Raw genomic sequence first — 72,089 nt, 5'->3', positions numbered from 1 at the left:
CACCTGTAACAGAAAGAAAAGGCTTCGGCGGTGGCTCTTCCACCCGGGGGCACTCCGACGATCAAGTTAGTATATCTCTGAAAGATAAATCAAGTACTAAACTCACTATTCAAAGCATAAAACTGCGTACCTTCAACCAACGAGGGTGCCTCATTTTTATAGCCAACTCAATCCTGATCCAACTAGAAGCCAGACTTCTATAGACTCTCATTCAGTGCTTATTTTGGATTTCTCAAGAGATAAAGATAAACTCCCTAAGAGCTTTATCCTTATCTTGGCTAAGTCTTCTCTTTACTCTAGGACTCTTGTCCCTTATCTTGTATCCATTTATCTCGGATTCCGATATCTTCGTAGACAATCTCGGCCAAGCCGAGATAACCTCGGCGTCACAACCTAGACACGTGGCACCTCGGCTGACACGTCGGCGTCACCTTGCCACGTGTTGGTATTCAGAAAATACATCTCCCCATATATATATTACATACGTTACGCATGTATTAGTAACTGATAATTGTCTTAATCAATACCCAACTCATGAACTACTTGATTTATTTATTTATCAAATTGATAAAGACATATCTATTAGTACTTTTTATAATAAAAATCAGAAATATAAACATGTTATTTATTTTAATTTTTAAACTTGGGTAAAAAATTTATATATTTATGTATAAACTATTATATGAATATTTACTATGTATGAAAGAAATTATCTAAAATCTAGTCAGTTTAAACTATAAAATATGTTTAGTTCTAATTTTGGATCTTGTCTAAAATTGATCAATTAATTAGTAATCGTTTGATAATAATAAATTTGAACTTTATATTTAAATTATATCATAGTTTGTTATTTTGTGACGAATATGAGCTAATTCCTTTTTAAGATGGGATATATGAGCTAATTTAAAAGTGTCAAATATTAGATTAAATATTAAAAATAACCTAGAAATTGAGTTCAAATTGATTTTTATATTAATTCTTGACTCAAATCCTATCCTTCGAGAATTGTCTAACTTCATGTCCAATCAACGAATTATTTGGCCCACATGTTTATTTAATTCTTAAATTGTAAATATTTTTTGAATAATAAATGTGTAGTAAATATTTTGACATCTTTTTTAGAGAGAACATGTATTTTTTAGTTTTTAAAAATAAAATTTTTGATAAATATCTTTAAATAAATATTTTATAATTTTAAAATTACATAAAACTAAAGTTATATTTGGATTTTTTAAAAAAATTTTAAATTTCAAATTAGATGTGGATTAAATATGGGTTAAATATGATTAGAATTTTTTTTTAACTTTTTGTATTAAAAAAAAAAATTCTAGATACAACTAGATAGGCCAAATTAGATTATTGGAGATTTTTGCCACATTTATAATCAAAGAAAAATTAAAAACTTAACATATTGATTATTAGATCATTTAATGAAATAGTAAGAAAAACATCAATAAAATAAAAAAATGTATTATTTATATTTAATATTTCAAAAAAAGAAAAGAAAATTAGATTAGAACTTAGAGAAAATAACGTTTTGTTTATATAATAATATAGATACACAACAAATTCTATCCATAAAATATAAATCCACCCAATTGTTATGTAAAAGTAAATGCATAATGAATTGTGAATGTAGCCACAATAGAGGTGTAAATTTGGCTTGGTTGAGCTCATGTTGGGTTTCACGGGCTCCCTTCAACATTCAGACCGGCCCATGTGCCAGAAAATTAGGCCCATACCCAAGAGGCATTCGAGCCTTGGGCAGGCTGGTGGGCCTAGGCCTGGGCTCGGGCCTGAACATTTTTTTTTGTTTTCTTATTTTTTCTATTAAAATTTTATTATTTTCTATTGAAAAAGACATTGGGTCTCGGTGGGCCGGGTCTTGAGTGGGTCTTACACGGGTCGATGGGCCTGGCCACAAGTCGAGCCCACGGGCCGATCCGGGCTTCAGAATGATGGCTTATGCCTAAGGTCTCGGGTTGGGCTCGGGCCCGAGCCCAAACAGGCATAAATAGGTCGAGCCCACCCTAAGCCGCAGGCGAGTTTTGGGTTGTCTACAAACTGCATGCTATTTTTACACTCCTATAACCATTTAACTCCACAATAAAATTCATGTAACCGACATTTTAAAATTATTATATTAATTGAATAAAATATTTTTGTTGAAATAAATGTAGTTTCCATCTTAATAAAAATATTTGTATTTTAAAATACATTTTTATTTAAAAATTACAACATTTTAGGCACATGTGATTGTTTAGTTTCGTGTTCTTGGAGGCTTTTCCCATATTAAGCCTCTTTTGCATCCTATTTCCCAAACTAGGCCAAGTTTGGACGGATTTCCCAAATTAGGCTAAAGCGCTATTACAAATCGCGCTTTCACTGTTTGGAGCCCAAAACTTGATGAATAGTAAAGGTGCTATTGTGAATCGCGATTTTAATTAAGAAAACGCTGTTTGAAATAGCGATTTTAAGGTTAATTTTTTTTTCTGAATAAAACGCTATTCTAAATAGCGCTTTATTTGTGGATTCGTTTTGTGAAGAAAACGCTATTTCAAATAGCGATTTTACTGTCCATTTCTTTTGTGAAGAAAACGCTATTCGTAATAGCGTTTTCACTGTTAAACGCGAATTGAAAGAACACTTTCAGTGTTCATTTATTTCTTGGTAAGAAGATTATTTTTTAATATTTTGTTTTTTTTCCTGTTGTCATTGTTTTGGTGATAATGTGATTCATAAAATTTTTTTGGCTTTACTAAAGCCATTGTCATGTTAAAATTTGTTTTTTTTTCTTTTGTTTTTGTTTTGGTTTAGAAGGTGTAATTCAGAAATTTTACATAATATGGGAAAAACCTCTTTTCATATATTAATTTTACATAATATTTTTCATATATATAATTTTAAAATCATATTCATTTAGATATTATTAAGCCAATCATGTTCATTTACAAAAGTCATGGTTTCACTGTTCACTATTGTAAGCATGGATTGAAACCACACTTTCACTGTTCATTTAAATTAGATTTAATTTTTTTTTGTAAATATTTTTTTTCTGTTGTCATTGTTTCGGTGATAATGTAATTCATAAATTTTGTTTGGCTTTACTGAAGCGGTTCTCATGTTAAATTTTTTATTTTTTTCTTTTGTCTTTGTTTTGGTTTAGAAAATGTAATTCAAAAATTTTTTTGGTCTTTACTAAAGCCGTTTTCATGTAAATTTTTTTTGTTTATTGTTTTGTGTTTGTTTTGGGTTAGAAAGTGATGATGTAATTAATATTTTTTTTTGCTTTACTAAAGTCGTTTTCATGTAAAATTTTTTTTTTTTCTTTTGTCTTTGTTTTGGGTTAGAAGGTGTTATTCAGAAAATTATTTTGGCTTTACTAAAGCCGTTTTCTTTTAAATATACATATATATTTATTCTTTTGTCGTTGTTTTAGGTTAGAAGGTGAGAATGTAATTCAGAAAACCAGTTTAGTGAAACCGTTTTGTACCCGTTTTCATTAAAACAGTTTATTTTTATGTTTCGTCTTTGTTTTGGGTTAGAAAGTGATATGCATGCTCTACAGTCCGAAGCACACCCACACACTGTGCAGCTCGATGAGCAACGACGAAGGGTGAGACACGAAGACCACCGCGGAGTAGGCCAAGAAGACGAAGGCCACCGCAAGAGCTCCTAAAATAAATTTTGTCAACATTTCTGTAATAAAACTTAATACATAATATACAAAGTCACTAATTTACTAAATACTCATACAGGCATGAAAACAACATAACTGAAGTTGCAAATGTAATAGTTTTCAGTTACATAGATAGTACAGACATAATTCTCCCACAAAAATACATTCTGGACACCATGAACTGAACACACATTACATACATCCTGGACACCCTGAACTGAACACACAATACATAAACATAACAGTTAGACAGACAAACACCTAATTCATGACCTAATATTGCATATTAATAGCCGCAACATTTGACAGACACAATACGTAAACATAAACATAAACATAACATAACAGTTATACTTACTCTAACATAGACATTACATATTAATGCATGACCTAATATTGCTGAAGTGTAGACATTAACACCTAATTCACGCTTAAATCGACAGGTGGCTCAGAGTCTGAATAATCCGAAAGCTCAGTGTCAGAGACAAGCTCAGGATCCTCCATGATACCCTTGATAGCCGCAACATTTGGTTCTGTTATGTTCTTCTGGGCATCCTTCTTAACTATGTATAGCTGCATATCGCGGGCTAACCTACGGCATATTTGAGAAATCTCACGTTGTAGTCTTTCACATAGTCGATCAACATTATCAGGATCTTCCTTTTGGATCTCAACAGAATAGTGCGGGCCACTTCAGAAGTCTAGCGTTTGCTAAACCATATCCTGTTTGATTATCTGATGGATCCTCCACCAAACCACATGGATCTCGATAGTACATGGGCATGACAAAATGTTGCTTCCCAAACCTATCATGATAAGCACAAGAGGCATCTAACAAAGTAAATGGTGTTTCATCTTCAGCATCGTCACTTCCCCTTCCCCCTCCTCGTCGTGAACTGTCACCCCTTTGCAAGTTCCTACCACCTCTGCGATTCCCACTCCCTCCCATGAACCATGTAGCCATGCTAATTTTTAAAACAAATAAATGATAATTTCGTAGGGCGAAATGAGTTGTAAGGTTGTGTCTTCACCTTTAGTCGTTTATATAGTTGGTTATGAACGGCTTTAGAAAGATGCCTCTACATGACAATCCCACATATACGAACAAGGTATGAGTTGTCACTAGACTGAAAAAACAGAGAAAAGCAAATACTGTGTACGAAGTCACGTGACTTTACAATCCATCTGCATATACGGACAAAATAAAGGCATACTGACTGTAAGGTAAATCAGTGAATTCACTGTTGCCATGTGACTTTCTGAATTGAGAATCCCACATATATCAATAAGATATGAGTTGTCCTTGTAATAAAAAAATCGAGCAAAAAATCGAGAAAACCAAAGCATGTGCACCAAGTCACATGACTTCACAATCCATCTGCATATACAGACAAAATAAGGGCATGCTGGCTGTAAGGTAAATCAGTGAATTCACTGTTGCCATGTAAGTTTCTGAATTGAGAATCCCACATATATCAATAAGAGATGAGTTTTCACTGTAATAAAAAAATCGAGCAAAAAATCGAGAAAACCAAAGCCTGTGCACCAAGTCACATGACTTGACAATCCATCTGCATGTACGGACAAAATAAAGGCATGCTAACTGTAAGGTAAATCAGTGAATTCACTGTTGCCATGTGACTTTCTGAATTGAGAATCCCACATATATCAATAAAAGATGATTTGTCACTATAATAAAAAAATTGAGCAAAAAATCGAGAAAACCAAAGCCTGTGCACGAAGTCACATGACTTCACAATCCATCTGCATATACAGACAAAATAAGGGCATGCTCACTGTAAGGTAAATCAGTGAATTCACTGTTGCCATGTGAGTTTCTGAATTAAGAATCCCACATATATCAATAAGAGATGAGTTGTCACTGTAATAAAAAAATCGAGCAACAAATCTGGAAAACCAAAGCCTGTGCACCAGGTCACATGACTTCACAATCCATCTGTATATACTAACAAGTCTCTCCACGATTTGACTACTCAATGTGTGAAAAAATGAAGCTTATGTAGGCAATGTTGTGTTTCACTTAGCTATGCATCATTCGTTGTTACGACCTACTATTTGTATTTCATTGAAAAATATGACTATTTGAATTTTTGTTGTCATTTGGAATTATTTTAAAATCAACTTTTGAATATTCAATTTGTAATATTTTGGAAAACATAATCAATCTCAACTTTTGAAATCATATTTAAAATAATGGTGTATCTTGTGAGTGAAACGTGGGTTACGTAGGACTACTTGGCCACCAATGTTTGTGAATATCATGGTGCATTCAAATCTATCCAGAAAACTAGTACATTCAAATCTGTCCAGAAAACTGGTGTTACACAGTAATTTAGGAAGTGTTGTTCTCTTTGGGTATAAATCCGAAAAATAACAAATCAGCGTCATTAGAACTGGTTACAATTCTAGTTTCTATACTAAGAGAATCGTCAATTTCTTTAAAAATGTGCAGAAAACAATCTGTTTGGGTATAAGTAATTGTAAATAGTGATTCATTCCAACCAAATCAAGTAAAACCAATTGGGTTTTAAACTTAGTCCCCCAACTAGACCAACCACCAATGTCTTTGAGGTTGCTTGTCCAGCCCCCGAAGTTCAGTTTTCTGTCAACCCCCCATTCCTTACCAGAGTCATCATTTTTACTGGATTTTCAGAAATTTGAAGGTGACTCTTTCTTCTTTCCTAATGGAGGTTGAAATTCTTTACGTAGAGGATCCCTATTTCACAAGCCCCAGTTAAGGGAAGCTATTCACCGACCTACCTATTATGTTTTATGTGTTATTGAAGGCGGTAGTTCGTTTGTTTGAACTTTATTAGTCCCCCAACTGGACTAATCACCAATGTCTTTGAGGTTGTTTGTCCAGCCCCGAAGTTTAGTTTTCTGTCAACCCCCCATTCCTTACCAAAGTCATCATTTTTGTTGGACTTCCAGGAATTGGAAGGTGACTCTTTCTTCTTTCTTGATGGAGGTTGAAATTCTTTACGTACAGGATCCCTATTTCATGAGCCCCAGTTAAGGAAAGCCATTCACCGACCTACCTGTTATGTTTTATGTGTTATTGAAGGCGGTAGTTCGTTTGTCTGAACTTTATTAGTCCCCCAACTGGACCAACCACCAATGTCTTTGAGGTTGTTTGTCCAGCCCCTGAAGTTTAGTTTTCTGTCAACCCCCCATTCCTTACCAGAGTCATCATTTTTACTGGACTTCTAGGAATTGGAAGGTGACTCTTTCTTCTTTCCTGATGAAGGTTGAAATTCTTTACGTACAGGATCCCTATTTCACGAGCCCCAGTTAAGGGACGCTATTCACTGACCTACCTGTTATGTATTATGTGTTTTAAGTATTCACATAATTCAACATACATTAATCCATTCATTTGTAACACCCTCAAAATAAACCCATAATAGCCATAACATTAACATGCATTTATAAAAGAAAACGAATCATTTGAGTTAGTCATCAGAGTATTCTTATTGACAGACATTACTTGTAACATCCTGCAACATCAAAATAAATGCCCTAAGGGCTTACATCTTTCCAAGCTAACACTTGGACACAAAAAGGATGAGTACTAACTCATTTACAAGTTAAGCCCTAGGCTTGAATGTTTACATGAAATCCCAAAAATAACAAAATAAAACATATAACTAAAGACAAGTCTTCAAAATCCCAAACATCAAATCCTTCCAGGCTAAGTCCGTGGAGGTAGCTTATCACCTGAACCTGAAAATGATGTTCCCATAAAGGGTGAGCCACAGCCCAGTAGAAAAATACTAAACCAAATATAAGCATTGAATAAAGCTATAGCATTCAATAGATGGTTAATCAAGATAATCAATTTTATTATTAAACAGTCTCATGACACTAATGTCTAAGACACATTTCACTTTCCATTATTATCAACATGGCTCAGAACCTGGCCAAACTTACAACAGTGAATTATATATCATAATCACATTACTTCCAATATCAACAAAACAAATGAGACTCATGCTCATATCAAAAGACTTCATACTTCCCATTTGATACACATTTTAGTGCTGTATCAATAATCATGTAAAAACACTTCAATATAATAAGCACACATAAAAATGGTGCTAATGGAGTCCATCCCCTATCTCCTCCCAAACAAAAATCCGGTTTAGAGGTCCATCCCCTATCTTCCCCTAAACCGTGGAGTACATCCCCTATCTCCTCCCACACAATATGCAAATGCAATGCTCAACCAATACACGTATTTTCAGTATTAATTCAATAGTCAAAATTAATGACTTAACCAATGTGATTAGTTTCAGTTATTCCTAATCCACATGCAATGTCTACAACAATCACGACTATCCTCCACCGATAGCCCAAAACAGTTATTTCTAGACTGGAAATAAATATATCAACAATTTAATAGGTGAGTGGTTTAAATCATCCAACTACACCATTTAATCTATGAATTCATCAATTTCATGAATTTAACCAAATTCCCCAATTCCCTTAAATTAATTTTACAAATTAATTAATTAATACAACTAGGGTTTTTCCCAAAATTATCTAAGTGACCTCAACATCTTAAAATACCAAAACTTAGAACAAAGCTTATAGAATAGAGTAGGAAATCCCTACCTTGAAGATCACAACTAAAATAGAGAAGATGGAGATGATGACCCAAAATCCAAAGTGCTCCAAATCCTCTTTTTTTCAGATTAAAAGAAAGATCTCGTGAAGCTCTACCTTTCTTCCAAAGGAACTAGGGTAGAAGACCACAAGGAATAGATCAAATCTTAGAGAGAAGGTGAGAGTAGAGAGAGAAACTCTCAAATGGCGGTTTTTAAAGGTTAAGAAAGAAAAGGTAGGTCAAAAAGTGATCCAAAAAGTGAAATCACGGACTGATATAATCGACTCTACGCTCGAGCGTAGAAAGCCCCGCTCGAGCGTAAGACACAGAATCATGCTCGAGTGTGAAGAAAGCCGCTCGAGCGTCGATTGCACCCTTCCAGAAGTTTTGCAGGCGCTGGCACCCGCTCGAGCGTCAAACTCCCCGCTCGAGCGGAGGAGCAAAAACAAGGGATCACGCTCGAGCGTAAAAACTACCGTTCGAGCTGAAGAACTGCAGAGCAAAATACTGGGAGATGAAAAATCACGCTCGAGCGTCAAAATTCCTGCTCGAGCGGAGAAGCAACAACGAAGGGACCGCTCGAGCGTTAAAACTTACGCTCGAGCGTGAAGACCAAAATCTGGGCATCACCTATTGGCATCTAAAATCAACCAACCTGTAACAGACCCGCCCAACACAACCTATAATTCAAATACTAAGAGATTAAAGGACAACAACAACCAATAAGTAATGACAGGATCCACGGAACCTAAGTCCGGATACAATAATTTAAAGAGAAAAGACCGAGGTCGCTATAACCTCCCCTCCTTAAAAGAATTTCGTCCCCGAAATTAAGCACAAAGTTTCGAAAACAAGTTTTTCTCAAATTCCAACAATATGATAACTCACTAATAAACAACTTGACCCAACACCAGCCATTCCATCTCTTAACAAAGAGGCATGCCACAATATGCAAAACAATCATATATCTCAACCTGCATTAACACTATGCAATTTTCTTTCAATTTCAACAATTTTCAATATATTCAATATATACAATGTTCCATTAAACTTCCATTTCGAGGCAAGTTCCAAAATATTTCCATTAACCAAAACATTCTAAATGTTGTACAGCTTAAGACATATATAAAAAGCTTTAAAGTTCGACAATATTACAAATCAATAAACATGTCCGGATATTTCTCGCGGACTTCCAACTCACGTTCCCATGTGGCTTCCTCCACCCCGTGATGTTTCCACAAAACTTTCACCAAAGGAATGGTCTTGCCTCGCAAGACTTGATCCCGCTTATCCAAGACCCTAACCGGTCTCTCTTCATACGAGACATCCTCATCAACTACTAAATCGGTCCATATCCAATACATGTGATGGATCCGGCTCATACTTCCGAAGCATACTCACATGAAACACGTCATGTACTCCGGACAACTGCGGCGGCAAAGCTAAACGATAAGCAGTCTCGCCAATCCTCTCAAGGATCTCAAAAGGACCAATGAATCGGGGGGACAACTTCCCGCTCTTCCCAAACCTCATCAATCCCCGTCTTGGTGATATCTTCAAAAAGACGTGATCACTCACCTCAAACACCAAAGGTCTTCTCCTACGGTCGGCGTAAGATTTCTGACGACTCTGGGCTGTAACAAGCCTCTTACGGATAAGCTCAACCTTCTCCGTTGTTTCCCTCACTAACTCCGGACCCAACAGAGGTGCATCACCCACCTCGGCCCAACAAACAGGAGACCTACACGGTCGACCGTATAAGGCCTCAAACGGTGCCATACCGATACTAGATTGGAAGCTGTTGTTGTAGGCAAACTCCACTAATGGCAAGTGCCTCTCCCATGACCCGCTAAAGTCAAGAACACAACCCCGAAGCATATCTTCAAGGATTTGAATAGTACGCTCGGACTGCCCATCAGTCTGAGGATGATAAGCTGTGCTAAAGGTCAACTTAGTACCTAAGGCGCTCTGCAAGCTCTGCCATAATCTGGCAGTAAAACGAGGATCTCTATCCGAGACGATCGTCACTGGAACCCCGTGCAATCTCACTATGTCCCGAATATACAAGTCGGCAAGATGATCTACCGTATCTCTCACGCGCATAGGAATAAAATGCGCCGACTTAGTTAACCGGTCTACAACCACCCAAATAGCATCACTACCCCGCTGAGTCCTCGGAAGACCCACAACGAAGTCCATAGTGACGTGTTCCCACTTCCACTCAGCAATAGGCAAGGGTTGCAACAAACCCGCTGGCCTCTGATGTTCAGCCTTCACTTGCTGACAAGTAAGGCACTTAGATACGAAAGCTGCCACATCCCTCTTCATACCCCGCCACCAGAACTGGCGACCCAAATCCCGATACATCTTAGTGCCTCCCGGATGCACCGCAAGGCGTGAATGATGAAAATCTCGGAGTACCTCTTCTCGACAAGACTCCGGCACAAACGGACGGTCTCGGTATCTCACACTCAGATCGGGATACACCGTCAAACCCTTCTCAACCTTCCCACCGGAAATCTTCTCACGGAGAGATTCTACCTCAAGGTCACTTCTCTGAGCCTCTAACACTCGAGTCACAAGTGTAGGCTGTGCAACAATAGAAAACAAGGCCGCAGCCTCAACGGACTCGCCCAGAAGTAAAGCAAACTCTCCAAGTGCACTCAACATCTTCCATTCTCGGATGGCTATACTAGCTATGACACCAACAGGTTTTCTGCTAAGGGCATCGGCCACCACATTGGCCTTTCCCGGATGATAATGCAATTCAAAATCATAATCCTCTATGAACTCCATCCACCTCCTCTGCCTCAAGTTCAAGTCTTTCTGTGTAAACAAATATTTCAGACTCTTATGATCCGAGAATACCTCAAATCTCTCACCATAAAGATAATGCCTCCAAATCTTCAAGGCAAATATCACAGCTGCTAACTCTAGATCATGCGTAGGGTAATTCTGCTCGTGAATTTTCAACTGACGTGAACCATAGGCAACTACTTTCCCTTCTTGCATTAATACACAACCCAGACCCTCTCGTGAGGCGTCACAATAGACTGCATAACCCAACCCTCTCTCTGGAATAATCAATACTGGAGCGGTAGTCAGTCTAACTTTCAACTCCTGAAACGACTTTTCACAAGTCTCACTCCATACAAATTTAACTCCCTTCCGAGTCAGTCTAGTCAACGGTGATGCTAACCTGGAGAAGTCTTTCACAAACCGACGGTAATACCCAGCTAACCCCAGGAAACTGCGGATCTCAAACACACTCTTAGGCTGTGCCCAATCTTGCACTGCCTCTACCTTGGATGTATCAACAGACACTCCTTCACCGGATACCACATGGCCTAAGAATTTGACTTCTCTCAGCCAGAACTCACACTTCCCAAACTTGGCATACAGCCTATGGGCTCTAAGTAACTCAAGCACCACCCTCAAGTGTGCCTCGTGCTCCTCCTCAGAAGGCGAATAGATAAGGATGTCGTCCACAAAAACGACTACAAACTGATCCAAGAATTCCCGGAAGATCCGGTTCATCAAGTCCATAAAGACTGCTGGTGCATTGGTGAGCCCGAATGGCATTACCAAAAACTCATAATGGCCATACCGCGTACGGAATGCCGTCTTCGGAATATCCTCTTCCCTGACCCTCAACTGGTGGTAACCCGATCTCAAGTCTATCTTTGAGAAACAACGGGAACCCTTCAACTGGTCAAACAGGTCATCGATACGAGGCATAGGGTACTTATTCTTAACCGTAGCCCGATTCAATTTCCGATAATCTATGCAAAGTCTCAAAGCACCACCTTTCTTTTTAACAAAGAGGGCCGGTGCTCCCCACGGCGAAACACTAGGGCGTATAAAACCCTTGTCTAGTAACTCCTGGAGTTGGATCTTCAACTCAACTAACTCGGCTGGGGCAAAACGATAAGGTGCCATGGAAATCGGTGCCGTGTCGGGCACTAGGTCAATAGAGAACTCAATCTCCCGATGCGGTGGCAAACCTACAAGATCTTCGGGAAAGACATCCGAGTACTCACAAACCACCATTGGCAACACAATCTGAGTCTCATTATCCTCACTAATCAAAAGGTTAGCAAGTAGCCCACTAAGCTCACTCCTTCCTCGTCGAACATACCCCGGTGGCAACACATCACCAACCCGGTCCCCCAGAAAATGAAAATACTCTCCGCTCACGGTACAACAAGTGACCCTCTGGCGGTAGCAATCAATAACTGCCCGGTATGATGATAACCAGTCCATACCGAAAATAACATCGAAACCTCTCATAGGCATAACTACAAACGAAAATGGGATTCTATGGTAATCAACCTCTATATCACAACCCCTAACACCGTGTTTCAAAATCAATTCACCCCCAAGAGGCGACACTACACAAATAGGAGATGCCAACTGTGCTAACTCCAACTCCAAAACAGATGCAAATGCAGCAGACACAAAGGAATGAGATGCACCCGTATCAATCAAAACATTAGCAACCGAGTTGCAAAACAAGAAAGTACCTCTCACAACAGATGGAGCCGGTACAAGATCCTGCGCGGTAACAGCATACACGCGCCCAGATGACCTCTGATCAACCTGCTCACCCCTAGGAGCATAAGATTGCTGCACCGACTGAGACGATGAAGCCCCCTGATTAGCCCTCGAGGCCTGGCCCGACTGAGCTGGCTGCTGACCCTGAATCTGCCTCAAACCAGATGCACCAGGTGTGCCACCCAACTGGGGGCAATACCTCTTCATATGCCCTGGCTGACCACACTGATAACACGAGAGTGGCTGACCTCTACCCTGACTCTGGCTCTGAGATCGAGCCGAAGAAGATGCTGCTCTCTGAACTCCTCCTCTCTGAGGACAAACTGGAGACTTGTGGCCCAACTGGCCACACTTGAAACAGGTAATGTCTCCCTGACTGCCTTTCCCCGAACTAGCACTCGGTACAGGAAAAGTCGATCTCGAAAAGCTACCATGAGACTGCTGGGGATTAAAACCCTTCTGTCTCCTACCATCACTCTGACTATCCTGACTCCTCTTGGAGCCCTTCTGCCCTTCCTCCTCCTCTTGCATCATGATCTCCATATGGGCTGCAGCATCAACCATACGCCCATAATCCCGAATCATAGTTCCCCCAACTCTCAGCTTGAGGCCACGCCTCAACTTCTTCTCAAACTCAATACAGCGGCGTTCCTCAGACGCCACTAACTCAGGTGCAAACCTGGACAAGCTAGTAAATGCAGCCTCAAACTCGGCCACAAAAGAACTCGACTGCTTAAGCTGACAAAACTGATCTCACAGCTTCTCCCTAATTGCCGGAGATAAAAACTTCTCCTGGAAAGCATTCACAAAAGCCTCCCACGTACCTCCTATACGCCCCTTAGTAAACTTCCACCACTGACCCGCATCCCCCTTCAACTGGAAAGATGCCAAGGTCACTTTCAACCCCTCGTCTTCGATGCCCAGCATCTCAAACGTCTTCGTTGTCTGTTCGAGCCATTCATCTGCCTTAAGCGGCTCTTTAGGATCACCCACAAATTCATCCGGATTAGACCAGAAGAACTCCCTCTTCAGAAAGGAAGGTCCTGCATCCGCAATAACAGCTTGAGCTTGATTCTCAGCTCTGAGAATGCCTACTGACTCCCTGAATGCCCCCGCTATCTCTCGAGCTAAAGCGCCCAAAGCCTGTTGGCCTACTGGCTCGGCCACGATGGCCTGGCCAATTCCCTCCTGAACTATCGGAATCTCCTCTGGCACAGGCACCTCCTGCCTACCCGGCCTACCACGCCTACCGCGTCCTCGTCCTCGTCCTGACATCCTAATAAAGGAAACAAAGACATTAGCACATTAATAAATGTGCCGAAGCTAAACACTCGCGTCCTAATACAATGGACAACAATAATTCATTCCACGTAAGCACATAATCACATAAGCACCTACGAATTTCATTCCCGGATAATGATAGTCCCAATGCGTTACTATAGTTCCGGTTGGAAGCAGCAGTGATCAAGTGCCTTTCCAACAAGACTACTAGAACTCAAGGGTCCAATCAACATCCTAGAAACTACATTCCATACCCACATAATCACATAAACATGTTATCACATAAGCATATAACGTTACACTAAGTCTCTATCAAACGAGACGAACCCATTGTGATACTAATCACTTCCCACGTACCCAAAGTATTCAAACCCGGTACGCTCTGATACCAAGTTGTAACACCCTCAAAATAAACCCATAATAGCCATAACATTAACATGCATTTATAAAAGAAAACGAATCATTTGAGTTAGTCATCAGAGTATTCTTATTGACAGACATTACTTGTAACATCCTGCAACATCAAAATAAATGCCCTAAGGGCTTACATCTTTCCAAGCTAACACTTGGACACAAAAAGGATGAGTACTAACTCATTTACAAGTTAAGCCCTAGGCTTGAATGTTTACATGAAATCCCAAAAATAACAAAATAAAACATATAACTAAAGACAAGTCTTCAAAATCCCAAACATCAAATCCTTCCAGGCTAAGTCCGTGGAGGTAGCTTATCACCTGAACCTGAAAATGATGTTCCCATAAAGGGTGAGCCACAGCCCAGTAGAAAAATACTAAACCAAATATAAGCATTGAATAAAGCTATAGCATTCAATAGATGGTTAATCAAGATAATCAATTTTATTATTAAACAGTCTCATGACACTAATGTCTAAGACACATTTCACTTTCCATTATTATCAACATGGCTCAGAACCTGGCCAAACTTACAACAGTGAATTATATATCATAATCACATTACTTCCAATATCAACAAAACAAATGAGACTCATGCTCATATCAAAACACTTCATACTTCCCATTTGATACACATTTTAGTGCTGTATCAATAATCATGTAAAAACACTTCAATATAATAAGCACACATAAAAATGGTGCTAATGGAGTCCATCCCCTATCTCCTCCCAAACAAAAATCCGGTTTAGAGGTCCATCCCCTATCTTCCCCTAAACCGTGGAGTACATCCCCTATCTCCTCCCACACAATATGCAAATGCAATGCTCAACCAATACACGTATTTTCAGTATTAATTCAATAGTCAAAATTAATGACTTAACCAATGTGATTAGTTTCAGTTATTCCTAATCCACATGCAATGTCTACAACAATCACGACTATCCTCCACCGATAGCCCAAAACAGTTATTTCTAGACTGGAAATAAATATATCAACAATTTAATAGGTGAGTGATTTAAATCATCCAACTACACCATTTAATCTATGAATTCATCAATTTCATGAATTTAACCAAATTCCCCAATTCCCTTAAATTAATTTTACAAATTAATTAATTAATACAACTAGGATTTTTCCCAAAATTATCTAAGTGACCTCAACATCTTAAAATACCAAAACTTAGAACAAAGCTTATAGAATAGAGTAGGAAATCCCTACCTTGAAGATCACAACTAAAATAGAGAAGATGGAGATGATGACCCAAAATCCAAAGTGCTCCAAATCCTCTCTTTTTCAGATTAAAAGAAAGATCTCGTGAAGCTCTACCTTTCTTCCAAAGGAACTAGGGTAGAAGACCACAAGGAATAGGTCAAATCTTAGAGAGAAGGTGAGAGTAGAGAGAGAAACTCTCAAATGGCGGTTTTTAAAGGTTAAGAAAGAAAAGGTAGGTCAAAAAGTGATCCAAAAAGTGAAATCACGGACTGATATAATCGACTCTACGCTCGAGCGTAGAAAGCCCCGCTCGAGCGTAAGACACAGAATCATGCTCGAGTGTGAAGAAAGCCGCTCGAGCGTCGATTGCACCCTTCCAGAAGTTTTGCAGGCGCTGGCACCCGCTCGAGCGTCAAACTCCCCGCTCGAGCGGAGGAGCAAAAACAAGGGATCACGCTCGAGCGTAAAAACTACCGTTCGAGCTGAAGAACTGCAGAGCAAAATACTGGGAGATGAAAAATCACGCTCGAGCGTCAAAATTCCTGCTCGAGCGGAGAAGCAACAACGAAGGGACCGCTCGAGCGTTAAAACTTACGCTCGAGCGTGAACACCAAAATCTGGGCATCACCTATTGGCATCTAAAATCAACCAACCTGTAACAGACCCGCCCAACACAACCTATAATTCAAATACTAAGAGATTAAAGGACAACAACAACCAATAAGTAATGACAGGATCCACGGAACCTAAGTCCGGATACAATAATTTAAAGAGAAAAGACCGAGGTCGCTATACATTAATCCAGAACATTCATTAACTTATTGTAATTCAATAAAGAAAGTCATGAACTAATAAATGTGTAGTTATAAATGTAGTTATTTCATAAACTTCAGCTTCATAAAACAAATACTTCAAATACATCCATACGTTAGATGAACATCTATGAAAGATAACGGTATTTGATTTCTCATTCCTCATCTGACATGTAGTAGTCAGAGAGATATTTTTCATTGTTTAAGACATTATTTCGCTCAATCACTGTCAAATCTCTGTTGCTTGCTTCAGCCATTTCGGTGGCTAGCTGAAACATGAAATGTCGACATCTCCGCATCAACATTCTGTTGCTCTCCTTTTTAATTCTGCTAACTACCTTTTCATAGTCACTGACATTTCGTCTAGCCATGCTCAATAAACGACGATGAGGTACCGGTGCCCTAAAGTTACGTAGATCATTAAACAATCCTTCTTGCTCCGTTACCTTGAACACCCATTCTGCTCGGATACCAGCATAATAATCCTTCGGACTCGAGTACTTTTCGCTTTTGTAGTCGTAAGTAAATGGAGGTAGCAGCCACACTTTCGGATTTCTTTGCTGGCATGAACTTCCTGCACCTCTTGAAGACATTGTTCATAATAATAGTAATTATAGATATATTACTATTGTTATGACTTGAACAAACATCATACTGGGGGTATCGCTATTTATAGACATCATAGTGGGGGTTAACTAGAGATGATCTAGTGACGATAATACATGTTGGGGCACTATGGAAGAAGTGATACCCGTGATATTATTTTATGTTATTCATTTCATGCAATCCTGAGTACCTGTGACGAAGTGTACCTGTGATGTAGTCACGGACGTGGTTGTCAGATAAAATCATAATTGTAGGCAAAAGGATCACAATGCAATCCCTTCATATTCGAGCAGTGAGTTGTCACATCGCCACATGAAACTATTTTTTCATGCTTACTTTTTTAATACAGTAAGTAGTCACTTGGAATTGACGATTTGAGTACATATTGGTGTTTTAAAAAATTTAAAAATGAAATCATAAAATGAAACAGCGGCTTTAATTTTATTTGTTTTAAAGTAATATTGTTCATAAACAACTATGAAACAGAGTGCAAGTAAATACACAACCGTCCAACTCACTTTGACCTGCAAAACTATTATTGTTTTTTTCACCAAAATTATAAAATGGTCGTATTAATGTGACTTAGATGAATTTTGAAATCTGAGGAAAAAACAAAGCATGTAAGTTGTGCTGCACAAAGTCACATGCATCACGTAATGTGAGGAAAAAAGTCACAACGTATACAAGCATAGCAAAGTCAGAAAGTCACATGCATTACTGCATCACTGCATAAAGTGGCATGCATCACTGCACAAAATCACATGCATCACTGTATCACTGCACAATGTCAGATGCATCACTACATCGCTGCACAAAGTCACATAGCATCTAAGGAAAAAATAAAGCATCTAAATTATAACGTCTGTTCAAGTCGCTGGCGAGCATCACTGAGAAATGGGTAGAAAATATATTGTAGAAAAATATTGTAAATCTATGTAGTAAATTTCAACAGTTTTTTGAAAGAAGGTAAAGTTACATTTTTACAGTAGGCAGGCTGACACCATTAATATGGCACAACAGCCGATGCTACAGGCCTTTGATTCGTTCATGACTTGACAAAAGTGGAGTCCTGGCAGCCGAATGCACTGTATAAGGCCAGTGGCATTGGGGTGATTGAACAGGAAATGCTCATAAATTGGTTGAGACAAAGTATTATAATGAATTAAAATATTTTAGTACTTGAAATTGTAAGTATATTTCAATGCAATATTGGTCCTGTTTGGTAGAGCTGTGGGAAAGTGCTTATAGCTTATACCTAAACAGCTTATAGCTTATAACTATGAACATAAGCTGATTTCTGACTTATAAATTAAGCATCTGCTGCCCCACTCAAAGAATAAGCTGATTTCTGACTTCCAAAAAGCTATAAGCTAAACCAAACACATCAAAATAGCTTAAATTAAGCTGAAAGCTGAAATAAGCTGCTTTTAAGTTCTACCAAACAGGCACATTATAGTCAAAATTGAAGTAGTGATCAGTTATAATTAAAATATTTGTTTTTGTTTTTATTGAATTTTTAAAATATTTTAAGCAATTTTTTTACTTTTTAAACACACCTAACATAAATACACTTAAAAAATAAAAAATTGTAAAAAAAATCTTTTAAAAATTCAGTAAATACCAAAAATATATAAAAAAAATACAAGCATTCAGTACATTTTTTTTTATTTTTATGTATTTATTAATTTTTTGAAAAAAAATTTCCCAAATTTTTACTTTTTGTTTAAAATAACAATAAATTATGCAATTCATAAAAGTCGAAATGACAACTCGTATCAAGTTGATGCATAGTTGTTCAGGTCATCAAAGTTGACGTGACAACTCTGATGCATAGTTGTTTACAATAATTTCATACATACAGCTACCATGTGTATATATGGTATAAATATCGCATCATACCCCAACAAAAGTTTTACAGCTATTTCGAGTGATATCATCTTGACTTATACGGTGGTTGATCTATATTCAGCAATGGGTCGCTATTGGGTTGCAGATGGAGATGAATTTCAATACCCATTAAACCCAAATTTGCGTTACTCATGTGCCACCATCAATACTATGAGAGCTGAGTGGAAATTTCGCATAACTCGAGCAAACGTTCTCGTTGAGTTATGTCGTGAAGTTAATATTAAATTTCCTTGCCGGTTAGCCGTGCGTATGCCAACTGACACTCCACAGTTGTTGCAAAGGGCATTACATCGTATCCGCGACGAAGTTAATCGCATGACCCAACGTCTGCAAAGGTCCTCACTAATGAAGACCGCAAATGAGCGTGCCGAAGATGGGTTAATGGATGATGCACACCAGTACTTCGCCTGGAGGATGGATGTTATGTATGAATCTGATATTGAGATGTCAGATGATGATGATAATGAATGAAATTGTTTGGATAAATGACCAAACCATTTATGTTGTAATGGATTTGTAATACTTATCCACGACTTATCAATGAAGGGAGATATTTCAATTGTTGTTAGACCTGAACAAACATTTTTTTTAGGCCTGAACAAACATTTTTTTTATTTTATGTTTTTATGGGTTGTTTAAACATTTTGTTCAAACCAAACGCGTTTGTAATTATGTTTTTCTAAAAATAAACAAAAACCAGCTTTTAATTTTTTTGTAAACATAAACCAAAAACGTAAACATTACCAAACGCTACCTTATTTATTTTTATTTTAGGGTTTAGGATTTATAGGTTAATTTTTAAAATTTATTTGAACTTCAATTTTATAAATTGATGTCTCAATTTGTTCGAAAAAATTTTTTGTTTATAAATGGTTGTCTTAATTTATAAATTTGAGGAAAAAACGTAAATTACTATAAATAATGCAGAGACTACAGAGAATGAGAGAGAGGTAGAGATGTGAAAGAGATTTGTGTGAAATTATAATTTGGAATAAATAAGTATGACACATTTACATCATCTGTAGAAGTTTGATTTGCAAAAACTATAACAATTAAAAAAAAAAACTATATTGTCCATATCACAACCGCCAATGCCCTAACCTGCCCCCAGTCCCACAACCCCGACCGTGGACCTTCCTCCTCGGTTTCCTGCGGTAGACTCTCTGAATATCTGGCACTCCCTCCCCTGCATATGGCCCTCCACTGACTGCCTGTGGAGCCTGTGAGTGTGACCCCCGCTCTCTTGCATTTGCTGCCCCTGATCCTGTCTCTGCCTGAAGATCGGATACTGCTGTGAGCTGTGAAACTCCATTATCTGGTGCAACTGTATCGCGATCTGCAGCTGGACCTCAACCTCTGCCTCTGCCCGCACCCCGACCTCGGCCTCGACGTCCCCCACGACCATAACCCCGGCCTCTCCCTCGCGCTCTGGGGGGGGGGCTCAATATGGGCCTCATTGTCAACGTGAGAAATGTCAGTGAGAACTGCATCATGTGTACTCATGGGCGCGGTCGAAGTAGTCCCAGAAAAGCAGGTGATAACTAGGTGGGTGAGGTAACAACATCATGCATGAACCGAGGCGGTGTCCAATCAGGGTCAGCATGCTAGGTAGGATGTACATGTGGGGAATCTGGAGAAATGTATGGGGTAACATGCGGTGGGGTGACTGAAGTCCAACGACCTGCTGTGGCTGGCGCTGAAGTGGAAGGCGCTGACATGGACGGGACTGATGTGGCTGGAGCAACTGCTGCACTGTGTACACCGTAGTGGCCAAAATGCAGACGATCTAGTCGATGGGCATGTTGGATCCCCTCGTACAATAACTCTCGGATCTCTGCAAGGGCCTGCATCGCATGCTGTCCACCACGTCCGAAAAGGGCGTCCTCAGCCAAGTGATATGACCTCCTAGCTCGAGCCACCTGAACACAAAATCAGATATATTAGGCTATAGTTGACTGAAAGTAAATCAATTATGATATTAACAATTATCTAACACATACTATGATACTCACCAATGTCTCAAGAGAAGGCCCAACTCCCTAATATCCAGACTCAGACAGGTGGCACGGATTACCGACTAGTAGGTGTGTATGTGGCCGATACCACAACATGTAAGGGTCGAGAGAGGGGAGGACCCCATCGCTCCAGTCAGCCTGTACAATACTGTCGCGACGGGCATCCCACAACTGCACGTATCGCATATGATGCACACTCCAGTCAGTGGCGGTTCGGCCACGTCTATCAGTCACATGCAACCGCCACTCGATGTCGCACCGATCCGGCATGAACTGGACCAGACCAAACTGTCGGAGGACACGATCAGGGAGATGCCACTCAACCACGTCGAAACAAATGAGTGGCACTCTCGCCATCCATATCTCCTCACCTAGTCGGCAATAGTCTGGGAGCGTACCGAGGACCCCCGCATAAGGCTGCCAGATAAACTACAATAACGACAAGTCTATTAAAAATCACTCATGAACATATACACTCCATATGACAATTAAAATTTAGGTATTTAAATTTCATACCTCGCCCTCTATCATCCGGTCAAGCTGGTCTCTATACACGACGATTACGTGGGTCGATACGATCTCGTGGCCCATGTCAACCCTCCACCAGCTACCTCGAGGTCCGGCCGTCAACTGCATGTCTCCCTGGCCGATGGGAACCTCACCAAGAGCAACCACTTGCCACCTAGACGGGGCAATGCGAATCAATCTCTCCTACGCCCAAATCTGTAATAGTTTCAACGCAATTACAATACTGAGATATGACATACTATATGAATTGACATGCAATAAAATTCTTACTAACCTGTAGCAAGACAAGGGGTCCTCCGATCTGATTCGCACCCACCTGAGCTGCTCGACATAGCTGCCTATACAAGCATGCCAAAGCCGCGGTGCCCCAGCTGCACTGGCCAATCACGTCAATGTCTCTCAACAATGGCAAGTACATCAGCTTGAGCAAGTTCTGTGACTTATCAGGGAGAAGTACCCCCCTCCTCAATAATCCACAGAATATATGCTCAGGCATGCTGCTGTACTAACTCATCTGGAGCATGATCTGGAAGATGGCCCTAAAACTGCTCGGACTGCCACCTCACCCTCACTCTACCTGTCTGTAAGTCTGCAGGTGTAGGTGCTATTCCTAATAGCTCAGCACATAGGGCTATCCACTGGTCCCTCGTAAATGGTGTGTCAGGTCCAGTAACTGCTCGCCCATCAATCCGTAGACCGTATAGGACAGATATGTCCTGCAATGTGACGGTGGCCTCACCGGTCGGGAAATGAAATGTATGAGTCTCTGTGCGCCACCTCTCGACAAGAGCAGTAATAAGTGGGTGGTCCAGTCTGATATGGCCTATACGATAGACACCATAGAATCCCGCACATAGTAGACACTGCAACACTCTATGGTCCAATGGACACTCCCACAGGCCGGAATCTCCCCGCCGACATGCCACCACAGTGTGTGCCTGGTCCTGCATAACAGAATGGGTAGTTTAAATTATAGCATTATCACGTAATATAAAACAAAATGAAGGGTATTTTCATTATAAGTGTAAAGTCCAACAAACATGGTTACATACCGGGTCCTCCCATATACTGTTAGCCCGATGTGGATGACTAAAAAGTGGGACCTCATCAGGTAGATGTGCCATGAAGCCTGTACAGTTGAAAACAAATACATTTTCAAAAACTGTATAGGTGAGCATGTCATTTAACTATAACAACTAAACTCAAATTATTTCGTACATGACGACTTGAAAAACAAATGTGGTCGATTATTTTAAAAGTATAAATTTGTGTGCCATTAACATGGAAGCAATTTACTAAAATCTAAATTTATCAATTTATGTGCCATTAAATATGATAAGCAATTCAACAGAACCTATCGTTATCTATGCTATAACTAATATACAAATGTTTTACAAAATTATTTTAGGGTCTCAGTTACATAAGCTTAATAATGTCCAGTAACATGTGGATAGTTTTTGTACATAAATATTTGCAAAAAAATGGAATGAGAATTTTTTTTCCAATAAGAGCTTGCTAATTACATTTATGGCATATTTGACAAAACTTCATTACTGATTTTGTAAAGGTAAAAGTTCCAATAAAGTATAAAATTTGTAAATTACGTTGATATGATTCATAAATTGTAAATGTAAAAAATGCTTGCAGCAGACGAAATATTAAAATCTTAAAATGGTAGAAGAACTATGTGATTTTCACTAAAATTTTGTAATAGACATTTTCAATCAAGTAGAGAATAAAAAACATAGACCTATGTGGTATAGTTAAATGTTTTTGCATTGTCATTTTGTTTAATTTATTTGTTTAGTATGTTAGTTGTAAATTTTGTCAAGGAAATTAAACAATTACAATATATAAAGAATTAAAAAATAGAAATGATCTATTACAAATAAAACATGATCTATTTAAATGTACGACCCCGTTTACAAATAATGAATTACAATATAAAGAATAAAATGATCTATTACAAATAAAGAATTAAAAAATGATCTATTACAATATGTAAGTATTACATAGTCTTCATCGACCAAGTCGCGCCGGACAAGTTCGCCTGTCATGACGTATTTGCTGGCACTCACCACAACGAGCGGTCAAACAACTATCTGATATATCCATCTCATTCGGAATACGAGACATAGATTTAGGACCCCGTTTTACTTCTCGCAGAAGAAGTACATTAATCATCCCAATAATCTTGATGCGGTATTGGATTGAATTTAATTTCCCAAACTCTCATGTATACAGGAAGCCTATATACTAGATCAACGTACTCGAATGGATTGTCACCGCATTCAAACATTACAGCGAGCATATGGAAACATGGGTTGATTCATCTGCACAATTGTGTATTGCGACCTCGTCCATGGTGAAAAGATGTTTGCACCTCAAATACGCGGCGTGGCCTATCAGAAAATTATAATAGAAACCAATGAAGTTCATGTTTTTAGGTGTACTTAACTTCACAACATAATAACAACAATTTAGTTTATATTACAAACTAACCTGTCATACGATATCAACTTGGAAGTATTTGCCATTACGATGCCATCCTCAATAGTCTTTTGCATCTCTCTAGGGTAATGGAACTCATTTCGTACATCTATTTCAGCTTGGGCTCCCATCTCGTCAAAATATTTTACGAGCCGCCGAAATGTAAATTCAACCATAGCTGAGATAGGTAAGTTCCTTGCACCTTTCAAAACGCTATTGAAGCACTCTGCATCATTGCTGGTCAATACCCCCCACCGATATCCACCGTCATACGAAAGGGCCCACTCCACAGGATTCATCTTGTAAACCCAATTAATGGCTTCTTGGTCAATAGTCTGTATTTGTTGTAAGTAACCATTACACTTTCGTCATTGATGAGCACTCCCTGTTTTCCATAGAAGTTTTTTCAGCTCCTTATTTTTGAACTTAGTGTTAAAGTTACCACAAACATGTCGAAGGCAGTGCCGATAATATTCAACAAATTGGAGCGAGGGATTAAGCCAATGCTGCCTCACAGCAACTAAAATACTCTTAGCTCGATCAGATATCAAAGTCACTCCCTGTCGGTCCATGACAATATGTTCCTTGATATTTGAAATAAAGAACGACCAAGACTCCAAACTCTCTCTGTCGACAACAGCGAATGCAAGCAGCAATACTTTGCCATTAGCAGTGACAATCGTTGCTACAAGCAACACACCAGTGTATTTCCCGTATAAGAATGTACCATCTATGGTTATAACAGGCCTACAATGTCTGAATCCATCGATGACAGGTTTGAAAGACCAGAAAACAAAGTGGAAGACGGGCATAATGGTTGTACTTCAGGTATATCTATGCTTCCATCGCACAATGGTGCCAGGATTAGATGTTTGTAATGCATGCATAAATTTAGGCAACATCTTATATGATTCATCCCAATCCCTGAATATCATTCTAATTGCCTTTGCCCTTGCATGCCACGCCTTCTTGTATGATATACTATAGTTCATGGTCTTTTTGACATCTTCGATGACATTCTTAATGGGCATATCAGGTTCATTCTGCATACGACAATACCTATGAGTCAGATTATTTTGGTGTGAACACTTTAAACAAACAAATATGTATATAAATGTAAACATTTATTTTGTATACTCACCGCAACTAGTCCCAAAAGATGAGAAGCAATGTAACTGGAGTTAATATTAGTGTAATCCCTGTTCATTCGTGGGTATAAACAATGGTGAGGACCTCTATACTGCTTTATTTCAAAAAGACCATGTATCCTACTAAGAGATGCACGCAACCACCATCTACAATCGTGCTTGCAAGCACCCACCCAAATGTCTCGCTTGGAGGTTATGACTTTATACTCTCAATTATTTGTTGCATGGTACAATTTCACAGCATGTACGAGTTGCTTCTTATCAACGAAAACCATCCCTTTGTCCAACTATGGATTTTCAGCATTCCAGATTCGGTTACGGGGAACGATATCGCGATTACTAATGTCAAAATCACCACCCATGTGAATGTTTTCATAGAAAGGGATTTCAGGTCTAGGTGGAATGGGGGCATTTTGAATATCAATGGGAGCATCGACATCATCTTCTTCATCATCATCTGATCCGCCCAATAAATTTTCTTCATCACATATTTCATTCTCATCATTGTCTAAGGCGACATCAGGACCGTACATGTCACTGTCAGCAAACTGCACAGAATTAACCGTTTCAGCCATATTACCAACAACTTCAACTGGAGTGGTATGATGGCTGTAGGTGGGCACATCTTTGGTGTTATTGTGAAATTCAGTCTCATATCCACCACGTGAACTTGATTCTCCACCATGGCCATGAAATGTCTGTTGTGTGTAGCCCGCTGCATAACATTCATTTGATTCATACATAGGAGACTGAAATGCTATCGTGTCAATCCCATGTGTCAGCAATGTAGTGAACGGATGAGAATCCATCTATGTCATATTCGGAAGATTGCATACAACCTCTTTCTGAATGTACACTTCCAAACAATTTTATAGCGATCCCGGGTTTACCCTTGTTGTACAGTGATTCAGACATGTGTCCGTGGATGTTGGTAGTTGGTTATTATCGTGTTTACATTCTTTTTTCTTCATATTTGAGTTATAGGATGTGTTAGGCAGGTTTGTTACAGGTTGGTTGTGTTCGGGAGCCTAGTGTTGCTGCCCAGAATTTTGGACCTTCGCTCGAGCGAGGAGTTGGTCGCTCGAGCGAGAGTGGGGTTCGTGTTTGGTGGGTCGAGCCAGAGTGGCTCGCTCGAGCGAGCGGTTGCACCTGGTTCTGGACCTGAGAGTTGCCTTTCTTGGCTCGAGCGAGCTTCCTTCGCTCGAGCGGTCTGGGTTTTTCTTCGCTCGATCGAGAACTTATTGGCTCAAGCGAGAGTTTTCTGTGTCTGGTCGCTCGAGCGACCAAGCCTTCGCTCGAGCGAGCGTGTTTTATATCAGCGGACAGTAGCGTTTTAAATATCACTTTTTCACTTTCTTTTTGATCCAAAACCCTTAATCCGAGCCTCTCTCTCTCTACACTTGCACTCTCTCTAAGATTTGATCTCCCTAGAGTGTGAATCTAGCCTAGGGCCTTTGTTAAAAAGATAGAGGGTGTTGAGAGCTTCGATTTAATCTGAAAAAGTTTGGATTTGGAGCAAGTTGATCTTCGAGTCTTCATCTCCTTTTTGGCTAAAACTTCAAGGTAGGGATACCCTACTCCTCTCTATGGATTTTGTCTTTAAATTTTGGTATTTTGAGATGTTGGGCTTGGCTTGGTAATTTTATGAAAGTTTGGGGCTTTTGTGCAATTTTACAAAAGTTGGGGTTTTATTCATAATAAACCTAGATGCATGTTTGGCATAGAGAAATGGAATAAATGTTGAAGCATTGATGAAAATGGGACCTAAGGGTTGAAATGCTAATTATGGATGACAACCTAATTACATTGTTTAATTAATTGGGATAATTAATTGTGAGAAATGAGGAAATGAAATGTTGATTGAATATCCATTGTGCATTTATTTTCTATTTAGAAATAACTGCTTTGGGCTATCGGTGGAGGATAGTCGTGATTGTTGTAGACAATGCATGATGATTAGGCAAACTGAAACTAATCAATGAAATGTGTCATGGAACTTGACGATTGATAGAATACATTAACTGTATGTATTGGGTGATTGTATATAGAACCAATGTGTTTATATACGTTATGTGTAGAGGAGGAGATAGGGGATGTACTCCGCGGTTTAGGGGAAGATAGGGGATGTACCTCTAAACCGGATAGTGTTGGGAGAAGATAGGGGATGAACTCCGTAGATACAGCTCATATGCTTGTCTAAAGAAGTGAAGATAGAGCTTATATGCTTATCTTTGTGATGTGTGGATATAGCTTTTATGCTTATCTGTGGATATTGTTGTTATACATATCTGTTGCAGAATGTGGATATAGCTTATTTGCTTATCTGAGAATGTGGATAATGTTGTTATACATATCTGTTGAGCATGTGGGTAGTGCTTATATGCCTATCTGTTGAAAAAGGGGAAATAAAAAGTAATTGGGACTTGTAAGTCGTTTGACATAAATATATGATTTATGTGATTGTATCAGTGTTGGCCATCTATCAATTGCTAATCTTTTAGTCATTGTTCATGGTTGGTTTAGTATATTTCTACTGGGCTGTGGCTCACCCTATATGGGAATATCATTTTCAGGTGCAGGAAGCATGCCACCTCCAAGGACATAGCTGGAGGCTAACTTTTGATGTATTACATGTAACTTCAAGCTAAGGGCTTAATGTGTAAACGAGTTAGTACTCTTTTGTTGTAACCAAGTGTTAACTTGGAAAGCTGTAAGCCCGTAGGGCATTTTGTTATGATGTTGACATGTAATACTTATGTAATGGAACTCTAAGGAATAAAGGAATGTGGTTAGTTTATATGTAAATGCATGTCTTATCAGATGGGTTTAATGTTGTTTTTTTTAGGGCGTTACAACTTGGTATCAGAGCCTACCGGGTTCGAATACTTTGGGTACGTGGGAAGTGATTAGGATCACAATGGGTTTGTCTCGCTTGATAGAGGCTTAGATGTAGTATCATATGCTATGTGCTTAAGTGATAACATGCTTATGTGACTATGTGGGTATGGGATTTAATTTCTAGGATGTTGATTGGATCCTTGAGTTTCTGGGAGTCTTGTTGGAAAAGCACTTGATCAATGCTGTTTCTAACCGGAACTCTAGTAACGCCTCGGGACTATCATTATCCGGAAATGAAATTCGTAAGTGCTTATGTGTTTATGTGCTTATGTGGAGTGAATTACAGTTGTCCATGCATTAGGACATGAGTGTTTAGTTTCGGCACATTTATGAATGTGCTAACGTTCTGTGTTGCCTTTATTAGGATGTCAGGACGAGGAAGAGGAGCTAGGCGTGGTAGACCTGCGAGGCAGGAAGTACCGTTACCGGGTGAGACTCCGGCAGTGCAGGAGGGAGTTGGGCAGGCCAATGTGGCTGAGCCAGTGGGTCAGCAGGCCATGGGTGCCTTGGCTAGAGAGATAGCAGGAGCTTTGGGTATTCTTAGAGCTGGGAATCAGGCAGCTGAGACAGGGCCTTCTTTCTTGAAGAGGGAGTTTTTCCGGTCTAATCCGGATGAGTTTGTCGGGGATCCGAAGGAGCCACTGAAGGCTGATGAGTGGTTGGAACAAATGAGTAAGACGTTCGAGATGCTTGGCATCGAGGACGGAGCACTGAAAGTGACCTTGGCATCCTTCCAACTGAAGGGAGATGCGGGTCAATGGTGGAAGTACGAGAAGGCTCGTGTTGGTGGTACTTGGGAGGCGTTTATAAATGCTTTTCAGGAGAGATTTTTGTCTGCAGCAGCTAGGGAGAAGCTGAGGGATCAGTTTAGCCGGCTTAATCAGCAGGGCTTGTCAGTGGCCGAGTTTGAGGCTACTTTTACCAGTTTGTCCAGGTTTGCACCTGAACTGGTGGCGTCTGAGGAACGCCGTTGCTATGAGTTTGAGCGGAAGTTGAGGCGGGGCCTCAAATTGAGAGTTGGTGGGTCTTACATCCGAGAGTATAGACACCTAGTTGATGCTGCTGCTCATATGGAGATTATGATGCAGGAGGAGGAGGAAGAACAGAGGGGCTCCAAGAGGAGCCAGGATAGTCAGAATGATGGCAGGAGACAGAAGGGTTATAACCCTCAGCAGTCTCAGGGTGCAGTCTCTAGATCGACCTTTCCGGTGCCGAGTGTAGGCTCGGGGAGAGGTGGTCAGGGGGAATTCACTTGTTACAAGTGTGGCCAACTGGGTCACAAGGTTTCAGTTTGCCCGCAGAAGGGTGGGGGTCAGAAAGCTGCTTCTTCTTCAGCTAGACCGCAGAGTCAGAGTTTGGGCAGGGGACAGCCCTTGACTTGTTATCAGTGTGGACAGCCTGGGCACCTGAAGAGGTTTTGCCCACAGTTGAGTGCCACTTCGGGAGCGTCTGGTTCTAGGCAGACGCAGGGTTTTCAGCCAGCTCAGTCTGTGCAGGCCTCGAGGGCCAATCCGGGAGTTTCGTCATCCCAGTCTGTGCAGCAGTCTTTTGCTCCAGAGGTGAGCAGGTAGACCAGGGGCCAACGGGGCGCGTGTATGCTGTTACCGCGCAGGATTTAGTACCGGCTCCATCAGTAGTGAGAGGTACTTTTCTGTTTTGCAACTCGGTTGCTAGTGTGTTGATAGACACGGGTGCATCTCATTCTTTTGTATCTGCTGCATTTGCATCTGTTTTGGAATTGGAGTTAGCACAGTTAGCATCTCCTATTTGTATGGTATCGCCTTTGGGTGGTGAGTTGATCCTGAAACACGGTGTTCGAGGATGTGATATAGAGGTCGCCGATTATAGGCTTCCTTTTCCGTTTGTTGTCATGCCCATGAAGGGTTTTGATGTTATTTTGGGTATGGACTGGTTATCGTCATACCGGGCTGTTATTGATTGCTACCGCCAAAGGGTCACGTTATGTACCTTGAGCGGGGAGTGGTTCCATTTCTTAGGAGACCGGGTTGGTAGTGTTTTGCCACCGGGGTATGATTCGCGAGGGCGAAGTGAGCTTAGTAGTCTACTTGCCAGCTTTGAGAGTGGTGAGAGTGGTGAGACCCAGCTTGTGTTGCCGAGGGTGGTTTGTGAGTATTCGGATGTCTTTCCCGAAGATCTTGTTAGTTTACCACCTCACAGAGAGATAGAGTTCTCTGTTGATTTAGTGCCCGGCACGGCGCCGATTTCTATGGTACCTTACCGTTTTGCTCCAGCAGAGTTGGTTGAGTTGAAAGTTCAGCTCCAGGAATTGCTAGATAAGGGTTTTGTTCGCCCTAGTGTTTCACCGTGGGGAGCGCCGGCCCTCTTTGTTAAAAAGAAAGATGGTGCCTTGAGATTGTGTATTGACTACCGGAAGTTGAATCGGGCTACGGTTAAGAATAAGTACCCTATGCCTCGTATAGATGATTTGTTTGACCAGTTGAAGGGTTCCCGTTGTTTCTCTAAGATAGACTTGAGATCGGGTTACCATCAGTTGAGGGTCAGGGAGGAAGATATTCCTAAGACGGCATTCCGTACGCGGTATGGCCATTACGAGTTTCTGGTGATGCCATTCGGGCTTACCAATGCACCGGCAGTCTTTATGGACTTGATGAACCGGATTTTCCGGGAGTTCTTAGACCGCTTTGTGGTCGTCTTCGTGGACGACATCCTTATCTATTCGCCTTCAGAGGAGGAGCACGAGGAACACTTGAGAGTGGTGCTTGAGTTGCTTAAAGCCCATAGGCTGTATGCCAAGTTTGGGAAGTGTGAGTTCTGGCTGAGGGAAGTCATATTCTTAGGCCACGTGGTATCCGGAGAAGGGGTGTCTGTTGATACATCCAAGGTTGAGGCAGTGCAAGATTGGGCACAGCCTAAGAGTGTGTTTGAGATCCGCAGTTTTCTGGGATTAGCTGGGTATTACCGTCGGTTTGTGAAAGATTTCTCCAGGTTGGCGTCACCGTTGACTAGACTGACTCGGAAGGGAGTCAAGTTTGTGTGGAGTGAGACTTGTGAAAAGTCATTCCAAGAGTTGAAAGTTAGATTGACCACCGCTCCGGTGTTGATTATTCAGGAGAGAGGGTTGGGTTATGCGGTTTATTGTGATGCCTCACGAGAGGGTTTGGGTTGTGTGTTGATGCAAGAGGGGAAAGTGGTAGCTTATGGCTCACGTCAGTTGAAAATACACGAGAAGAATTACCCCACACATGACCTAGAGTTAGCAGCAGTGATCTTTGCCTTGAAAATCTGGAGGCACTACCTTTATGGTGAGAGGTTCGAGGTATTCTCGGATCATAAGAGTTTGAAGTATCTGTTTACACAGAGAGACTTGAATCTAAGGCAGAGGAGATGGATGGAGTTCATCGAGGATTATGATTTTGAGTTGCATTATCATCCGGGAAAGGCCAATGTTGTGGCCGATGCCCTTAGTAGGAAATCCATTTGTGATGTAGCTTGTATAGCCATCCGGGAATGGGAGATGTTGGGAGCACTTGGCGAGTTTGATTTGCTACTAGGCGAATCTGTTGAGGCTGCGGCCTTGTTTTCTGTTGTTGCGCAGCCTACACTTGTGATTAGAGTGTTACAGGCACAGAGAGGTGACCTTGAGGTAGAATCCCTCCGAGAGAAGATCTCCAGTGGGAAAGTTGAGAAGGGTTTGACGGTGTATCCCGACCTAAGTGTGAGATACCGAAACCGTTTGTTTGTACCGGAGGCTTGCCGAGAGGAAGTACTCCGAGAGTTTCATCATTCGCGCCTTGCGGTGCATCCGGGAGGTACTAAGATGTATCAGGATTTGGGTCGCCAGTTTTGGTGGCGGGGTATGAAGAGAGATGTGGCTGTTTTCGTATCGAAGTGCCTTACTTGCCAGCAAGTGAAGGCCGAGCATCAGAGGCCAGCGGGTTTGTTGCAACCCTTGCCTATTGCCGAGTGGAAGTGGGAGCATGTCACTATAGACTTCGTTGTAGGTCTTCCGAGGACTCAGCGGGGTAGTGATGCTATTTGGGTGGTTGTAGACCGGTTGACTAAGTCAGCGCACTTTATTCCTATGCGCGTGAGAGATTTGGTAGATCATCTTGCCGATTTGTATGTTCGGGACGTAGTGAGATTGCACGGGGTCCCAGTGACGATCGTCTCAGATAGAGATCCTCGTTTTACTGCTAGGTTGTGGCAGAGTTTGCAGAGTGCCTTGGGCACTAAGTTGACCTTTAGTACGGCCTATCATCCTCAGACTGACGGGCAGTCCGAGCGTACTATTCAGATCCTCGAGGATATGCTTCGGGGTTGTGTCCTGGACTTCAGTGGGACGTGGGAGAGGCACTTGCCATTGGTACAGTTTGCCTACAACAACAGTTTTCAGTCTAGCATCGGTATGGCACCGTTTGAGGCCTTGTATGGCCGACCGTGTAGGTCTCCAGTTTGTTGGGCCGAGGTGGGTGATACACCTTTGTTGGGTCCGGAGTTGGTTAGGGAGACGACGGAGAAAGTTGAGCTTATCCGTAGGAGGCTTGTTACAGCCCAGAGTCGACAAAAGAGTTATGTCGACCGTAGGAGGAGGCCTTTGGCGTTTGAGGTAGGTGATCATGTCTTTCTGAAGATATCACCTAGGCGAGGTCTGATGAGGTTTGGGAAGAGTGGGAAGTTATCCCCTCGGTTTATTGGTCCTTTTGAGATCCTTGAGAGGATTGGTGAGGTTGCTTATCGGTTAGCCTTACCGCCGCAGTTGTCCGGAGTGCATGACGTGTTTCATGTGAGTATGCTTCGGAAGTATGAGCCAGATCCATCACATGTGTTGGATTGGACCGATTTAGAGGTAGATGAGGATGCCTCGTATGAGGAGAGACCGGTTCGGGTCTTGGATAGGCGGGATCAGGTCCTGCGTGGCAAGACCATTCCTTTGGTGAAAGTCTTGTGGAAACATCACGGAGTGGAGGAAGCCACTTGGGAACGTGAGTTGGGAGTCCGTGAGAAATATCCGGACTTGTTTGTTGATATGTAATCTTGTATTTACATTTTACATTTTGTTGAACTTAAGAGCTTTTATATATGTCTTAAGTTGTGAAACATTGAAAATGTTTGGTTTGGTGGAATTATGTTTGGAAACTTGCCTCATATGGGAGTTGAATGTAACATTGTATATGCTGAATATATTGTTGAAATTGGAAAGATAGTGCATAATGTTGATGCTTGTTGAAAATACATATGTTGTTTACATATTGTGATATGTCTCTTGTTAAAGGGATGGGATGACCGGTAATGGGTCGAATTGTTGAATGTTCAAGTGTAACATTGTCTAAAATGGAGGAAAACCTGTTTTTGAAAACTTGTGCTTAATTTCGGGGGCAAAATTCTTTAAGGGGGGGAGGTTATAGCGATCCCGGGTTTACCCTTGTTGTACAGTGATCCGGACATGTGTCCGTGGATGTTGGTAGTTGGTTATTATCGTGTTTACATTCTTTTTTCTTCATATTTGAGTTATAGGATGTGTTAGGCAGGTTTGTTACAGGTTGGTTGTGTTCGGGAGCCTAGTGTTGCTGCCCAGAATTTTGGACCTTCGCTCGAGCGAGGAGTTGGTCGCTCGAGCGAGAGTGGGGTTCGTGTTTGGTGGGTCGAGCCAGAGTGGCTCGCTCGAGCTAGCGGTTGCACCTGGTTCTGGACCTGAGAGTTTCCTTTCTTGGCTCGAGCGAGCTTCCTTCGCTCGAGCGGTCTGGGTTTTTCTTCGCTCGATCGAGAACTTCTTGGCTCGAGCGAGAGTTTTCTGTGTCTGGTCGCTCGAGCGACCAAGCCTTCGCTCGAGCAAGCGTGTTTTATATCAGCGGACAGTAGCGTTTTAAACATCACTTTTTCACTTTCTTTTTGATCCAAAACCCTTAATCCGAGCCTCTCTCTCTCTCTACACTTGCACTCTCTCTAAGATTTGATCTCCCTAGAGTGTGAATCTAGCCTAGGGCCTTTGTTAAAAAGATAGAAGGTGTTGAGAGCTTCGATTTAATCTGAAAAAGTTTGGATTTGGAGCAAGTTGATCTTCGAGTCTTCATCTCCTTTTTGGCTAAAACTTCAAGGTAGGGATACCCTACTCCTCACTATGGATTTTGTCTTTAAATTTTGGTATTTTGAGATGTTGGGCTTGGCTTGGTAATTTTATGAAAGTTTGGGGCTTTTATGCAATTTTACAAAAGTTGGGGTTTTATTCATAATAAACCTAGATGCATGTTTGGCATAGAGAAATGGAATAAATGTTGAAGCATTGATGAAAATGGGACCTAAGGGTTGAAATGGTAATTATGGATGACAACCTAATTACATTGTTTAATTAATTGGGATAATTAATTGTGAGAAATGAGGAAATGAAATGTTGATTGAATATCCATTGTGTATTTATTTTTTGTTTAGAAATAACTGCTTTGGGCTATCGGTGGAGGATAGTCGTGATTGTTGTAGACAATGCATGATGATTAGGCAAACTGAAACTAATCAATGAAATGTGTCATGGAACTTGACGATTGATAGAATACATTAACTGTATGTATTGGGTGATTGTATATAGAACCAATGTGTTTATATACGTTATGTGTAGAGGAGGAGATAGGGGATGTACTCCGCGGTTTAGGGGAAGATAGGGGATGTACCTCTAAACCGGATAGTGTTGGGAGAAGATAGGGGATGAACTCCGTAGATACAGCTCATATGCTTGTCTAAAGAAGTGAAGATAGAGCTTATATGCTTATCTTTGTGATGTGTGGATATAGCTTTTATGCTTATCTGTGGATATTGTTGTTATACATATCTGTTGCAGAATGTGGATATAGCTTATTTGCTTATCTGAGAATGTGGATAATGTTGTTATACATATCTGTTGAGCATGTGGGTAGTGCTTATATGCCTATCTGTTGAAAAAGGGGAAATAAAAAGTAATTGGGACTTGTAAGTCGTTTGACATAAATATATGATTTATGTGATTGTATCAGTGTTGGCCATCTATCAATTGCTAATCTTTTAGTCATTGTTCATGGTTGGTTTAGTAGATTTCTACTGGGCTGTGGCTCACCCTATATGGGAATATCATTTTCAGGTGCAGGAAGCATGCCACCTCCAAGGACATAGCTGGAGGCTAGAGGCGGACATACTTTTGTCGCCTAACTTTTGATGTATTACATGTAACTTCAAGCCAAGGGCTTAATGTGTAAATGAGTTAGTACTCTTTTGTTGTAACCAAGTGTTAACTTGGAAAGCTGTAAGCCCGTAGGGCATTTTGTTATGATGTTGACATGTAATACTTATGTAATGGAACTCTAAAGAATAAAGGAATGTGGTTAGTTTATATGTAAATGCATGTCTTATCATATGGGTTTAATGTTGTTTTTTTTTTGAGGGCGTTACAATTTGGTGGTTGGAAACTTCCACCGATACTTAATACAGTGTTCAACGCCTCATCGTCATTTATCGGTAATATTTTGTATTTGCTGGTTGCTTGCCACTAGCGATAAGGATATCTACATTTGAAGATCAATCGAACTATTTCCCCGTAACTTGCCACCTTGGACATAAACATCTCCTCCAAATTGCTAAGTGTGGTGCCAAGTTGCACCCCATAATCCCTTTCGGCTCAGCATCATATGACACACTTTCATCGGGATCCCGAATTATGTTTCCCCCCCAGTAGAAGATAATTGGAATAGTTGCCATATACTTACTTCAATGAAACAATAAACATTAAAATATCAACAATGTACATATATCGAATTCTACTTCTAAAATAAACATTAAAAGAACAACAATAAATTTTCTAGAAGTCGTATTTATATCATAAGTGACATTTTCCTATAAAAATCAACCCTCTCATTTTTTGTCAATTTATATTTTCCAGGGCTGAAGGAACTGTAGAGGTGAAACATTACTTCAATTTATATTTTGTCAGCTGTATATTTGTGTCTCAATTTGATTATTACTGTTTATTTTCTCATTTTTCTCACTTATTTTTATTCGTATAAAACAACAGCTAAGATTTCATCTCTACGTGGAGTTTTTATTTACTTCCTATTTGAAGACTCTTATCTTTTCTGCGTGAATGTTCTTTGTTGTCATTGCTCTCTTGTCTTAATTTAAAAAAAAACATCATAACAACTATACTTCTTGTCTTCATTCTTTTGAATTAGTGGCGAAAAATAAATTTTGAATCACATAGCAGCAATAACTTCATATGATCCCTCCCTCAATATGATCAATTTTTAAAAGGCATTCATTGAAAATAAATAAATAAATAAATAACAATAATGACTCTACACAACTGTTAATTTAGGCAATGATTTAATTGTACGCATGTAAACGGGACCATATATTATAACTAGTCTAATAATGACTTCTAATTATATAAATAAAAATAAAAATTATTAAAACATAATGTTCAGATTTTCCTTTTCAATGGTGGTGGACAGTCACAAAACAGAAGTGACAATAAGTCACTTCGTTCAATACCCATTTCAAAAAAAATTTCAAATTTTCTTAAGTTTTGTGAAGAAATTTTAATTTCTACTATAATGCTATTATATGTATTACAAATTCAGCTCATTAAATTTTTTAATCATATTCTGAGTGCCTGACCCCAAATATAGTGAAATAAACCAAACGAAAGTAAACCAAAATTTTTATATTTAAATAAAATAGAGTCAAAATTAAATATTTTGAGAGAACATGATATTTTCATTTATTATTTTGAAGTCAATAAAAATATTTTTTTTTAATAAAATAGAGTCAAAATTAAATATTTGAAAGAACATGATCTTTTATTTGAGAGAACATGATCTTTTCATTTATTATTTTGAAGTCAATACAAATATTTTTTTTTTTAATAAAATACATTCAAAATTAAATATTTTTTTTTAATAATTTCATTTAGTAGAAATTAGTTTCATAAAATTTAACTTATGAAAAAACGTTAATCTTTCCATACACTTAGTATTCTTAATTGAAATTCATATTATATTTGTCATTTTTTTGAAAGATGAAATTGACTTTAACACCCTTTGCTTTACTCTATGTGTGATTTATCTCTGATATTTGAAAATAAGAACATAAACCCCTTCCACAGGAACATTATAGTTATTTCCAAATTATATGGGTAGTTTGCACATGCACATTGAAGTGAAATTTGCCCTTTATTAAATATGCACAATGTCTTGAATTGAATAAATACACCTAGAGGGTCAAATAGTATAGTGAAATAAATCAGGTGACAAATACCATTTCTCATATAGTATAATAGGCGACAGATTCAAATACCATTTCTCAAGTATACAACCCCACATTCATATTACCAAATGAAATACTGAATAAAGGTGTATATATATGTAGTACTATTATAAAGAGAAGTCTTCTCTGGGTGTTTATATCTCATATTTTGTGTTTTCCAAAAATACCCCAATATCAATTATATGGGCAATTATGCACAAAATTCATTTTTTGATTTTTTTTTTCAAATCTCTGATGTAACGCCCTCAAAATAAAAACATTAAACCCAACAATGAGACATGCATTAATATGTAAAAGCTCCACACTCTTCCATTATACATCAAAGTTTCATACAAAAGTATTACATGTTAACAACAAAAGCAAAATGCCTTACAGGCTTACAGCTTTCCAAGTTAACACTTGGTTACAACAAAGAGTTCTAACTCGTTTACACATAAAGCCCTTGGCTTGAAATTACATGTAATACTTCAAAAAGATAACGACAATAGTGTGCCCGCCTCTAGCCTCCCAAGCTATGTCCTTGGAGGTGGCATGCTACCTGTACCTGAAAATGATATTCCCATATAGGGTGAGCCACAGCCCAGTAGAAATACACTAAACCAACCATGAACAATGACTAAAATATTAGCAATTGATAGATGGCCAACACTGATACATTCACATAAATCACATATTTATGTCATACGACTTACGAGTCCAAGTTACCTTTCATTTTCCCTTTTTCAACGGATAGGCATATAAGCACCACCCACATTCTAAACAGATATGTATAACAACAATATCCACATTCTCAGATAAGCAAATAAGGTATATCCACATTCTACAACAGATATGTATAACAACAATATCCACAGATAAGCATATGAGCTCTATCTTCACTTTACTAGACAAGCATATGAGCTGTATCTACGGAGTTCATCCCCTATCTTCTCCCAACACTATCCGGTTTAGAGGTGCATCCCCTATCTTCCCCTAAACCGCGGAGTACATCCCCCATCTCCTCCTCTACACATAACGTATACAAACACAATGGTTCTATATACAATCACTCAATACATACAGTTAATGTATTCTATCAACCGTCAAGTTCCATGACACATTCCATTGATTAGTTTCCGTTTGCCTAATCATCATGCATTGTCTACAACAATCACGACTATCCTCCACCGATAGCCCAAAGCAGTTATTTCTAAACAGAAAATAAATGCACAATGGATATTCAATCAACATTTCATTTCCTCATTTCTCACAATTAATTATCCCAATTAATTAAACAATGTAATTAGGTTGTTATCCACAATTACCATTTCAACCCTTAAGTCCCATTTTCATCAATGATTCAACATTTATTCCATTTCTCTACCCCAATCATGCATCTAGGTTTATTATGAATAAAACCCCAACTTTTGTAAAATTGCACAAAAGTCCCAAACTTTTACCAAATTACCAAACCAACCCCAACATCTCAAAATACTAAAATTTAAAGACAAAATCCATAGAGAGGAGTAGGATATCCCTACCTCGAAGTTTGAGCCAAAACGGAGATGAAGACTCGAAGATCAACGTGTTCCAAATCCCAACTTTTTCAGATTAAAACAAAGCTCTCAACGCCCTCTATCTTTTTAACAAAGGCCCTAGGCTAGATTCACACTCTAGGGAGATCAATTCTTAGAGAGAGTGTAAGTGTAGAGAGAGAGGGTCTCGGATCTAGGGTTTGATAAAAAAAAGAAGGTGAAAAAGTGATGTTCAAAAACGCTACTGTCCGCTGATATAAAACACGCTCGCTCGAGCGAAGCCTTTGTCGCTCGAGCGACCAGACACAGAAAACTCTCGCTCGAGCCAAGAAGCTCTCGCTCGAGCCAAAAACTCAAAAGTGCGCTCGAGCTAAGGAATGCTCGCTCGAGCCAACAACTCAAACCCTCAGGTCTGCAACCAGAAGCACGCTCGAGCGACAGACCTCTCGCTCGAGCGAAGAACAAACCAGACCGCTCGAGCCAAGAAATACAACTCTCAGGTCCAGAACCAGACGCCATCACTCGCTCGAGCAAAGCCACTCTGGCTCGACCCACCAGACACAAACTCAACTCTCGCTCGAGTGACCAACTCCTCGCTCGAGCGAAGGTCCAAAAATCTGGGCAGCAACACTAGGCTCCCAAACACAACCAACCTGAAACAAACCTGCCCAACACATCCCATAACTCAATATACAAAGTAAAGAGGATGCAAACAAGATAATAAACAACTACCAACATCCACGGACACATGTCCAGATCACTGTACAACAAGGGTAAACCCGAGATCTCTATAACCTCCCCCCCTTAAAGAATTTCGTCCGCGAAATTAAGCACAAGTTTTCAAAACAAGTTTTCCTCCATTTTAAACAATGTTACATTTTAACATTCAACAATTCGACCCATTACCGGTCATCCCATCTCTTTAACAAGAGGCATTTCACATTATGTAAACAACATATGTACTTTCAACATGCATCAACATTATGCATTATCTTTCCAATTTCAACAATATAATCAACATATATAATGTTACATTCAACTTCCATATGAGGCAAGTTCCAAAATATACTTCCAATAAACCAAAACATTTTCAATGTTTCACAACTTAAGACATATATAAAAGCTCTTAAGTTCAACAAAATTTAACTACAAGATTACATATCAACAAACAAGTCCGGATATTTCTCTCGGACTTCCAACTCACGCTCCCAAGTGGCTTCCTCCACTCCGTGATGTTTCCACATGACTTTCACCAAAAGAATGGTCTTGCCACGCAGGACCTGATCCCGCCTATCCAAGACCCGAATCGGTCTCTCCTCATACGAGGCATCCTCATCTACCTCTAAATCGGTCCAATCCAGCACATGTGATGGATCTGGTTCATACTTCCGAAGCATACTCACATGAAATACGTCATGCACTCCGGACAACTGCGGCGATAAGGCTAATCGGTAAGCAATCTCGCCAATCCTCTCAAGGATCTCAAAAGGACCAATAAACCGAGGGGATAGGTTTCCACTCTTCCCAAACCTCATCAGGCCTCGTCTAGGTGATATCTTCAGAAAGACATGATCACCTACCTCAAACGCTAAAGGCCTCCTCCTACGGTCGGCATAACTCTTTTGTCGACTCTGGGCTGTGACAAGCCTCCTACGGATAAGCTTAACTTTCTCCGTCGTCTCCCTAACCAACTCTGGACCCAACAAAGGTGCATCACCCACCTCGGCCCAACAAACTGGAGACCTACGCGGTCGGCCATACAAGGCCTCAAACGGTGCCATACCGATGCTAGACTGAAAACTGTTGTTATAGGCAAACTCTACCAATGGCAAGTGCCTCTCCCATGTCCCACTGAAGTCTAGGACACAACCCCGAAGCATATCCTCGAGGATCTGAATAGTACGCTCGGACTGCCCGTCAGTCTGAGGATGATAAGCCGTACTAAAGGTCAACTTAGTGCCCAAGGCACTCTGCAAACTCTGCCACAACCTAGCAGTAAAACGAGGATCTCTATCTGAGACGATCGTCACTGGGACCCCGTGCAATCTCACTACGTCCCGAATATACAAGTCGGCAAGATGATCCACCGAATCTCTCACGCGCATAGGAATGAAGTGCGCCGACTTAGTCAACCAGTCTACAACCACCCAAATAGCATCACTACCCCGTTGAGTCCTCGGAAGACCTACAACGAAGTCCATAGTGACATGCTCCCACTTCCACTCGGCAATAGGCAAGGGTTGCAACAAACCCGCTGGCCTCTGATGTTCGGCCTTCACTTGCTGGCAAGTAAGGCACTTCGATACGAAAACCGCCACATCTCTCTTCATACCCCGCCACCAAAACTGGCGACCCAAATCCTGATACATCTTAGTACCTCCCGGATGCACCGCAAGGCGCGAATGATGAAACTCTCGGAGTACCCCCTCTCGGCAAGACTCCGGTACAAACAAACGGTCTCGGTATCTCACACTCAGGTCGGGATACACCGTCAAACCCTTCTCAACTTTCCCATTGGAGATCTTCTCTCGGAGGGATTCTACCTCAAGGTCACCTCTCTGTGCCTCTAACACTCTAATCACAAGTGTAGGCTGCGCAACAACAGAAAACAAGGCCGCAGCCTCAACAGATTCGCCCAGTAGCAAATCAAACTCGCCAAGTGCTCCCAACATCTCCCATTCCCGGATGGCTATACTAGCTACATCACCAATGGTCTTCCTACTAAGGGCATCGGCCACAACATTGGCCTTTCCCGGATGATAGTGCAACTCAAAATCATAATCCTCGATGAACTCCATCCATCTTCTCTGCCTCAAATTCAAGTCTCTCTGGGTAAGTAGATACTTCAAACTCTTGTGGTCCGAGAACACCTCGAACCTCTCACCATAAAGGTAGTGCCTCCAGATTTTCAAGGAAAAGATCACAACCGCTAACTCTAGGTCGTGTGTGGGGTAATTCTTCTCGTGTATTTTCAACTGACGTGAGCCATAAGCTACCACTTTCCCTTCTTGCATCAACACACAACCCAAACCCTCTCGTGAGGCATCACAATAAACCGCATAACCCAACCCTCTCTCCGGAATAATCAACACCGGAGCGGTGGTCAATCTAACTTTCAGCTCTTGGAACGACTTTTCACAAGTCTCACTCCACACAAACTTGACTCCCTTCCGAGTCAGTCTAGTCAACGGTAACGCTAGCCTGGAGAAATCTTTCACAAACCGACGGTAATACCCAGCCAATCCCAGAAAACTGCGGATCTCAAACACACTCTTAGGCTGTGCCCAATCTTGCACTGCCTCAACCTTGGATGTATCAACAGACACCCCTTCCCCGGATACCACGTGGCCTAAGAATTTGACTTCCCTCAGCCAGAACTCACACTTCCCAAACTTGGCATACAGCCTATGGGCTCTAAGCAACTCAAGCACCACTCTCAAGTGTTCCTCGTGCTCCTCCTCAGAAGGCGAATAGATAAGGATGTCGTCCACGAAGACGACCACAAATCGGTCTAAGAACTCCCGGAAAATCCGGTTCATCAAGTCCATAAAGACTGCCGGTGCATTAGTAAGCCCAAATGGCATCACTAGAAACTCGTAATGGCCATACCGCGTACGGAATGCCGTCTTCGGAATATCCTCTTCCCTGACCCTTAACTGGTGGTAACCCGATCTCAAGTCTATCTTAGAGAAACAACGGGAACCCTTCAACTGGTCAAACAGGTCATCTATACGGGGCATAGGGTACTTATTCTTAACCGTAGCCCGATTCAACTTTCGGTAGTCAATACACAATCTCAAGGCACCATCTTTCTTTTTAACAAAGAGGGTCGGTGCTCCCCACGGTGAAACACTAGGGCGAACAAAACCCTTATCTAGCAATTCCTGGAGCTGAACTTTCAACTCAACCAACTCTGCTGGAGCAAAACGGTAAGGTGCCATAGAAATCGGCGCCGTACCAGGCACTAAATCAATAGAGAACTCTATCTCTCGGTGAGGTGGCAAACTAACAAGATCTTCGGGAAAGACATCCGAATACTCACAAACCACCCTCGGCAACACAAGCTGGGTCTCACCACTCTCACCACTCTCAAAGTTGGCAAGTAGACTACTAAGCTCACTTTGCCCTCGCGAATCATACCCCGGTGGCAAAACACTACCAACCCGGTCTCCCAAGAAATGGAACCACTCCCCGCTCAAGGTACATAACGTGACCCTCTGGCGGTAGCAATCGATAACAGCCCGGTATGACGATAGCCAGTCCATACCCAAAATAACATCAAAACCCTTCATGGGCATGACAACAAACGGAAAAGGAAGCCTATAGTCGGCGACCTCTATATCACATCCTCTAACACCCTGTTTCAGAATCAACTCACCACCCAAAGGCGATACCACACAAATAGGAGATGCTAACTGTGCTAACTCCAATTCCAAAACAGATGCAAATGCAGCAGATACAAAAGAATGAGATGCACCCGTGTCTATCAACACATTAGCAACCGAGTTGCAAAACAGAAAAGTACCTCTCACTACCGATGGAGCCGGTACTAAATCCTGCGCGGTAACAGCATACACGCGCCCCGTAGGCCCCTGGTCTACCTGCTCACCTCTCGGAGCAAAAGACTGCTGCACAGACTGGGATGACGAAGCTCCCGGATTGGCCCTTGAGGCCTGCATAGACTGAGCTGGCTGAAAACCCTGCGTCTGCCTGGAACCAGACGCTCCCGAAGTGGCACTCAACTGTGGGCAAAACCTCTTCAAGTGCCCAGGCTGTCCACACTGATAACAAGACAAGGGCAGCCCCCTGCCCAAACTCTGACTCTGCGGTCTAACTGAAGAAGAAGCAGCTCTCTGACCTCCACCCATCAGCGGGCAAACAGAAACCTTGTGACCCAACTGGCCACATTTGTAACAGATGAAATCCCCCTGACCACCTCTCCCGGAGCCTGCACTCGGCACTGGGAAGGTCGATCTAGTAACACCACCCTGCGACTGCTGAGGGTTAAAACCCCTCTGCCTCCTGCCATCACTCTGACCATCTTGGCTCCTCTTGGAGCCTCTCTGCCCCTCATCCTCCTCCTGCATCATGAGCTCCATATGAGCTGCAGCGTCCACTAGGTGTCTGTACTCCCGAATATAAGACCCACCAACTCTCAACTTGAGGCCCCGCCTCAACTTCCACTCAAACTCATAGCAACGGCGTTCCTCAGACGCCACCAGTTCAGGTGCAAACCTGGACAGACTAGTAAAGGTAGCCTCAAACTCGGCCACTGACAAGCCCTGCTGATTAAGCCGGCTAAACTGATCCCTCAGCTTCTCCCTAGCTACTGCAGACAAAAACCTCTCCTGAAAAGCATTCACAAATGCCTCCCAAGTACCACCAACACGAGCCTTCTCGTACTTCCACCATTGACCCGCATCTCCCTTCAGTTGGAAGGATGCCAAGGTCACTTTCAGTGCTTCGTCCTCGATGCCAAGCATCTCGAACGTCTTACTCATTTGCTCTAGCCACTCATCAGCCTTCAGTGGCTCCTTCAGATCCCCGATAAACTCATCCGGATTAGACCGGAAAAACTCCCTCTTCAAGAAAGAAGGCCCTGCCTCAGATGCCTGATTCCTAGCTCTAAGAATACCCAAAGCTCCTGCTATCTCTCTAGCTAAGGCACCCATGGCCTGCTGACCCACCAGCTCAGCTACATTGGCCTGGCCAACCCCCTCCTGCACTGCCGGAATCTCACCCGGTAACGGTGCTTCCTGCCTCGCAGGTTTACCACGCCTAGCACCTCTTCCTCGTCCTGACATCCTAATAAAGGTAACACAGAACATTAGCACATTCACAAATGTGCCGAAACTAAACACTCACGTCCTAATGCATGGACAACTGTAATTCACTCCACGTAAGCACATAAACACATAAGCACTTACGAATTTCATTTCCGGATAATGATAGTCCTGAGGCGTTACTAGAGTTCCGGTTAGAAACAGCATTGATCAAGTGCTTTTCCAACAAGACTCCCAGAAACCCAAGGATCCCATCAACATCCTAGAAATTAAATCCCATACCCACATATTCACATAAGCATGTTATCAATCAATCACATAGCATATGATACTACATCTAAGTCTCTATCAAGCGAGACAAACCCATTGTGATACTAATCACTTCCCACGTACCCAAAGTATTCGAACCCGGTACGCTCTGATACCAAGTTGTAACGCCCTCAAAATAAAAACATTAAACCCAACAATGAGACATGCATTAATATGTAAAAGCTCCACACTCTTCCATTATACATCAAAGTTTCATACAAAAGTATTACATGTTAACAACAAAAGCAAATGCCTTACAGGCTTACAGCTTTCCAAGTTAACACTTGGTTACAACAAAGAGTTCTAACTCGTTTACACATAAAGCCCTTGGCTTGAAATTACACGTAATACTTCAAAAAGATAACGACAATAGTGTGCCCGCCTCTAGCCTCCCAAGCTATGTCCTTGGAGGTGGCATGCTACCTGTACCTGAAAATGATATTCCCATATAGGGTGAGCCACAGCCCAGTAGAAATACACTAAACCAACCATGAACAATGACTAAAATATTAGCAATTGATAGATGGCCAACACTGATACATTCACATAAATCACATATTTATGTCATACGACTTACGAGTCCAAGTTACCTTTCATTTTCCCTTTTTCAACGGATAGGCATATAAGCACCACCCACATTCTAAACAGATATGTATAACAACAATATCCACATTCTCAGATAAGCAAATAAGGTATATCCACATTCTACAACAGATATGTATAACAACAATATCCACAGATAAGCATATGAGCTCTATCTTCACTTTACTAGACAAGCATATGAGCTGTATCTACGGAGTTCATCCCCTATCTTCTCCCAACACTATCCGGTTTAGAGGTGCATCCCCTATCTTCCCCTAAACCGCGGAGTACATCCCCCATCTCCTCCTCTACACATAACGTATACAAACACAATGGTTCTATATACAATCACTCAATACATACAGTTAATGTATTCTATCAACCGTCAAGTTCCATGACACATTCCATTGATTAGTTTCCGTTTGCCTAATCATCATGCATTGTCTACAACAATCACGACTATCCTCCACCGATAGCCCAAAGCAGTTATTTCTAAACAGAAAATAAATGCACAATGGATATTCAATCAACATTTCATTTCCTCATTTCTCACAATTAATTATCCCAATTAATTAAACAATGTAATTAGGTTGTTATCCACAATTACCATTTCAACCCTTAGGTCCCATTTTCATCAATGATTCAACATTTATTCCATTTCTCTACCCCAATCATGCATCTAGGTTTATTATGAATAAAACCCCAACTTTTGTAAAATTGCACAAAAGCCCCAAACTTTTACCAAATTACCAAACCAACCCCAACATCTCAAAATACTAAAATTTAAAGACAAAATCCATAGAGAGGAGTAGGATATCCCTACCTCGAAGTTTGAGCCAAAACGGAGATGAAGACTCGAAGATCAACGTGTTCCAAATCCCAACTTTTTCAGATTAAAACAAAGCTCTCAACGCCCTCTATCTTTTTAACAAAGGCCCTAGGCTAGATTCACACTCTAGGGAGATCAATTCTTAGAGAGAGTGTAAGTGTAGAGAGAGAGGGTCTCGGATCTAGGGTTTGATAAAAAAAAGAAGGTGAAAAAGTGATGTTCAAAAACGCTACTATCCGCTGATATAAAACACGCTCGCTCGAGCGAAGCCTTTGTCGCTCGAGCGACCAGACACAGAAAACTCTCGCTCGAGCCAAGAAGCTCTCGCTCGAGCCAAAAACTCAAAAGTGCGCTCGAGCTAAGGAATGCTCGCTCGAGCCAACAACTCAAACCCTCAGGTCTGCAACCAGAAGCATGCTCGAGCGACAGACCTCTCGCTCGAGCGAAGAACAAACCAGACCGCTCGAGCCAAGAAAAGCTCGCTCGAGCCAAGAAATACAACTCTCAGGTCCAGAACTAGACGCCATCACTCGCTCGAGCGAAGCCACTCTGGCTCGACCCACCAGACACAAACTCAACTCTCGCTCGAGCGACCAACTCCTCGCTCGAGCGAAGGTCCAAAAATCTGGGCAGCAACACTAGGCTCCCAAACACAACCAACCTGAAACAAACCTGCCCAACACATCCCATAACTCAATATACAAAGTAAAGAGGATGCAAACAAGATAATAAACAACTACCAACATCCACGGACGCATGTCCGGATCACTGTACAACAAGGGTAAACCCGGGATCGCTATATCTGAACTTTTGATTTTTTCAAATTCATTTCAATTTTCAGATTTTGAATTCAATCATACAATTTACAGTCTTATTTTCTTAAACAAAAATGATCATATATATGTAACCATGTGGACCTCGAATTGAAATTGTCAGTCCACCTTAATTCTCAATTCATGAATTTCATAATATGAATTTCAATTCTCAATTATATGAATTTCATAATATGACATTAACAATTATGAATTATATGAATTTCAATTTTTTTTTAATTTTATTCGTAATTAAAAAAAATTACTTTTAAAACCTTAATTTCAAACCCTAATTTCCTTTTAATTCCTCTTAACAAGCAAGAAAAAAAAAAATCATAATAGACATTTTGATTCACAAGCATAATTTCAAAATTTCAATTTCTGATTTCAAATTTCAAAATATAGACATTTCATAATTCCAATTCAACAATTCTCAAATACATGAATTTCATAATATGACATTAACAATTATCAATTATATGAATTTTAATTTTTTGAATTTTATTCTTAATTAAAAAAATTATTTTTAAAACCCTAATTTCCTTTTAATTCCTCTTAACAAGCAAAAAACAAAACAATTTCCAATTCAACAAATATCGGTTGGTTTATTCACAATTCAAAATTCAAAATATAGACATTTTGATTCACAAGCATAATTTCAAAATTCCAATTTCTGATTTCAAATTTCAAAATATAGACATTTCATAATTCCAATTCAACAATTCTCAATTACATGAATTTCATAATATGACATTAAAATTATCAATTATATGAATTTCCTTTAAAACCCTAATTTCCTTTTAATTCCTCTTAACAAGCAAAAAATAAAACAATTTCCAATTCAACAAATATCGGTTGGTTTATTCACAATTCAAAATTCAAAATATAGACATTTTGATTCACAAGCATAATTTCAAAATTCCAATTTCTGATTTCAAATTTCAAAATATAGACATTTCATAATTTCAATTCAACAATTCTCAATTACATGAATTTCATTATATGACATTAAAATTATCAATTATATGAATTTCAATTTTTTGAATTTTATTCTTAATTAAAAAAAATTACTTTTAAAACCCTAATTTCAAACCCTAATTTCCTTTTAATTCCTCTTAACAAGCCAACAAAAAAAAAAAAAAAACAATTTCCAATTCAACAAATATAGGTTGGTTTATTCACAATTCAAAATTCAAAATATAGACATTTTGATTCACAAACATAATTTCAAAATTCCAATTTCTAATTTCAAATTTCAAAATATAGACATTTCATAATTCCAATTCAACGATTCTCAATTGCATGAATTTCATAATATGACATTAACAATTATCAATTATATGAATTTCAAATTTTTTAATTTTATTCTTAATTAGAAAAAATTAATTTTAAAACCCTAATTTCAAACCCTAATTTCCTTTTAATTCCTCTTAACAAGCAAAAAAAAAAAAAAACAATTTCCAATTCAACAAATATAGGTTGGTTTATTCACAATTCAAAATATAGACATTTTGATTCACAAGCATAATTTCAAAATTCCAATTTCTGATTTCAAATTTCAAATTTCAAAATATAAACATTTCATAATTTCAATTCTCAATTCTCAATTATATGAATTTCATAATATGACATTAACAATTATCAATTATATGAATTTATGATTTATGAATCTCATAATTCCAATTTTCAATTCTCAATTCTCATATTTAAGATTTATTTAAAAAATTCAAAATATTCCAAACCTGATTTATGATTCAAAACCCTTAATTTTTTGAACCCTAAAATGTCATCCTAAAAGGATGTGTGAACAATCTGATATCGAGCAACAATTATCTTTAGAACCCTAATTTCATAACCACACTGATAAAGCATAAAAAATCCAAACCCAAATATTCAATTCACAAGCAACATCCAAAAATTCAAAAGCATAAAAAATTCCACAAATTCAAAAGCACAAATTCAAACCCTGATTTTTTATTTCAAAAAATTCCAAACCCTAATTTCATAACCACACTGATAAAACCCTAACACATTTAATAATTCACATTTAAAACCCTAACATCCACAGTTTCACAGACACATTCACATTTTTCACAAACACAATAAATAAATACATAAAATTCAAATGATACAGACAGAGCTAGATGTCATACCACGGAGAGAGAGAGAGAGAGAGAGCAGATACAGAGAGTGAGAACAAAGGGCAGAGGGAGAGTGAGAGCGACAATGAGAGCCAAAGCAGAGCGAGTGAGTCTGAGAGCAGAGGGAGATGGAGAGTGAGAGCTAGAGAGTTTGAGAAATGAGAGAGATCGCGCAAGAGACGAAAAACCTAAGTGTAAAAAACGTGATTGCAAATAAGGTCATACCCGTGTTTTATAGGAGTTTTAAAAGCGTTCTTTCAATTAGCGTTTTCATTAATTAACAGTGAAAACGCTATTATCACAAAAGAAATGCACAGTAAAATCGCTATTTGAAATAGCGTTTTCTTCACAAAACGAATCCACAAATAAAGTGCTATTTAGAATAGAGTTTTATTCAGAAAAAAAATTTACCTTAAAATCGCGATTCACAATAGCACCTTCACTATTCATCAAGTTTTGGGCTCCAAACAGTGAAAGTGCGATTTGTAATAGCGCTTTAGCCTAGTTTAGGAAATCCGTCCAAACTAGACCTAGTTTGGGAAATAGGATGCAAAAGAGGCTTAATATGGGAAAGGCCCCGTGTTCTTGGGGAGACTGTCATTTGGAGGTCAACTCCCCCAAGGTGGATAATAAAATGATCCAGTTGTGGATGATGGAACCCTATATGAAAATAAAATAATAAAAAAATTATATGTAAGTTGGAGAAAGAAAAAAAAAAAATTACCAACACATGGAAGTGTAAGTGTCTCTAATAGGGTGCAAATGAAAAGCTATGACATTTGTACCTCTCCTTGTGTTGATAATTTTGTTCTTATTCTCCTATCTGCATGTAGTTTCCCTCCGTAAAAAATGATAAATTGGACCATTGTTTGGTGAAAATGATAGCCCTATTTATTTTGCTTCATAAATCCCTTAAAGAGGAGGCACATAATTGAGCAACGACAATGTAAAATATCTTTTTTTTTTCTTAGACAATATTGTCAAAGTAACATGTTACTGTTTACATCAATTTTAACGGTAATAATTTTTTTTTTTTTAATTTCATAGTCAACATGAATCTTATTTAAGAGATTTTGATGATTGAATTTTAAAAATATTAATTTTATTAAAAACCGACATCTAAATTAAAAGTTATATTACTTTAAAGTTTAATTTTTTTTTTAATAGTGGTATGTGTTGGACTTTTTGGGCATGTTTGATTGGATGGATTAGAGTATGTGATTGAGATTATTAATCCGTGGGTCCAATTATCCTATGTTTGTTTTAACATTTTGGTTTAGGTTTATCAATTCAATGGATAATTAATCCAACAAATTTGTAGGATTATTAGTAATGGGGTAGGGGTGAGATTATTAATCCAATGGATAATTTATCTTATTAATCCAATTGGATAGTGAATACCATGCTAATTTGATAGAATTATTAATACCTCACTTATAGCGATCCCGGGTTTACCCTTGTTGTACAGTGATCCGGACATGTGTCCGTGGATGTTGGTAGTTGTTTATTATCTTGTTTACATCCTTTCTTACTTTGTATTTGAGTTATAGGATGTGTTGGGCGGGTTGGTTACAGGTTGGTTGAGTTTAGAAACCAAAACTAGTTGCCCAGATTTTTGGCCTGTCCGCTCGAGCGGAGGTGTTGGCGCTCGAGCGGGGAATACATCCATCCAGTATCTTGTTGTGCAGTGTTGTGAGCTCGAGCGTAGGGTTGGGAGCTCGAGCGGAGGCCTGGTTCTGCAAATGTGCTGAGCGAGTGCATTCTGCGCTCGAGCGGGAGGTTGGCCGCTCGAGCGGAAGTCTGTGAGTGGCCGCTCGAGCGGGGTGTTTTACGCTCGAGCGGAGACCTGGGTTAAAGTCCCGAAATTATGACTTTTCAAATCACTTTTTCACTTTCTCTTCTCTCTCTTACTTTTCCAAAATCACCATTGTTGAGCCTCTCACTCTAGACTCTACCTTCTCTCTAGGTTTTGATCTAGTAGGAGTGATTTACTCACCTTTGGCCTTTACAAAAAAGTTGTTGATCGTCGAGGGCTTCATTTTAATCTGAAAATCTCGGGTTTTGGAGCACGTTGGGTTTTGTCGTCTTCTCCTTTGGGACTCCGAATTTGAGGTAGGAATAACCTACTCCTCTCTATGGGTTTTGTCTTTAAATTTTGGTATTTTGAGATGTTGGGCTTGGTTTGGTAATTTTGTGAAAGTTTGGGGCTTTTGTGTAATTTTACAAAAGTTGGGGTTTTATTCATAATAAACCTAGATGCATGTTTGGCGTAGAAAAATGGAATGATTGTTGAATCATTGATGAAAATGGGACCTAAGGGTTGAAATGGTAATTATGGAAAATGGCCTAATTACATTGTTTAATTAATTGGGATAATTAATTGGTGAGAAATGAGGAAATGAAATGTTGATTGAATATCCACTTGTGCATTGATTTTCTATTTTAGAAATAATTGCTTTGGGCTATCGGTGGAGGATAGTCGAGATTGTTGTAGACAATGCATGATGATTAGGTAAACGGAAACTAATCAATGGAATGTGTCATTGAACTTGACGGTTGATAGAATACATTAATTGTGTGTATTGTGTGATTGTATATAGAACCAACGTGTTTATATACGTTATGTGTAGAGGAGGAGATAGGGGATGTACTCCGCGGTTTAGGGGAAGATAGGGGATGTACCTCTAAACCGGATAGGTATTGGGAGGAGATAGGGGATGAACTCCGTAGACAGAGCTCATATGCTTGTCTAGAGAAGTGAAGATAGAGCTCATATGCTTATCTTTGTGAAGTGTGGATACAGCTTGTATGCTTATCTATGAGAAGTGTGGATACAGCTTGTATGCTTATCTGTGGATATTGTTGATATACATATCTGTTGAGAATGTGGATATAGCTTTTATGCTTATCTGAATGTGAGATATAGTTTTTATACATATCTGTGGAAATGATGATAGAGCTAGCATGCTTATCTGTTGAAACAGGGAAAATGAAAAGTAATTGGGACTTGTAAGTCGTTGACATAAATATGTAATTTATGTGATTGTATCAGTGTTGACCAACTATCAATTGCTAATGTTTTAGTCATTGTCCATGGTTGGTTTAGTGTATTTCTACTGGGCTGTGGCTCACCCTATATGGGAATATCATTTTCAGGTACAGGAAGCATGCCACCTCCAAGGACATAGCTTGGGAGGCTAGAGGCGGACATAGCGTAGTTGTTTTACTTTTGATGTATTACATGTAACTTCAAGCCAAGGGCTTAATGTGTAAACGAGTTAGTACTCTTTTGTTGTAACCAAGTGTTAACTTGGAAAGCTGTAAGCCCGTAGGGCATTCTGTTTTGATGTTAACATGTAATACTATGTAATGAAACTTAATGAAATAAAGAAATGTGGTTAGTTTATATGTAAATGCATGTCTTATCTGATGGGTTTAATGTTATTATTTTGAGGGCGTTACATCACTATTAGTCTTGTGAATCAAACATGACCTTTAAGAAAAAATTTGTGCTTGTCCTTATTGCATTTAAATTTCATTATGAAGGGATTTTGATCAAATGCCTCCCTTCCAAAAATGGACATTTTATTTTACAATAATAAAACCCAACACAATTATATTAATTTATAAATTTTTAACTAGTTAAATTTTTTCTAAGTTTAAATTTTAAATTTGAGAGAACTTAAAGAGTCGTGGAACAAGTTCTGTTTTACTTATTTGAACAGTTTATTTTGTAAAACACTCTATATATTATTTATATAAAATATTAGATCGATTCAATAATCGTAATATTTTCGTTTTATCATGTTTGTCGAAGAAAAATTGATGCCAACTTTTAAAAATATATTCGTCATTCATTTTTCCAAATGCAAACAAATAAAAATATTATAATTATCAAATCAACCTAATTTTATTATAAATGATATAAATTAAAGAAATCTACCTAAAGATATTTTTTTTTGAGTAATGATTCATCCCCCCTTTTCCCCCCACCCCCTTTGACCCCCTCTCTCTCTCATTAGTTACCTTTTCTTTTTCTTTTTCTTTTTTTTCCTGCTCCTCCAATCACCCCCTGCCACGTGGCAAAGGGGGGTGAGGGGGTGACCCCCAAAAGGGGGTCCCAAGCATTATTCATTTTTTTTAGCAAAAATATTGGGAGCTCTAAACTATGAGCTCTAAAGGAGCTCTAGGAGGTGGGCCCCATTCTTTGATGTGATGTTTAGGCCTTAGTTTTTCTTTTTTTTCTTTTTTGAATTTCTACTTCATTAATGTTCAATTAAAGCTCCCAAATTAAAGGGATGAATCATTGCTTTTTTTTAGTAGCTTCTAACGGCAGTTAATATGAGCACGTGTATTATTAAAAAGTGCCAAGTGGTGCCACAACAAGAAAAAGCAGATTTCGCGACTAAAAATGGATTTTTCGTCACTGAAAGTAGTAGAATTGGCGACTAAAATGGAATTAGTAGCCAAAAGTGTTACTTTTGGCGACTGAAACAGTTTAGTAGCCAAATGTAGGGTCTTAGCGACTAAAAGTCAGTTTAGTTGCTGAATATAGGGGTTTTAGCAACTAAAAAATTTTAGTAGCCAAAAGAGAAAGTTTTTGGCGACTAAAAACATTTAGTAGCCAAAAGTATAGGTTTTAGCGACTAAAAAATAGTTTGGTCGTTGATTATACGTGTTTTAACGACAAAAATCAATTTCGTAGCCAAAAGTGAAGCTTTTTGGCTACTAAAAAAAATTTAGTAGCTAAAAGTCAAGAATTGCCAACTAAAATGCAGTTTAGTAGCCCAAAGTAGAGGTTTTGGCAACTAAATTTCAGTTTAGTCGCGAAAAGTGGAGGTTTTTCGGCGGGAATGAATTTTTTTAGCGACTAAAATATAATTAGTAGCCAAAACTATACAATTGGCGACTAAAAAATAGATTTAGTCGCCAAAAGTGATATAATTTTTTTTTAGTAAATAATTTATTTTTTACATAAATTATATTGAATAAAAATAATTATTTATATATATAGCTAGATATTAATACGGGTCAATATAGTATATAAATAATATATGTTGCATATATATTTATGTGGTGTTGTAGTGGCATAGTGGAGAGAGTGTGTGGCTAAAGGTTTAGAATGTGGGAGAGGTTGGCGGTTCGAATCTCGAAAAAAGCAAAAAAGTTGGTTTTTTTTTTTTCACGGAAGCACCTTTGGCGACTAAAATTTCAGTTGCCAAAAGTGTTTGTTTTGGGCAACTAAACGGTTTAGTCGGCGATTCATGGACTATTGGCGACGACTAAAAGATTAGTCGCTAAATGTGTGATTTTAAAAAGTGTAAATCACTATTGGCGACTAAATCGGTGGTCGCTAAAGAGCTATTTTTTGCCGACTAAAACAATTTTAGTCGCCAATACCTCCGTGGACCATATATACGCGACAAAATGGGTGACTAAAAAAATTAGTCGCTGAAAGTGAAAACTCGACTTTCAGCGACTAAAAACAGACTTTTGGCGACTAAAAATTTAGTCGCCAAAGGTGCTTTTTCGTGTAGTGTGCTTCACTATTAAAACCAGTTGACCAAGGCTCACCCATAGGAATCAAAATTGTGGTGAATATGAATTTAATACATTACTTAAAAAAAAAAAAAAGTCTTCACATCCCCAATTCACCCACCAAAAATGATGTTCTTTCCAAACACTTATATCTTAGGATTAGCTTATCAATCTACATCTCGACATGAGAAAATTGAAAGGACTCTTAAGATTTATCATAAGTCTTATTTTGATAATTCAAATTGTTTATTTTGTAAGATACTTAATGTATATATTTTTGAAAAAAAAAATTAGTTCAATCCGATGATCATAACATTTTTATTTAGTCGTATTTGGCTCTAAAAAAATAAATGATCTATTTTCATGAATATATTTACCGTCCATTTTCTTAGAGATAAATGCGATAAGATAAAAGAGTAATGATTATTGGATCGAACTAATTTTTTTTTTTTTTTTTTATGAATGATACACATTAAGTGCCTTACAAAATGAACAGTTCGAATTATCAAAACAAGACACGTGGTGGGCTCCACAGGCAGTGGTGGAGTCCGGATTTTGACTTAAAAGGGGCATCATAGAATCAAAATCTTAACAAAAATCAAAATCTAACTTAACTTAATTTTTATTTGATGGTAAGAATAAAAATTAATACAATTGCAAAGGTATGTGTATATCTAAGTTCAAGTTAATTGATCATTATTTGTATTATTATTAATTTTATTTTATGTATGGTGATCATCACAGTTTAAAAAATAATCATATACCTTGACAACATACGAGAGCAAAATTATATTAAGATACACACACACACAAAAAGAAATATAGAGAGGGATAGAGAAAGAAAAGAGAGAAAGGTGAATAAATAAATATATCACTTATTTTTTTCTCCATTTTGAATCACTGAATTAAATGGCAATATATTATCCGTTGTCATTAATTGTGTAATAACTATATGTAAATAAATGAACCAATTACAAGTATTTTTATAAGATGTGATATAACAAAAAATTGGTGACATAACATTTCTTTAATATAAAATTTATAAGAATATTTTTTAGCACAATTAAATATTTAGACTGACAAACTAAATAGATTTTTTTTTAAAAAAAAAAAAAGAAAAAGGTAAAGAAAATAGTGATATACAATTTTAAGAAATTACTTTAAAAGACTATATTGAAATATATATTTTTTATTAGAGGTATAAGTGTAATTTCTCAACAGTTGAGGAGGGCACGTGACCCCAGGCCTCACGTGCTTCCCCCCCTATCCGCAAGACTCTCAAATTTTCTTATGTTATGATGTGAACATAAACTCAACCTTTGTTTTTATATTTCAATCAATATATCTCAATAGTAATACCTGAATTCAATTAATATTATTTATAAATTAGTTTTTATAATTATTAGTTCAAAAAATAAAAATAATTGTAAATCTTATTAGTACATTTTTTGATAATTTATGAAAATAAAATTTGTTTAGCTATAAACTATCAAACAATTATTTTATTATGTAAAATATTCAAAGTAAACTCAAAAGCTTTTTTATACTAGAAGTAAGACAAAAATAAATAAATTAAATAAATGAGGCACTATTCTCTTTATGCATTTAAAGATTTCAAATAAATTAAAGAACAATAACAAATTGTAATTAAGAAAATTTCACTTAAGGATGAGTATGGTTCGAATTGTTGGATTTAGGAGTAAAAGACTAAATCATAACTTATAGTTTCATGAAATTTGGAATCAAATTGAACCATGAAATTTTTAGAACTGAATCAAACCAAACCACTAAAATACAGTTTGATATTGTTTAGAACAATAATTTAAAAAAATATTGTCATCATTCACAATAAATATTTTATTTAAAAAACTTAATTATTGCATCACCTAATTACTCGTACATATTCTCAATATCGTATATTAAAATGATATGCAAACTCACTTTTTATATCTATTTTCTAAATTCAATAATGTGTTAGTGAGATGATTGGTTGATAATTTTCGGGTTAGAATTTTACTTTGATCCTCTTCATTCTATATATGTAATATGGAGGATTTCCATTACATATCTAATGGCTATCAAATAGGAATGCAAATTTATAATTAATTTAAATTAAAAAAGATCATTACACACTCATTGTAAAATGATGAAATGGAACATCTCTATTACAAATATGGAATGGAGAAGATCATAATCCGAATTTTACTAATTAGTCTCCTAATACTGTTACAGAAATTACAAATTGGGTCCCCATTTCGATGTTGGGATCTCAACATGTTTGGCTTATTTGAATGTTGGGCTTCTCTCATGTTGATAGAACTTGAAGGATTTATAGAGCCGACCATAGGTTTCCATTTCGATTATCCAAATTATTCACTTTCTAAGACTCATTAAGTTAAATATTCATGCAAAAAATAAGATGATCAAATATTGGTAGCTATATGTTTGAAACACATTTATATTACAAAAAAATGAATAGTTATTCTTGAAATTATATTTGTCGTCCATTTTTTTTAAAAATAAATATCATTCAAATATATATAGTTGCCAATGCCCAATCATTTTGATTTTTAAGATGAATAATCTATTCAATGAATCTAAAAAAAAATAAATGATTCGAATCATCAAAATTGATTTTAAAATATGCCTACTACGCCTAAACGCTTCCTCAAAAATGAAACCTTAACTTCCTAATACTACTATTTAAAACTTTGCCATCTCTGTCTCTTGGTCACATTTTGATTCAGGCATTTTGTCTAAGAGTTTATCTCCTCATTCCCTATAGCTTTTGTAGTGACAATTCATCAACTAAACAAATAACAGAGATTTGTTTTGCTTGGGAAATCAATACAAGTCACATGAAGAATTCGATCAACCTCAACTGTAACAAAAAATCCCGGTTTGGTTTCATTTTCGGCTTCATTTTATGGTTTCTATTGCTTTGTTTCTTCTCTTCAGCTTCATTTTCAGGCAACAACAACAATAATAGGCTCCCCTTCATTGCCAACTATGCAAATTCATTCATCTTTAAGACTCCACTTCTCATTCTATCTCTGAGAATGAGGAAAAGAGAGTTACTGATAGCAAGGATGGAGTTAAATAGGTTGAGAACACAACTCAACTTGTCTCCAAACATGTTTTGGATTCGTGCTCGGGTCAATATATCTATGTTCATGATCTTCCGAGCAGATTCAACACTGACATTCTAAAGAATTGTTCATCACTAATCAAATGGTTTGATATTTGCAAGTACGTATCAAACATGGGTCTCGATCCTCGTGCCGCAGATTTTCATGGGATTTTCCAAAACAATATCAGTTGGTTTGAAACAAACCAGTTTTTATTGGAAGTGATTTTCCACAACAGAATGAACAACTACAAGTGCTTAACCAACAATTCATCTTTGGCTTCAATCATTTGTGTACCATTCTACGCTGGCCTTGACATCGGTCGATACCTTTGGGGTTTCAACACTTCAATAAGAGATTCAGCACCTATTGAATTAGCCAAATGGGATTCTGAGAAGCCTGAGTGGAAATCTATGGGTGGAAGAGATCATTTCTTTGTTGCAGGAAGGGTTACATGGGATTTTAGGAGACAAACCAACAACGATTCCGATTGGGGAAACAAACTCATGTCACTACCCAAATCCAAAAACATGACGATTTTGGTAATCGAATCATATTCCCAAGTCGAAACCTATAGAGATTTTGCAATTCCATATCCAACTTATTTCCATCCATCGAGCGATGACGAGGTGTTTCAATGGCAGAACAAATTAAGTGTTAGGTCCCTTGTTTGTCAAATCCGGGTACAAAACTTTGGGTTGAACAAGTTGTAAATTTCCTGTGTTTTTGTTCTTCCCGCTCGAGCAGGACCATTGGCGCTCGTGCGGATATTGTAGTCTCTCAGTATTTTGTCAGGTCTGTAAAAATACTGGAAGGTTTGATTTCGCGCTCGAGCGGGTCATCAAGCGCTCGAGCGGAACTCTGTTTTGTCGCACGCAGATTTTGCTGAAGCCGCTCAAGCAGGATGTTGGCCGCTCGAGCGGAGATCGCGGACTCATGATTCCTATTTATACCTGTTTAGGTTGTTTTTAGGACGATTTTTCCTAGATCTTATTCAAGAGTCCTAGGGTTTTGTTTGAAGTTTTGTTCTGAGGTTTTTGTGAGTTTTCCTTGACGTTTTGAGAAGATCATGATCTAAGATACATACATCAAGGAGTTGGTTACTTTAAATTCAAGAGAGAAATCTCTTCGGTGGATTCCTAAGATTCAAGCGTAGAGTATCAAAAGGAGTTTGATTCTGTACGTAGTCGTTCATTCGACAAGTGAAGTTGTGGATTCAACTTCAGGATTGATCAGTTCCGAGACAAAGGCGTGGTGAAAGAGTTGCAGAAGATTCGAAGACAAATTGACTGAGTGGGGTAATTTGTGTGTTATCTTTGTAATCTTTCTTACTTCAGTAGTGGATTGATTAGTGGCGTTTCGCCCGTGGTTTTTTATTACAATTGAAGGTTCTTCAATTGTGGTTTTTTCCACGTAAAAATCGTTTGTGTCGATTTATTGTTTATTCCGAAAAATAAACAATCTAAATCACTTTCGTAAGTGCTTGTTGGTTTAGATTGTGTGTTTTGGATACTTGGGATTTGGAATATTTTAATCTTGATCTAATCACGAATCACTTAGGATTTTCATTTGGTATCAGAGCAGGTCACTCTTTTTTTAAAAAATATAGGAGTGTGATTTTGTGTGGCTAGTGATATAGATTCTATTCGTGAAGGTAACTCGACCCATAGACCTCCTTTACTTGATGGTACAAACTATTCTTATTGGAAAGCTCGTATGAGAGCGTTTTTAAAATCCATCGATGAGAAAGTTTGGCACAACGTAATCTATGGGTGGAGTGAACCTACTGTCATCATTGATAGTGTTGATATTCCTAAACCCCTTGATAAATGGGACACAATTGATTACCAAAACTCGAGTTGGAACAGTAAGGCTCTCAATTCCCTGTTTTGCTCCGTCACACCTGAAGAGTTTCGTCGTATCTGCACGTGTGAGGTAGCAAAAGAGGCTTGAGACATTTTGGAAACGATTCACGAAGGTACTACTTCTGTCAAAAGGTCAAAACTTCAACGTCTCACCTCCGCTTTTGAAACTCTTTTCATGCGCGATGATGAGACGTTTGATGAATTCTATGCAAAACTTAGTGATATCGTGAATTCCTGTTTCACACTCGGGGAAAAAATCTCGGAAGCTAAAGTTGTTGGAAAAATTTTGAGGTCCTTACCCGAGAGGTTCCAATCAAAAGTGACAGCCATTAAGGACGCTCAGAATGTTGATACCCTCAAGCTTGATCAATTGGTTGGAAACTTGTAGACTTATGAAGCCCACTAGATTTCAAAGAAAAAACAAAAGAAAGTGTGGCTTTCACTAGTGCTCATGAGTCTGCAAAAACTCCGGAGAATGAATTTGATTTAGAGTCTAAGATGACGGCTATGTTTACTAAACAATTTAAAAAAATTTGAAGAAAAAGAAGCCTAATTTCAGAGACCCTATTTCAAAAGACAAGAGTAATGATAAACCCAAAACTTTTCCATCAAAACTTGCTCCAAAAACTGAAAAGAAGATTGTAAAGGGGCAAGGGGTCAAGTGCTATGAATGTCAAGGGTTTGGTCACATTGCCCTTGAATGCCCCTCGAAAAAGAATCGAAAGAAAGTCTACACTGTGACTTGGGATGATGAAAGCGGGTTGGAGCAAAAACCTGAAGAACCTGAATCTGGAGAAGATGGGGATAGTGCTTTCATGGCATTTTGGTCCACTTTCACTCAACCTCTTCCAAAGCCAGCGGAGTTAGCTCGTGGTCAGAACCTGCATCATGCTCCTACCTTTGATGGGAGTAACTACCTGTTTTGGAAAATCAGAATGAGGGCTTTTCTGAGAGCTTTTGATCTAGAAGGCTGGTAGGCCATTGAAGAAGATACAGACAGGGCTGACAATCCGAGCAGTCAGAAAGCCCTGATCACTATTCGTGGAGCAATTTCTACTGAAGAACAGCAACGGGTTGTTCATTGCACAAAGGCTAAAGAGGCATGGGAAATTTTGAGCCAATTCCATGAAAGAGGAAATTCACCTTCACTACCATCCAACAACCTTTCTGTCTTAGTTGCTAGACTGGATGAGGTCAAGAAGAATGAAGAGCAAAAAGAGGATGATGAAACATCTGAAGATAATGATGAGATCAATGGCGATGAACTACAACAAGCCTACGAAAAACTGTACGAGGAATCTCTGAATTTGTCCAAAATCAACGACAAACTCTCTCTCAAGCTCAAAACATGTGAGAGTGAGAATGTCAGGCTGAAAGGAGAACTTGTAACAGCAAAGCAGAATATCATCAAGATCTCGAGTGATAGGCAACACTTATGTGGAAAACTTCTATCCTGTGAAACTGAAAGGAATGAACTCATAAAGCTTGAAAGTCTTGAGATGTCACAAGCTACATTGGAAGAGAGAGTCTGTCAAAAAGATGAAGAACTCTGTGTTGCTAGAGCCACTATTGCCATGTGGAACAAAGGTTCCAAATCTTTAGAAGACATCATCGGGTCTCAACAAATGGGTTGTGACAAAAGCGGGCTAGGCTATGGTGCAACAGCTCACAAGGGACAGGCCTCCACTTCATATGACATGAAGACTCAAGCAAAGGGAAAGTTGAAGGTAGACTAGGCTGATCTCTCTCTTCATCTATCTAAAGTTGGTAAGATCAACAAAAGGGAGGTAAAACCTATTTTTATTTGTCATCAATGTGGTAGGTATAGCCACATTCGTCCTTATTGTTTTGAATTGTTTGGTAAGGTGTCTCAAAAGGGTCGAAATTCGAAAACTTTTTAGGTTAGGAGACAACCTTATATGTCTAGGCGGAATACCAAGACTAAAAAGATTTGGGTGAGAAAAGATGATTTGACTTGTTTAGTTGTTCACACCGCTCTAAAAGCACGTGATTCACACATGTGGTATATTGACAGTAGGTGCTCTCGTCATATGTCCAGTAACAAATCTTACTTCACCTCCCTTGAAAAATATGAAGGAGGAATTGTTACTTTTGGAGATGGCGGCACTTCTAGAGTCATTGGTAAGGGCTCTATAAGTGTTGCCGGTCTTCCTAAGCTCGAAAATGCTCTTCTTGTTGATGGTCTTAAAGCAAATCTTTTAAGCATTAGTCAAATGTGTGATTCCCATCATGAAGTATTGTTTTCAAAAAATAAATGTGAAATTTTGGATAAAAAGGGAAATACTATCTTACATGGGGTTCGCACATCTGATAACTGCTATGGGATTGTTACTACTAATGATCTCACTTGCCACTCTGCCATCATTAGTAACATTGACCTATGGCATCAAAGATTAGGTCACACGAATTTCAAAGACCTAACTAAGATAGCCAACAAAGAGCTTGTGAGAGGAGTACCTAAATTGGGTAAGAATTTGAGCCATGTGTGTGGACCATGTCAACTTGGAAAGCAAACCCGTGCCCCTCATAAAAAGGTGAACAACTTTACAACCAAACGTCCTCTTGAATTGGTTCACATGGATTTAATGGGTCCTACTCGCACTGAAAGCATTGGAGGTAAAAGATACATTTTTTTAACTGTTGATGATTTTGCTCGATTTTCATGGATAAATTTTTTAAAGGAAAAATCTGATACGTTTGATGCTTTCCATGCCTTAGTCTTTAAAATCCAAAATGAACAAGGTGTTTCCATTGGGCGTATCATAAGAATCCGAACCGATCATGGTCGTGAGTTTGAAAATAGTTCGTTTTCGGATTTTTGTGATATACATGGAATTAAGCATGAATTTTCTGCACCTATTACTTCACAACAAAATGGAGTTGTTGAGAGGAAGAACAGGGTTGTTCAAGAAATGGCTAGGGTCATGCTCCTTAGTAAGAAACTTCCTCCAAAGTTTTGGGCCGAAGCCCTAAATACTGCTGTTTATGTCATAAATCGCGTGTATTTAAGGCCTGGCACTTTACAAACTCCATATGAATTGTGGAAGGGATTGAAACCTAATGTAAAATACTTCAAAACTTTTGGGAGTAAGTGCTACATTTTCAAAGATAAAGAGCCTTTGGGCAAATTTGACTCCCGAAGTGATGAAGGTATTTTTCTAGGGTATTCAACCACTAGTAGGGCTTTTCGAGTCTATAACCTGCGAACTTCATCTTTAATGGAATCTATCAATGTGGTTATAGATGACACAGGTGCACCTACTCCAGCAACAAATGAGGATGACAATGATGAGTCTCCAATCTTGGATACTGAACCACAAAATCAAGGAGAAAATGCGGACCAATCACAAGAAATTATTACAGCTCCATCCTCACAGGTAAGTTCAAATCCAAAGAGTGCTCCAAGGGACATCACTCCTGTTGCTCCTGTCACTGCAAGTCCTGAGCTTAAACCATCAGCTAGGGTGAAACTGAATCATCCTGCTCAACAGGTGATTGGAAGTGTCTCGGATCGAATGAAAACCCGAAGACAGATTCGGGATGAGGTATCACATATGTGTTATGTTTCATTAATTGAACCTAAGAATTTTAAAAAGTCCTTGCTAGATGATAGTTGGGTCAATGATATGCATGAAGAATTAGGTCAATTTGAACGTAACAAAGTTTGGACTCTAGTTCCCAGACCTAGAGACATGAATGTGATAGGTACCAAGTGGATCTTTAAAAATAAATCTGATGAGAATGGTACAGTTGTTAGGAATAAAGCTAGGTTGGTTGCTCAAGGCTACACACAAGTAGAGGGTGTTGACTATGATGAGACGTTTGCCCCAGTTGCACGTCTCGAATCTATTCGTATTTTGCTTGGTGTTGCATGTTTTCTTGGCTTTAAATTGTTTCAAATGGATGTGAAAAGTGCCTTTCTGAATGGGTACTTGAGAGAAGAGACATATGTTGAGCAACCAAAAGGGTTTGAGGACCCTAAATGTCCTAATCATTTCTACAAGTTAGACAAGGCTTTGTATGGATTGAAACAAGCCCCTCGAGCTTGGTATGATAGACTTACTACCTTTCTTCTTGATAATGATTTTCAAAGGGGTAGTGTGGATAAGACTTTATTTGTGAAACATACTAAGTCTCATATTCTTGTTGCTCAGATTTATGTTGATGATATTGTGTTTAGATCCACTGCTGAACATCTTGTGAAATATTTTTCGGATTGCATGACACATGAGTTTGAGATGAGCATGATGGGAGAGTTGTCTTATTTTTTGGGTCTTCAAATTAAACAGTCTCCTTCAGGTATATTTGTGACTCAGTCTAAGTATGTGAAAAATCTTGTGTCTAAGTTTGGTCTTGAGTCTGCCAAACATGCACGCACTCCCATGAGCACCAGTCTTCACCTCTCCAAAGATTCCTCTGGTATTGATGTTGATCCTACCCTTTATAGGAGTATGATAGGGAGTCTTTTGTACCTCATAGCCAGTCATCCTGATATTGCTTTCAGTGTAGGTGTTTGTGCCCGTTACCAAGATAGTCCTAAAGAGTCTCATCTTCTTACTGTCAAACGCATCATTAAATATGTTAATGGGACATTGGGGTATGGGGTTTGGTTTTCTACTAATACTACAGCTGAGATTACTGGTTTTTCTGATGCCGACTGGGCAGGGTGTGCTGATGATAGGAAGAGTACATCCAGGGGGTGTTTTTACCTTGGGAATAATTTGGTCTCCTGGCATAGTAAAAAGCAAAATGCCATCTCTCTTTCGACTACTGAGGCTGAGTACATTGCTGCAGGGAGTAGTTGTGCACAAATGCTGTGGATGAAGCAAATGCTTCATGATTATGGGATTGAACAGAACACTCTCACTCTTTTTTGTGATAACACAAGTGCTATAAACATTTCAAAAAATCCTGTCCAACACTCTCGCACCAAACACATTGGCATTCGTCATCATTTTATTCGAGAGTTAGTGGAAGAGGGCCTTGTTGTTCTTGAGCATATTCTCACTGAGCATCAAAAAGTTGATATTTTTACAAAACCCCTTGATCTTCTTCGATTTGAGTTCCTTAGAAAGACCTTGGGTGTCATGCTCGATCACTAGAGTGTTACTTGTTTCTTGAGTAGGTGTAACTGTTTTGCCTTATGTATGCTTGGATGTCATAATCTCATTGTCATTGATATTTGTTTTTCTTGCATCCAACTTTTTATGTACACTACTCATGCTGCTTATAAGATCTCATTGTTCATTGGTCATAGCTCATTTTGAATGCCCATGCTCATTAACCTCATGATCTCATTCTGTACACATCCTTGAGATTAATTGCTGCAGGGGTTTCCGCACAAGTGATCAAAGTTCTCTATGGGCCACTAACAGTGTTTCTTGTACTTTTACAGTGGAATTGACCGATACTAGTATATCATGGGTGATGTTGAGTCTCTTAACCATCTACCATATGTTTTCACTTCCACGGTTTCTCCCTCAGTTCCTTGAAGTCCGGGCATTAGGAAAAGGCTACCTCAGAGGCACCAACCAGGCCATCCTTTATGATTTCATTCTTCTCTGGTTTGGTTTCCATACTCTTGAAAGTGAATGCCACCAGTGAGTGCCCACAAGAAAGAAAAAGTCAAAAAAAAAAAAGGGACTCATTTATTGAGGGGGAGCCTCCGCATTTACTCAACAAATACCCCGTGATTCCTAGTGGTTTTAATTTTTCTCTGTATTGTTGAGTTACTCTTTGTGGAGGTCCAGCCATCCGATCACTACGAGGATTAACTCTAGCTCAGTGACCTCTCATGGATTGCACACACACACTTTTTTTGTGAGCTCTCATGTTGGATTTTGAGTTGTACATTCTCATGTAGCTTATGTTCATTGATTATATTTTATCTGCTTTGCTCATGATTTCCAGTGTCATTTTTTAAAAAAAATTACAAGTTTACGGAATTCATGAATTGCGGATTATTTCATCTTCGTCGTCAATGTTGGCTAAATGTGATCACCTACTTTTGTCCTAGGTCTCTCTTCTAGATATTGAGTTTCTTGTTTTATTTAAAACAAAAAAAAAAATGTGTTTTTTTACCCCGCTCAAGCGGATATTCCCACGCTCGAGCTTGTTTTTGCGCCTTGCAGTAGTTTGCTCTTTGCTTTACAATTCTGAGAGAGGTATTTTTGCGCTCGAGCGCCCTTATTCGAGCTCGAGCGGGTGTCAGCTTGCCTTGACTCCAGCTCGAGCGTTACTACATATGCTCGAGCGGACCTATTTTGTATAAAACTCCCTCCCTTGACTCTTCAGGTCATTTTTTTTCCTCTTCTTCAGTTTATCAGACCTAGGGTTTGGCTCGTGGGCTCTGTGTGCTAGATTTCCCCTACCTTCTTCCTCTTCCTTGCCGATTTACACTTTGGTAAGTGTTTCCCTCTCTTCTTGTTTGTTTTTTTTTTTTTTTGTAATTTCGGCACATTTGGGGGTTGTATTTCGGGTTTTTGGGTTTTTTGTGTTTCATTTTTTTTCCCTTTCTCTCACACACTTTCACTGAGTCGTTTTGTCTTTCTCATGTTGCATTTCATGTTTGTGTGTATGGAGTCTGTGTTGTCCATTCGACCTAGGGTTGTGTGTTCCACATGCTTGAGGAATTTTTGTTTGTGCTACAATTTTGAGCAGTTATTTTGACCACAAGATGGAGTAGTGTTGCAATAGGAGTTCTCTTGGTTTTTATATCATTGATTGGCGTCACTAGGTCATTGATATTCTGCCATTGCCATTATGCACTTTTTTGCATTCTGCATTTCATTGATATTTGTCCTCCATGTTTATGAAGTGATATCATTGCTATTTGTTCTCCATGCTTATGCATTTTGCGTTTAATGCTACTAATGTTCTCTGTGTTGTGCCTGTTTTGCTCTTCGGGTTTGGTTTCTTTTTGGCTTTGTTAGGTTTTTTGGTTTTAGTCATCTCTCATTTCATCATGTCCGCCCCTAAACACCGCAAGGCGACATTGTCTCGTCCTACCTTTAATTCTGAGAGGTTTCAGACTACTAAGCAAGACAAGTTGTTCCATAAATCTTTTGAGGCTCGCACTGTTCACCTAGAACGGAATGTCCAGTCTAACACTTTCGAGTTCATCCCTATCCGTCCATTGTTTGATCCTCTAGGTGGTGATTTGGTGTTGTCTTTTTCTGGGCGTCAAAATCTCGACTGGGTCCGAGAATTTTACTGCAATATTGAGCAAATTAGTGACTTTGAGCCTTCATTCACTACTTGGGTTTGGTCCAAATCCATTTCTGTCACACCTGCTCTCATTCGCCATCTTCTTAAGATTGATCAAGTGTACCCTCAACACTATCCTTTTCCTGTCCCAGGCCGTCCTACCTGTGATTTCAATAATGTGACTGAGGTGTTATGTGGTACTTCCCGTCCTTGGGCTACGGGTGCATTGATTAAACAGTTTGAACTTCTTCCGGAGCTTAGACTGCTTAATCTGATTGTTTGTGCAAACATTCTTGTGACCACTCACTCCTCCGAAATTAATCAAGACCAAGGTTTTGTTTTGTTTTGTATCGCCCGTCACATGTCTATTGATCTAGCTACCCTGATTATTAAGAAAATTATAGGTGTTTCTGGGAATAAACAGTTAGGACTTCCTTATGGGTGTTTGATCAACCGTCTTTTGTCTGAACTTGGGGTTCAAGTGTTAGAGGATGATGAGTTTGCCTTCCCCTCCCGACCATTCACAAAGAAAACTGTTTCTCAGAGTCGGGCTCATGTTAAGGGGGAGTCTTCTCGGGCCAGTACTTCTGCAGGTACCACTGTTGGCCTAGCTGAGGAGGCTGAGTTTGACGCTGCAGCAGCAGGGGGTGAGGAGGATGCTATTCCCCATGTTCCACCTCGTGCTTTTCATGATCAGCTTCAGCATTTTGAGGAGGCTATGACCTGGCGGTTGGACCTTCTGGATGCCCGCTTTGATGCGTTTGATGGTCGCCTTGGTCAGTTGGAGCAGACTGCCGTCCACACTACTTCTCAGCTGGCCCACATCATTTCCTTACTTCAGATTCAGCAGCCACCACCTCCCCCTGGTGCATGATTCATTGATTCCTTGATTCCCGGTCAAAAAGGAGGAGATAAATCGGTGATGGTGATCTTGCTGGTATACATTTTTTGACCTATTTTGTTAGATGGATATTTTGTTCCTATGGATATTTTGTTCATGTTTGGATATGTTGGATACTTTGTTGATATTCAGATAGGTTGGTTCTTGTAGTTGGTGGATACTGTATCATGGTTCTTTTTTTTTTTTTTTGTATGTTTTGGTATATTCTTATACAGTTCCACAAGTTTTGTTTTTCTGGTATGTTGCTAGCTATTTCACAGGTGAATGTTGGATGAAGTTGGACGGATGGATTGATTGATCACATGGCAAGATTGTTTGATAATAGAGTTGTTTAGAGTCTTTTCTCTTTTTTATTAATCTTGTCTAGTGCGTGTGTTTAAGGACATTTGTTTAGAAAGGTTTTGTCCAGGAATTAACAAAGGGGGAGATTGTTAGGTCCCTTGTTTGTCAAATCCGGGTACAAAACTTTGGGTTGAACAAGTTGTAATTTTCCTGTGTTTTTGTTCTTCCCGTTCGAGCGGACCATTGGCGCTCGAGCAGATATTGTAGTCTCTCAGCATTTTGTCAGGTCTGTAAAAATACTGGAAGGTTTGATTTCGCGCTCGAGCGGGTCATCAAGCGCTCGAGCGGAACTCTGTTTTGTCGCACGCAGATTTTGCTGAAGCCGCTCGAGCGGGATATTGGCCGCTCGAGCGGAGATCGCGGACTCAGGATTCCTATTTATACCTGTTTAGGTTGTTTTTAGGATGATTTTTCCTAGATCTTATTCCAGAGTCCTAGGGTTTTGTTTGAAGTTTTGTTCTGAGGTTTTTGTGAGTTTTCCTTGATGTTTTGAGAAGAGTTCTTCAATCATGATCTAAGATACATACATCAAGGAGTTGGTTACTTTAAATTCAAGAGAGAGATCTCTTCGGTGGATTCTGAAGATTCAAGCGTAGAGTATCAAAAGGAGTTTGATTCTGTACGTAGTCGTTCATTCGACAAGTGAAGTTGTGGATTCAACTTCAGGATTGATCAGTTCCGAGACGAAGGCATGGTGAAAGAATTGCAAAAGATTCGAAGACAAATTGACTGAGTGGGTAATTTGTGTGTTATCTTTGTAATCTTTCTTACTTCAGTAGTGGATTGATTAGTGGCGTTTCGCCCGTGGTTTTTGATTACAACTGAAGGTTTTTCAATTGTAGTTTTTTTTACGTAAAAATCGTTTGTGTCGATTTATTGTTTATTCCAAAAAACAAACAATCTAAATCACTTTCGTAAGTGCTTGTTGGTTTAGATTGTGTGTTTTGGATACTTGGGATTTGGAATATTTTAATCTTGATCTAATCACGAATCACTTAGGATTTTCATTAAGGAAAATGAAAAAGCAATACTTGCTCTCTTTCACGGGTGCTACAAGACCCAACAATGAAGATTCTATCCGGAGTCAGATTATTAACCAGTGCCTTGATTTTGGAAAACAATGCAAGTTTTTGAATTGTGCTTCGGGCGAAAACAAGTGTGATAACCCAACTTATGTGATAGAAATCTTTCAAAGATCCAAGTTTTGTTTGCAGCCTTCTGGTGATTCGTTTACTAGGCGATCAACGTTTGATTCGATCTTGGCAGGGTGCATTCCTGTTTTCTTTGATTCTAGATCAGCTTACGAGCAATATATATGGCATTTACCCAAGAATTATTCAAAATATTCTGTGTTCATACCAGAGGATGAGGTTAAAGATGGGAGAGTGAATATTGAGAAGACTTGGAGTTGTATATCGGAAGAAGAAGTGGCAGCAATGAGGGAAGAGGTTGTGAGGTTGATTCCTAGAATCATATATGCAAATCCAATGTCAAGATTGGAGACCCTTGAAGATGCATTTGACGTAGCAATTGAGGGAGCTCTTGATAGAGTAGAGAAAATTAGGCAAGAGATGGAGGGAGGGAAGAGTACTAAGTTTTGAATTTGCTGCTGAGAATAGTTTTTTTTTTACAGTATTTTTTTTGTTATTGTTTTAAAATGGCTTCTTTGGGTTTGAGATGGGATAAACACCTTGATTATATTTGTTTCTTCATTATTCTTGTACTAATATTATATTTATAAATGATACACAAATGTGAAACATAGAAAACGGAGCCCGAGATTTTATTTATTTATTTATAATTTTTTTTTTTTTGGGTTTGGTACAGCCGAAAAGAAAGAAACAACAAAACACAACTACAATGGAGGGAGATTCAGAGGCTAGATCCTCCGATATTCCGTTCCCACCATATCAGCTAATATCCTTTCTTTCTTTCTTATATTTTTGAGAAATCATGATAAATTTTAATACATAACTCATTCTATAAATTAGGGAGTTTGTAGAAAAATTGATCTAGTCAGGATTGATTTGCTAGTGAGTCAATAAGATAATAATACTTTTTAAAAGTTTGAACATGGCTTTCAAAAAAAACAAATATTACACTATTCTAATTTTGTCAAAATATAATTTGCATCGGCTTGCAATTAGTATCTCCTGCAAAGCCACATAAATTTTCTTTTATGATTTTTACAAATTCAGCTAATATTGTATCAAGTGTGAGAAAATTTGTCAACAAAGCTGTTTTTTGACTTTTTCCAATTTCAGATTTTTCCCACTGTCTAAACCATTGCAACACTTCTTCCTGGAGAGTTGCTGCAATATAATCAATGAATTTTTCCTGTGACCAACTATTTTTATAATTGGTAATAATGATGGACAATGATTATGCCCAATCGTCAATTGCTTGTGGCTGATCCTTAAATGGAACATGAGACAAGTCTAAATAAGTGTCACGCCCCCAAACCGCCCCTAGTAGTTTGGTGCCGTGATGGCCAGTAACCCGAGGTTACCGAAGGCCGTCTTACAAAAATCACACACAATCAGAGTATAAAATATGGGGCTTACAAGTGCGGAAGCAATATATATACATATACAAAATCTAAATAGTCCATGAGAGCCGTGCATATGTCCAATGGAATGTCATACATCAAGCATCTTTACAAGTCTTACAATTTAGATACAACAAGAATGAGATACCAAAATACATCCTGACCAAAAGGCTTCTCAAGCCGACATATGTCAAAACAAACAGAGAACATAAGCCGAGAAGCATAATCTTCAAGACGATGCAAAACGCAAACCCAAAACATGTCGGCTATACGCCCAAAACACATCGGCAATCACGTCTAGGCCTCAATGCCTTCTTGTTCATCACCTACATATATATATAGAGAGGGTGAGCTTGGATACTCAGTGAATGATATTAGAAATAAAGGTTTGCATGATTGATATCCAAGATTTCTTTCAAAACAATACAAAGTATACTTTACAATCAAGAAAAAGTCAAGTTCATTGCCGGCCTTTCAAGTTCTTTGGATGTTATTACATCTACTTAATACAAGAGGGTGATGACATTCCCAAAACAAGAGTGCAGTTGCATTATAGTCCCCTGCAACTAAGGACTTTCAAGACAAGCTGTGCTGCGAAAGTTTATAGTCCTCTAGCACTAAGGACTGTCAAGACAAGCTGTGCTGCGAAAGTTTATAGTCCTCTAGCACTAAGGACTGTCAAGACAAGCTGTGCTGCGAAAGTTTAGAGTCCTCTAGCACTAAGGACTGTCAAGACAAGCTGTGCTGCGAAAGTTTAGAGTCCTCTAGCACTAAGGACTGTCAAGACATGTCATCAAAACAAGATAATACTTGATATACAAATAGGGATAACCATTCATGCTTGATCAAATACTTTTCAAGACAAGGCAAAACAAGGTTTATCAAAACAAGTGTAACATAGCTTTATTAAAAATACCACTCACATCGTTTCTTCACAAGTCGGGGTCGAGACAAGCCCAAGTCCTACAACACATGGCAAAGCCTATTGAATGCGCTTTCAAACAAGTCTCTCATGTACACAAATGTTTTCGGAAAACATGCTGGGCACCAACCAGGTCTAGGCCGAGGTTCCACACCTCCTTGCCGAGGTGTGTTCCCGAGGGCCACATGCAAGGAAAAGAGGTCGGGAAACTCT

The 72,089-nt window shown here is 39.0% G+C and overlaps 3 protein-coding genes across 3 annotated transcripts; 1 reads left to right on the top strand and 2 right to left on the bottom strand.

The window, feature by feature from the left end:
• Positions 1-21,131: 21,131 nt before the first annotated feature.
• Positions 21,132-22,131, bottom strand: LOC145795850 (serine/threonine-protein phosphatase 7 long form homolog). The gene is made up of 3 exons (XM_082880777.1): positions 21,910-22,131; positions 21,624-21,818; positions 21,132-21,536 (listed from the first exon to the last, which is right to left on the bottom strand). Exons 1-3 carry the CDS (start codon positions 22,129-22,131, stop codon positions 21,132-21,134), a joined length of 822 nt encoding a protein of 273 aa, XP_082736903.1.
• A 43-nt stretch (positions 22,132-22,174) lies between these two features.
• LOC145795849 (serine/threonine-protein phosphatase 7 long form homolog) lies at positions 22,175-23,819 on the bottom strand. Its single transcript, XM_082880776.1, has 3 exons — positions 23,714-23,819; positions 22,688-22,764; positions 22,175-22,579 (listed from the first exon to the last, which is right to left on the bottom strand). The coding sequence occupies exons 1-3, from the start codon at positions 23,817-23,819 to the stop codon at positions 22,175-22,177; spliced, it is 588 nt and encodes a 195-aa protein (XP_082736902.1).
• Positions 23,820-57,801: 33,982 nt separating this feature from the next.
• LOC145795848 (xyloglucan galactosyltransferase KATAMARI1 homolog) lies at positions 57,802-70,362 on the top strand. Its single transcript, XM_082880775.1, has 4 exons — positions 57,802-57,826; positions 57,902-57,954; positions 58,047-58,732; positions 69,419-70,362. The coding sequence occupies exons 1-4, from the start codon at positions 57,802-57,804 to the stop codon at positions 70,005-70,007; spliced, it is 1,353 nt and encodes a 450-aa protein (XP_082736901.1). The 3' UTR covers positions 70,008-70,362.
• Positions 70,363-72,089: the final 1,727 nt, after the last annotated feature.

Source organism: Camellia sinensis, chromosome 7 (genome assembly GCF_055761805.1).
Source record: "Camellia sinensis isolate YWXY chromosome 7, ASM5576180v1, whole genome shotgun sequence".
In the NCBI taxonomy this organism is placed as follows: Eukaryota; Viridiplantae; Streptophyta; class Magnoliopsida; order Ericales; family Theaceae; genus Camellia; species Camellia sinensis.
This window is presented reverse-complemented; position numbering and strand designations above follow the sequence as displayed.

Excerpts from the sequence above, each read along its gene's own strand:
- LOC145795849 (XM_082880776.1), bottom strand. The coding sequence starts at position 23,819 with ATGATTAATGTACTTCTTCTGCGAGAAGTAAAACGGGGTCCTAAATCT. Across the intron at positions 22,765-23,713 it reads TTGTTTGACCGCTCGTTGTG|GCTTCATGGCACATCTACCT; the intron begins GTGAGTGCCAGC and ends TCAACTGTACAG. Across the intron at positions 22,580-22,687 it reads ACAGTATATGGGAGGACCCG|GACCAGGCACACACTGTGGT; the intron begins GTATGTAACCAT and ends TCTGTTATGCAG.
- LOC145795850 (XM_082880777.1), bottom strand. The coding sequence starts at position 22,131 with ATGCCTGAGCATATATTCTGTGGATTATTGAGGAGGGGGGTACTTCTC. Across the intron at positions 21,819-21,909 it reads GACCCCTTGTCTTGCTACAG|GAGAGATTGATTCGCATTGC; the intron begins GTTAGTAAGAAT and ends ATTTGGGCGTAG. Across the intron at positions 21,537-21,623 it reads ACCGGATGATAGAGGGCGAG|TTTATCTGGCAGCCTTATGC; the intron begins GTATGAAATTTA and ends TCGTTATTGTAG.
- LOC145795848 (XM_082880775.1), top strand. The coding sequence starts at position 57,802 with ATGAAGAATTCGATCAACCTCAACT. Across the intron at positions 57,827-57,901 it reads GAATTCGATCAACCTCAACT|CTTCATTTTCAGGCAACAAC; the intron begins GTAACAAAAAAT and ends TCTTCTCTTCAG. Across the intron at positions 57,955-58,046 it reads TCCCCTTCATTGCCAACTAT|GTTGAGAACACAACTCAACT; the intron begins GCAAATTCATTC and ends GGAGTTAAATAG.